The sequence below is a fragment of the Loxodonta africana genome, chromosome 6 (genome assembly GCF_030014295.1).
Source record: "Loxodonta africana isolate mLoxAfr1 chromosome 6, mLoxAfr1.hap2, whole genome shotgun sequence".
NCBI lineage: Eukaryota > Metazoa > Chordata > Mammalia > Proboscidea > Elephantidae > Loxodonta > Loxodonta africana.
In genome coordinates this window covers 97,418,062-97,490,150 of record NC_087347.1, presented here as the reverse complement: position 1 = coordinate 97,490,150, position 72,089 = coordinate 97,418,062, and the positions used below count along the sequence as shown (strand labels likewise).

The 72,089-nt window shown below is 38.2% G+C and overlaps 1 pseudogene; it reads right to left on the bottom strand.

Annotated features, from left to right (window-relative positions):
* Positions 1 to 24,288: 24,288 nt before the first annotated feature.
* Positions 24,289 to 60,448, bottom strand: LOC100670309 (large ribosomal subunit protein uL11-like; annotated as a pseudogene).
* Between the last annotated feature and the right edge of the window lie 11,641 nt (positions 60,449 to 72,089).

Here is a 72,089-nt window from a genome sequence, read left to right as displayed (position 1 = left end):
TCACAGCCTTTTATAATTTGGTTCCTCATTTTGTACATAGTTTCTTAGTTATATTAACTTACAACCCATAGTTCTTGATCTCTTGAATGCTTTTATAATGTAATGGAATGAAAGTATTACATAAGTAGTTTGCCTTTCTGTCCTTTCTTCCTTTCACTTTTAGTTTTTTTCTTATTAATACTTTGGTTGTATGTGTGTGTGTACACGTGTGCATGTGATAATTTTTTTTTTTTATCAAGCAAAATTTCTTTCCCTAAGAGCTGATTGATTTCCAGAGTCACTGAAATCTGTTTAGACAATGTGGCTGGAGTTACAATCAAGTTTTCACTCAGTTGACCCAATGCCCGAAAGTTTTAGTACTTTGGTGAAATGCCCAAGCTAAATGGCCATTTGATTGAAATACATGGCTAAAAGCATCAGGGATTTGGCAAAGCAGCCAGATTGACAGCATGACACTCATATACATAAAAGAGGCAGAATAAAAAGACACATGTGGTTGGCTTTTCATCCAAAACAGAATTTTAGTCTCAAGTGGAAGGACTGCCAGTGGTTTCCCAGAGATGAAAGGAGTCATCATCTCACTCCCCTAAATGGAGTCATTATTTAATATACACAGATACAACACAACCAAACACACAAACTCACACTCCAAGGGAGGAAATGATTAAATTTCTGGCCCGGGAAAACAACTGCACACACGGCTTCTTATTTTTATATTATTTTATATTGGCTGGTTTATATACTGTAACGCTGTTGCTAATGATTCCTATACTTCTTTCACAAACCCCATGGTTATACTGGTGACAGTTATGACATAGCTTAAACACCTTATTTGGATCAACCAGGACAGTGTTCACTTGTATTTTGGGTTTGCTGCTTTTTAATTTTTAGCTACCCGAATGGTTGATTTCCAGGACTCAATCATATCACCATATGATTAACCTAAAATAGTAATTATTCCAAAATAGAAATTGTGCAATAAGTTCACCAGTAACCAATTTAGAAATATCTTAACCTTTCAGTCACACAGACGCATCCCCAAGATGGAGGTAGTGCTTTGTGTTTTCTGGAATTGTTGGTATTTGAAAGCTTTTATTATTTTTTTTATTAATTCAATTTATTTTATTCATTCTAGTTTTAGAATTTTTTAAATTCAAATTCATTGATTTCTGTGCTGTCTTTATCAATTCTATTTACTTTCTTTGGTTTATCTTGTCGATTATTAGTTTATTAAATTTACCAAATTGAACATTACATTACTTCTATATCATATTTGTTTAATTATCGCAGAATATAGAGCTATGAACATTCCTTTAAGTAAAGTTTTACCTGTCTCCATAGATTTTGATGAGATGAATTCTTAACTTCATCGATCTCTAAGTAATTTGATGCCTGTCACTTTTGATCTGAGAGTTATCTAGAATATCCAAAACCAAACCTGTTGCTGTCGAGTCAATTCCGACCCATAGTGACCCTATAGTAGTTTTAGAATTTGTTGATGGTTAAATTATTTTTGTTATTATAGAAATTTTTATTTACTTAAACAGTTTTTCTTGAAGTCTAACATACATATAGAAAAAAGAAGAAATTGTTTGGCAACAATTATGGGTGATGGTTGCAAAGTGATTAATGTAAGTGATATCTCTAAACTGAACACCTGAAAAATGTTGACTTTGCAAAGGTTGTATTATACAAAATATTACAACAATAGAAAAAAACAAATAATGAAAGAAAGCAGAGGAAATCACACAGGCACAGTTTAATGATCTATCACAAATTAAACATGTCCCTGTGACCATGACTCATGTCAAAACAGCACAATCAGCATCCCAGAAGAAAATCTCAGGCCTCTTCCAAAGCATTCTCTCTCCCTCCTTTACCAGGGTAACCACTATTCTGACTGCTAACACCATGGATTAGTTTTCTCTGTTTTGAAACTTTGTATAAATTGAATCATACAGTGTGGCTTCTTTTGATCAATCATAAAACAACATAGTTGTTGCTTTAAACTGTACTTTGATAACTTTCATTGCTTTGTAGTATTCTGATGCATGAATACAAAATAGATACTTATGTGTTCTGATACCGATGGGCATTTCTGTTGTTTTCTCTTTGAAACTATTTCAAATAACGCTATTATGAATGTTCTTGTGCTTGTCTTCCTGCACACATAGGCATGCATTTCTGTCAGCTATCTACCTAGGAGGAAACCCTGGTGCCATAGTGGTTAAGAGATCTGGAGGCTAACCAGAATGTTGGCAGTTCGAATCCACCACGTGCTCCTTGGAAACCCTACTGGGCAGTTCTACTCTGTCCTATACGGTCACTATGAGTCAGAATCGACAAGACGTCAGCAGGTTTATCTACCTAGGAATGAAATTGCTGGGTCAGCTTTCAGAGAAAATGCCAACAGTTTTCCAAGTGATGGTACTACTTATGCTCAGCAATGTATGAGATATTCCATTGCTCCATATTTTCATGGTATATCCTTCCCTTTATTTAGGTTTCCATTGATTTTCCTTAATAATGTTTTGTACTTTTGTATGTAGAGGTTTCGCACATCTTTTGTTAGCTTTGTTACCACAAAAATTGATTTTTATGCTATTGCTAATGTATGTTTTTTAAAAATGTAATTTACTTTTTATATGTAGGAATTTTTTAAAGTTTTGACCTTCCATGGCCTCATCTATCTAGAGACCAAAAGAACTAGATGGTGCCTGGCTACTACTACTGACCCTTCTGACTAGGGGACAAGATAGGTGGTCCTCATTAGAATGGGAGAAAAATGTAGAAAAAACTCTAATTCTTAAAAATGAAAAAAGGGGAGGGAGGCAGACTTACCGGACCAGAAGAGACTAGAGGAACGCCTGAGACTATAGAGCCCTGAGATACCCTTTAAACTTTGAACTGAAACTGGTCCTTTCAGCTAAATAACAGATTGGCTCATAAAATACCTAACATCCCCTGTGAGTACCGTGCTCCTTTAAACAATTAAAAAAAATCATCATCATCTATATGAGATCAAATGGTCAACATTTACCCTAAAGCAAAGACAAGAAGGTCAGGGGGACAGGAAAGCTGAATTAATGGAAGCAGAACAACCAAAATGAAAATAATGAGAATGTTGATGCGATGTGGAAAATGTAACCGATGTCACTGACAAATATGTATGAAAAAAAAAAAAAAAAAACCTGCCATTGAGTCGATTCCAACTCATAGTAACCCTGTAGGTCAGAGTAGAACTGCCCCATAGCATTTCCAAGAAGCGGCAGATGAGTTTGAACTGTTGAAGTTTTGGTTAGCAGCCAAGCTCTTAACCACTGTGCTGATAAAATGATGATAGAAATTGTTAAATGGGAACCTAATTCGCTTGAGTCGAACTCACGGCACTGGGTTGTTGGGTTTAATTTGCTGTGTAGGCTTTCACTGAAACACAATAAAATATTTTTTTAAAAAAACTTTTGGCCTTGAATCCATTAATTTATATATACTTATTTTTTTCTTTATACGTAACCTTATCATTTATCAATAGTCAGTTTTATTTCTTTCTAAACTTTATGGTTTTATTTTCTTGCATTGTTGAACTTGCTAGGACCCCAGAATAATATTGAACTGAAGTGATGACAGTAGGTATCTTTGTATCATTCCATTCCCACAGTGGGTTGGTTGAGGATCAGACCATTGCCATTCATAAGGTTTTTATTGGACAATTTTTGAAAGGAGATTGCCAGGCCTTTCTTCCCAATCTTAATCTAGAAGCTCCACTAAAACCTGTTCAGCATTATAGCAACACACAAGCTCCCACTGGCAGATGGGCGGAGGCTGTGTATGGGGTGCATTGGCCAGGAAGCAAACCGAGGCCTCCCTAATGGAAGGCAAGAATTCTACCACTGAGTCACCAATGCCTTCAAGTGCCTCACTACTTGAGAAAAACTAGATCTTTACTTGTCCTCATTATTCCTAGTGTCATTGAAGGATCTTCAGTACTCCTAAAGGGATTGTGAAAAAATAATTAATTAAAAATAGACATTTTGCTTTGATTTCAAGAGATTTGTCTTAATCACAAGTCTAAAAATACCTGTCCCAAACTGCTTGTTTTTCACCCAAAATTGCTAATCAATTTTATAGCACAGTTAAACACTTATTTTTGGTACAGCTAAAGGCAGCAGTCAATAACAAACCCATTACTTCATGATTTAATGAAAAAGACTCTGCGCTTCCATAATTTTAATTTCAAGAGGCCTCGTAACTACAAACGTGTAAAAGGCCAAATTTTCAGAAGTTACTTTCTAATTCAGTAACCATTAAGTACTTCATCACTATAGAAACTTGTATCCATTAAGTAAAAATTATTTAAGTCTCTGGGAAATTTCCATTCTCTAGGAACATTTCCTTCTTGTAGAAAAAGGGTGTTGCCCCAGTTTGGAAATTTTTTATTAAATCATAGAGCAATCCAATACTGTGTTGTTCTTCTGTATTAATACAAGGTTTAATTTTTAACAGGATGCTGAAAATTTTATGCAATTCTAAGTTAAGGTGCCAGAAACAGCCTAATGTGGACTATGTCTGATACAGTAATTTTAAAATGAGATCTGATTATTCTAATACCTATCAGTTGATTTTCTTATTTAAGATATATGTTGTTGTTTCCTATACACCTGGTTATTTTTGTTTGAGTGCTTAGTACTGTCTATGGAAAACTGTAATTTGAACATCTGCATCCTATACAGCAGGTGCCAACAAACTTTTCCTATAAACACGAGATAGTAGATATTATTGACTTTAGGGGCCATATGGTCTCTGTCACAATCTCTCAGGTCTGCCATTGTTATGCAAAAACAGGCTTAGCCAATATGTAAATGAATGAATAATTATGGCTGTGTTCCACTAAATCTTTATTTATAAAACCAGGCGGTGAGCTGGATTTGGCCTGAAGCTGTAGTTTGCTCAGCTGACTCCTGTTGTAGAGTGGGTTTCTTTTGCTTCTGACAAATGGTTTAACTCTGAGCCTTAGCAGGCCCATGCTACAATAATCCAACCAGGGATCTATATGATTCGAAGCTAGGCTTCAGTCCTTGGAAAGGCTGGTCTGTATTTAGTTTGTCTAATTGTTGCGGAAAAACTCTTTAAAAAAAACCTCTTCCAACCCAGAAAACCTCTACACAAAAATAGAAGAAAAAGGAAAGTTTTATTATTGAGTAGGCATTAAACCATTATGTGATGCATTACAGCAATCCACTAAAGAAATTTCAAAGACAAAGAAGAATCAACCTGTTACACAGCTAAGGGGATACAACTCATTATGTTCATATTTTAAAGATAATATTCTTAATTTTTTGGTATCTTTATGGCCAGAAAAACTAGGCCACCTGAAGTAATGCTAATCTTAGTCCAGGAAACAGGAAGATAGAGGGGGATCACCTGAAGATATACTTCAAAGAGGTAGATGCCAAATCTTTGAGGAGATTTCCTAGATTTGCATTCTCTTCAAAGAGACAAAGAAAGAATTTACAAGTTATCTAAAATGAATTCCGAAGGCACTGAGAAAGAGGTGAGCCTTCTCCCTTATTTTAATCAGGGATAATTTAAACCTCTTATTTTCGATTTGTATTTTTCCTTACATAAAACTTTAGAGCCCACAACAAGGTTTCCCAACCTTGTCACTATTGACATTTTGGGTCAGATAATTCTTTGTTGTGGAGGGTTGTCCTCTGAATTGTAGAATATTTAGGAGCATCCTTGCCCTCTACCCCATAGATATCAGTGGAACTCTCCCCCCACTTTCAAGTTGTAACAGCTCAAAATTTCTCCAGAGGTTGCTAAATGTCCCTAATCTGTTGCCATGGAATCAATTCTGACTCATAAAAAATAAATAAATAAATAAATAAATGTCCCTAGGGGGGCAAAGTTGCTTTACGTTGAAAACTCCTGCCCTAGCATATACAGTTTCAGAGTACTTAAAGCTACTCTTCCTTGTCAGACCTCCATCTTGTATTTTGTTCCCCTTCACCCTCCTCTTTCAGGATGGAATGTGTGGGGGGAAAAAATTAATAAAAGACATCTCTCTTTGATTTTAAGGATTTTCTCTGACCCATAAAGCCAAAAATTAATAGTTAAAACCTGACTCTCAAAACTGTAAAACTATTAAGTTCCCCCCCACCCAAACCTGGCTTTAAGAAATGTTAGTAATAAGGAAACTGAGACTTGATTCAACACAGTGATTAAATTTTTGCAAATCCCTTTGTGACAAAGAGATTTGTTAACCATAAGCTAGCTCAGTTTATCTAATATCAAAAAAAAAAAAGTAACTTTAGATAATTTTTTTTGCTTCCTGAGGGATGGGGTACTTTTTTCGTTTTAAAACCACCGTACTACATTTAAAGATTTGTGCAAATGAATGGGGGAAAGGACAGCCAGACCAGAGACCACCTTGTAACTGGATATCAGCTAATCTCAGTAAGGGGGGCAGTGTCCAGTCAATCATGTTAAGATTAGCCAGTGGTTGGTTTTCTATTCTTCTACCACCTTTTCTCTTTATGAGCTTCATTGTAACTAGCCTACGTAGCGTCACATTTTTTTTTCAGAATTGGAATGGTCTCTCTATATGCATATAGAATAACTTGCTAGAAATAAACCTGTTTTAATTTCTTTGAGTTTTGATTATTTTTTAACAGTTTTTGGTGTGAAAAGTGGAACCCAAAGATTATCACTGACTGAGGATCTTCCACTGTTTTTGTAAGAGATCATATGAAGACACCCACAAGGGCCTTTTGTGCCCAATTGCTATCTCACCATGGTTGGGGGCCTTGGTGACTCTCCCCTGGGATCATGTTCCACTCTTTTTGTGTTGAACTCTGGGCTTATATCTGAGTTGTTTAGATGTCCTTTCTCTGGTGAGCCTATTTTTGAAACTAGGTTCCCATCCACTCTGTCTTTTTCTTTCCGTATTGGAGAATTTCTGTTTAGCATTTGGATTTTATTGTGAGTTCTCGTTTGCATTATTTGAGTATTCTCCTTGGATTAGGTCCAAGGGAAATAGGACTGATAATAGGAAATAGGTCTGATAAAAGAAGTAGGATTGGGTTGGACAGAGGCCTCAGATAGTTTTTAAAAATGGGCTCAGCCAAGGCAACAACGTCTGAGATCCCTCCATCTGACACTCTGGCAAGTTCATAAAATTATGGAGCTGACCTAGAACCTGTCTTCCTTTCTGTAGAAATGAGTTAACCTTACTGAAAACAGCTTGGAATTGCAGTAGCTACTTTTTTTGTGTGTATGTGTTGCCTTGTTTGGTGTTGTGCTAAGAGTGTTATGCTGTTGCTGATTATCATTAAAAGGAAAATCATAAAGTACAAAAATCATAATCATGGACCTGGTAAGCCTGTTGTTTGAGCTGTCTTTACAGACTAGTGAGTTTGTGGTTCTCCTTTTGGTCTCATTTTGTCCCAAGAGCTTGGCTCTGATCTACAGCATTGTGTCTGTTTTTTCTTGTCTGCCACTATGTTGAAGACTGTGGCTAACTTTGACAACTTTCATGGAGTAGTTTCAATGCTTATTTTTTCCTCTTCCAGAAAACCATCTTCCTGTGCGTGCCTGTCTTTCTAAATGACATGATTCCTGAAGGATGATACAGGCTTTTCAGCAACTTTAAGAAATTTTTTATGTGAATTGATTCATTTGAAAAGTGGACTGATCATTTATTTTGATTGGTATAACGAGACCTCAAAAAAAAAAAGATAGTCAAAAGTTAATTTAAATTACTTCTCTAAATGAGTCTTTAAATGCATTCAGAAGAAGATACAGATGAAAGTGTAATAATTTCCTACCTCGGATGGTATTATCAAATTAGATTATAATATTCTATTGAATAGCTCTAATCCGATTGGTTCAGTGATAAATAAGTGTTTAAAGAATTTTAATTAGTCTTAATATTACCAAGAACTAAAGAAAGTGAATTTGTTCTGGCAAAATTTTTTATGTTTTGTACTGTCAGCTTAAGTGTAGTTTTTAAGATTTTTGTAAGTAACAGACAAGATTGAGTATATGGTGTGAGTTTTATTAAAGAAAAAAGGGGTAATTGCATCCTAAAGTGAAGATATTGGCTGTTTCAGAATGAGAAAAAAGGAAGCATAAGGCAAAATTTAGATGGAAATAAAGGTTTTAAAAAGTGATTAGAAAAGTTATCTAATATTTTATTATTTTCAATATCTACAAGGTATTAAAGAAAAGGTTATACTAAAGAAGGAAGGCTAAAACTGATTATCAAGAGAATAATGAAGACAAAAAGTAAGAGAAGAACCAAGGGACTCCTCTCAACAGGGTGGAGAGCTTTTAAAGATATTTTAAAAATAGAATAAATAAGGTGGCCATTGATGAGGGTTAAAATAAGAACAAACACTATCTTAATACAGTTATCAGAAATTGGGTGGATCCCAACATTAAAAAACCATAAACAAGTCCCCTCTATTTTAGAGGAATTTTAAAAAAGTGTGAAAGAGCACTCTAAAACTGAGGCATTTGACATAACTAAAATGGCTGACACAGGTCTAAATTGTACCCTATTTTGTCCTTAACCCCCTCCTCTGCTTTTTAGAGTACATGATCTATGACCACAATTTTGACCAAGATAATTTTCTGCAGTTTTCTGAGGTTGACCACCCAGAGCACTGCAGAAAACAGAAGCAGCCAGCTCTGGAACACAGAAAACTATGGCTAAGTTTGAGTACATCAACTGAAAGAAATTTTTGATATGTGAGTCTTATAGTGCATGTTGACTGTCAACCAATCAAATGTACCCTTGTACTCTTACCTCACCTGTACAAAGTTCTGATTAAAGATACATGCTTATGCTCCCTCTTTGGAGCGTCCTTTTCAACTTTAATTTTGGAGCTTCCCAATTTTCAAATCTTTGAATCTGAATGAAACTCTTATTTTAGTGAAACTCTGTTTCATTTTTAACAATTACTTGGTGTCAGAAGCAGGTCCAAAGGGACAGTCTACAGCCTCAAAGCCCTCATTGGACATGGGCAAAGGATCCCAAAGAGCCCTTTAGGCTTCCTGTCTCTGTGAGGAGTCTTGGAGGCCATTTGGTGAGTCCCCTCTGATCTGGAGGTTCATCTTGTTAAGTTGAAGCACAGCTTCATTTTATTCAGAGTTTGGTTTGTGTCTGCAGATGTTTGTATTTGTCTTCTTGCATGGTTATGGGTTCTGACAAATCTAAGCCTCCAGATTTCCCCAGTGGATCTCCTGCTACATGTCCAAGACTTACGGGCCTAGGTCATGTATGTATTTAGAACTCTGGTGTGCTGTGACCAAAGACAGTTTTTCTGACCAGTGGCCATTATTGGGCTTGTTTGAATTGGGAGAACTGGTATACCTGAGATCTAAATTAGAGAACTGTATATAACTAAACAAAAAATTTAGGATGCTTATTTTGATTGGTATTAGTAGCTTCTAAAAACATGTCAATGTTTCTAAGTTGGCTTCTTTACAAGACACAGTATCTAAATTAACCAAGATTAATCAGGTCACTATGAGTTGGAATCAACTTGAAGGCAATGGGTTTGATTTTGGTTTTTTGGAATAAATCTCTTGAGAAGGAAACACATAAGATAGTCAATGAGTCCACCCTGTCTGACCCCTCTGATCTTTCTCTGTCTTTGTACACTGCTCTCCCTCCATATCCTGGAAAGGATCCTGGTCTGTCTAAAATGCCGTTTGCAAATGATGATCTGCCTCTTGATCCTAAACCCCCTCCGGTGACTCAGATTCTCTTTAAGGTCAAACCAGTTGAAGGATGAGAGAACAAACCCCCCGTAATTAATTTTCTCTCCCTGGTCTAAAGCCTAATTAAGAGCAATAGGTAAGGAGTTTCCAAAACTCATTGAGGACCCTCAAAAATTTAAAAAGGAATTCTGTATTTTAATTCAGGCTTACCAACCTGGTCTGGGTGATGTGTATCAGTTAATCCATATGCTAGTTGGATCAGGACAGACACAAAACTATATTAGTTTCACCAATTGGAAAGAAGCTGATAAACCAACTGATCCCCAAAATCTTATCAATACAGCACCTGTTATGATAAATTAAAGGCTGTTGCTAAATAAAACCCACTAAACGTAATTCCGGAGGCTTTCCCCTGTAAAATTGATTGGTGAAGGATTCAGGAATACAAACAAGAACCTGATAACTCTGTGTATAACTTTAAAAAAAAAGACTTACCAAGGCTTTCCCTGAGTACTCCAGTCTAGAGGGAAATAGACATACAATTTAGAGAGAAACCTCAATAGACATCTCATGTCATTTAGAGGCTTTGATAATAGAGAAGGATATTTTACTTTAGAAAAAGAGCACCCATTGTTATCCTCTCTGTCCCCAATCTTACGGGTTTCTTCCTTCACAGATGTGGGAAGAATACATCTTAGTGCACAACAAATTAAAGTTCAAATTGACATAATGAAACCACTTCCCAGGATTTCCCAATACCCTCTAAGACAAAAGACAATTAAAGGGTCAACACTTATAGCTGAGGAGCTAATTGATAAAGGGCTAATGACACCTTGCACTAGCACATTTCTATGGAATAAATTTTGTCCCCCCCCCAAAATTTGTGTGATCTAGGTTCACAATCCCTAGTACTGTGTGATTGTCCAGCATTTATCATCTGATGTGATTTTCCTGTGTGTTGTAAATCTTACCTCTATGATGTTAATGAGGTGGGATTAGTGGCAGTTATGTTAATGAGGTAGGACTCAATTTAGACTATTAGGCTGTGTCATAAGCCAATCTCTTTTGAGATACAAAAGAGAAAAATGAGCAGAGAGACATGAAGTACCTCATACGACCAAGAAACAGGAGCCAACTTGAGCTGTAAACTTTCACCTAAAGCACAATTAAAAAGAAAAGAAAGAAACAAGAGCCAAGAGTAATGGATGTCTTTTGAACCCTGGGTCCCTGTGCTGAGAAGCTTCTGAGGACAAAGATCTTCCTCCAGAGCCAACAGAGAGAGAAAGCCTTCTTCTGGAGCTGGCACCCTGAATTTGGACTTCTAGCCTACTAGATTATGAGAGAATACATTTTTGTTTGTTAAAGCCATCTGCTAGTGGTATTTCCAATATAGCAGCACAGGATGACAAAGATACCCATGTAATATCCTAATTCCTCCAGTTTAGAGACCTAATGCAGAGTTTGAGATTTTTTAAGACCTTAGGGTCATCAATCATCTGGTGATTCCCTGATTTCCAGTAGTTTCAATTTCTCATCTTTTTTTTTGTGTCAAATACCTCCTGAGACTAAGGTCTTTATTGTAGTGGACCTATGTAGTGTTTTCTTTAGTATCCCAGTCTACCCTGATAGTCAATATTTATTAGCCTTCACTTGGGACTGAAGTCAATATACCTGGACCATCATGCCTCATAGCTTTACTGAATCTCCTAGCTGTTTCTCCCAAGTCTTAAAAGCTGATTGAGAGGACCTAATGTTTCCAGATAATTTTTTCCTCATTCAGGATGCTGAAGATTTGCTACATTGGTCTAGGAATCCTTCAGACTGTGAAGAAGATTCTATGTATTTGCTTAATTGCTTGACTTCTAGACAACACAAAACCTCTAAAGATACACTTCAATTTATTAAAACCCAAGTTAAATATTTACTCTATATTATAATTTCACATGGTATTCAATTAGATCCACAAAGACTTCAAACTATTTGTAACCATCACTTGCCAAATACAAAAAAAAAAAAAAAGCTTAGAGGTCTTTGGGCCTTTGTGGCTACTGCCACAACTGATATACAAATGTTTCTTTGATGGCTCAACTGCTCTACATTTTACTTAAAACAGAGATTCCAGAGCTTCTGCAATGGATTCTCAAACAAATAGAATGTGTTCGTGAACTTAAGAAGACTCTAACCAATTCACCAGCTTTAAGCATACCTAGCTATGACAAAACTTTTTCATTATTTGGACATGAAAGAAACCAAAATGCCTTAGTAGTTCTCACTCAATCACATGGAAATCAGCAAAGGCTTATTGGATTTTATAGTCTCCAGTTAGACACTGTAGCCAAAGACTATCTACCTTGCTTGAGAGCAGTTGCAACTACTCCCAAACTGGTTGAAGCCACTAATGACATTGTTAGGGGAAATGATTTAGATGTGCTCATCCCACATTTGGTACAACCCTTATTAAATTCTGCTCTTACTCAGCATCTCTCTGTTAGCTGACTCACTTCTTAGGAAGTTCTTCTTTTATTCCCTCCATACATTTATTTGCATTGCAGCAGACTACTTAATCCTGCCACTTTCTTACCTTTGCCCCGTGGCAGGACTCCTGACCCTGGTTGCCTAGATTTGACTGAACAATTGTTAGTTCCTATGGTTGATCTTAAAGTTCCTTTACACAATCCAGATCTTGTTTTCTTTATTGATGGTTTTTATTTAAGGACTTCAAATGGTTCGTACCATGCTGGATATGCTGTAAGTACTTATACTGATATATCAAAATGCTCTCCCAAGGTTAAAGAAAATGCTTTCACAGATCATGCTGCCAGAGCCCAAACCAAGCCCATACTGCCAGAGCTGCTACAAATGTTACTGTTCAGCTTGTACTTATATAGGAGTTGAATGAAGTCACTGCTCCTAAAATGAGAGTTCCACCCTATGAATCGGCCACTAAACAGTCACAAGCACCTAGTGAGGAGTTAAATGAATGGAAATCACAAGAATACAAATATGACAAAAATCTAAATTTATGATTGGGGCCAAACCAAATACCTATACTACCAGAAAGCTTAAAAGTGCCTATGCTGCACACAATTCATTCTCTAAGCCACTATACAGCTGATAAAAAGTCAAAATGAGGGGAAAACTTTAGTGGGGAAATTTCAAAATTACTCTTTGATCCATGGGCTGTAGAACAGATATTGTGTTAGCAGGCATGAAAACAACATTCATCTCCTTGTACATCTCCATCAGAGCTCTTGGGTGACCAGGTGCATTGTCAATGAGTAGCAATATTTTGAAAGAGATCTTTTTTCTGAGCAGTAGGTCTCAAGAGTGAGCTTAAAATATTCCATTAATGATGTTGTAAACAGATGTGCTGCCATTCAGACTTTGTTGTTCCTTTTTATATAGCACAGGCAGAGTAGATTTAGTATAATTCTTAAAGTCCCTAGGATTTTTGGAATGGTAAATGAGCACTGGCTTAACTTAAAGTCACCAGCTGTATTAGCCCCTAACAAGTAAGTCAGACTGTCCTTTGAAGCTTTGACATTAGGCATTGACTTCTCCTCCCTAACTATGAAAGTCCTAGACGGCATCTTCTTCCGATATAAGTTCATTCCATCTATACAGAAAGTCTGTTGTTTAGTGAAGCCACTTTCACCAATTATCTTAGCTGGATCTTCTCGATAACTTGCTGCAGCTTCTACATGAATACTTGCTGCTTCACCTTGCACTTTTGTTACAGGGGTGGCTTCTTTCCTGAAACCTCATGAACCAACCTCTGCTAGCTTCAAACTTTTCTTCTGCAACTTCCTCAATTCTTTCAGCCTTCATAGAATTGAAGAGAGTTAGGGCCTTGCTCTAGATTACGCTTTGGCTTAAGGGAATGTTGTGATTGGTTTGGTCTTCTATCCAGACCACTAAAACTTTCTCCACATCAGCAATAAGGCTGTTTCACTTTCTTATCATTTGTGTGTTCACTGGAGTAACGTTTTTAATTTTTAATTTCCTTCAAGAACTTTTTCTTAGCTAACTGGCACAAGAGGCCTAGCTTTCAGCCTATCTCAACTTTCAACATGCCTTCCTCACTAAACTTAATCATTTCTAGCTTTTGATGTCAAGTGAGAGATATATGGCTCTTGCTTTCACTTGAACACTTAGAGGCCATTGTAAGGTTATTAATTAGCCTAATTTCAATATTGCCATGTTTCAGGGAGTAGCGAGGCCCAAGAAGAAGAAGGAAGACAGGGGAATGGCAGGTTGGTAGAACAGTTAGAACACACACAACATTTTTCTATTAAGTTCACCATCTTATATGGACATGGTTCATGACACCCCAAAACAATTACAATAGTAACGTTAAAGATCACCAGTCACAGATCTCTATAATAGATAAAGTGATAATTAAAAAGTTTGAAATATTGCAAGAATCACCAAAATGTGACACAGAGGCACAAAGTGAGCACATGCTATTGGAAAAATCATGCCAATAGACTCGCTCAACACAGGGTTGCCACAAACTTTCAGTTGTGAAAAACACAATATCTGCAAAGCAAATAAACCAAAGCACGATAAAACTAGGTATGCCTGTATTAAATTACAGGCTTATACCCAATGCAACCATTAAATTCAACATTACCTTTAAAATGAGCCATACATGTTAGGCTGTAGCTTCCCCTCGGATTATTGATCCAGCCTCAGGTACTATGCTTTAGTCTAACCGAAATCATAGAAAGGATACAGAAATGTTCTAGGGCAAAAGAAAATTTTCTTTATCATAGTTGCCAAAATGACTTTCCAGTCAGTACAGGTAATGAAACTACCAGATTGCCTAAAGGGAAATAAAACACATTAAAGCAACTTGTCCCCCCTCTGTATTAGACTCTATAACCCACTAAGAATGTGATGACTGTGATTTTGTAACAACTCTGAAATTGTGCACTACAGATTAGTAAGTAAAAACAATTAAGCCTATGTGTACCTTGCTTACTTGAAGCCTGTGCATAAATTTCTTACTGATTAATCACCCCTGCTCGTGGATATGTATTTTTATGCGGAGACTCAAATTAGCCCACAATAAAGGAACTGAATCCAAGTGATGAACCTCTTACCTGGGCATTACCCTGCTTAAATAGCTGGAAAATGATGGGTCAATGCACATTTGGTCTTTTAGGGGTTTCTTTGTATGTCCACTCATATAATGAAAATACACTGGGTTAATGATTTCAAAATCCTCATTTAAAATAAGAAAGACTTTGTGCCACAACATAATCCAACAGCTGAAAAACCTGTGGGATGGGTATTTCCCCAAGCATTTTCTACCCAACTATGGCATTCCTCACCTTGAAAAATCTATTCCCAATTTATGTACGACAATGGCTCAAATTGCTGATTATATTGCAGATGGAATGTCATTCCAAAAGAAATCTTTAGAATCTCTTGTTCAGGTTGTATTAGATAATAGGATAGCTCTTTATTTTCTTCTAGCCCAACAAGGAAGAGTTTGTAGCATTGCTAATACCTCCTGCTGCACCTGGATAAATACCATAGGAGGAGCAGAACAAGATGTTAGCAAACTCTACAAGAAGGCTACTTGGCTACATTCAATACCACTTATGTGTGACACTTCCTTTTTAGGTAGCTTTAGTTGGTTACCCAAAGATATTGGTTCCTCACTGGGCTCTATACTACAAACCAGGTTAATCATTTTGATTGCTATAATAATTATTGTAGGCCTAATTAGATGTTGTATGAAATGCCTGCCTAAAGCTTGTAACCAAACTGTAGTCCTCTTTGCTATGCAGAGGATTATGTATCTTGAAGATAGTAAGTTCTTAGAGGAGACTGACCTCACACCTCGAGTTAGTATTTTTGGGTGTTAAATTGTCCCTCCAAATGTGACTTTGATCCACACATGCTCCAAGTGGAGAATCACAGAAGCAGAGTGTATGAGCTATGGAACAGTGCAAAAGTTGGTGAAAGGTCCAACTTATAAAAAGATCTATCCAATAAGAAGTCCATGCAGAAGAAAACACTCTTAAAATGGTGATCGAGGAATCTCTATGGAGATTCATGATTAGAAGAGGAAAGTGTGAAAGAGCACTCTAAAACTGACATAACTAAAATTGCTGGCACAGGTCTGATTTGGACTCCATTTTGTCCTAGGTCCCTGCATTTGCTTTTTAGAGTGTGTGACCTGTGACCACACTTTTAATCAAGACAACTTGTTCTGCAACAGTCTTAAGCAGCACAACCAGAATGTTGCAGGAAATGGAAGAAACCAGCTCTGGAATGCAGGAAATTGTGGCTAAGGTTGAGTACCATGGCCAACAGAAATTCTTGATAAATGAGTCTTACTGAGCATGTTGAATGTTGACCAATCAAATGTACCTTCATACTTTTTCCCACCGTGTACAAAGTTCTGATAAGAGTTGTGCACTTATGCTCCCTCTTTGGAGTGACACTTTGAAATTTCACTTTGGAGCTTTCCAATTTGCAAATCTTTGAATCTGAATAAAACTCTTCTTTTGTTTTACAAAAACTCTGCTTCGTTTTTAACAGAGAGCAAAAGATAAAAATCACAATGAAACACGCCTGCAATTGCCTGAGGAAATGTTTCTATGGCTAGTCAGAGACTTAAGGTTATATTCATATCAATGAATTGGTCATCTTGAGCACAGACTTTGAGTCCAAAACCAGTTGATAAAATCTTAAAATGGCTAAAGTTACATTGGAAAAAATGGGACAAGGTAAAATTTCAATGAAGATTTAGAATACTTAAACAAACTTTATTTCAACAGTAACGATGTTTTGTGATATATAGATAATTTCAAGATCTTTAGGTAATTTACTGATATTAAACTGAGTTAATGGACGTTCATTGTAGTATAAGTTTATATACTTTTGGATTTTTGTGCTACAGAGAAAGCATATATACATTTGGGTCTGCTAATGAATGTATTCATTTTGCCACTTTAAAGGTTTTACCATAAGGGATACAGTACGAAGTTTAAAAGATTTATGAAACAGGAGAATTCTATTTGATATGATCAAATTTTTGTATCTGTTATGGCTAAAGTTTGGTGGATTAATTTATCAGATCTTTAAGTGCTTTAGTATCAAACAGTATAAAAGCTAAAAATCGGATTTCTCTCTGTTAAAATGACAAAAATATTCTTTTTAATTACTAGATTGAAGTGTTCATTTTAACTTCTGTGTAATCTGGAAGGCAAAGTTTCTGTGTTCCATTAGAATAAACTCCTGAGTTCATGTTGAAAACCAAGCCTTGTGGTTTTTGAAAAGCTAAGGTTTTACTTTTTAAAATCTCTTAACTCTCACTTTGGTTAAACAGCTATCTAAGTAGTATTGCTTATTAGTGATCTATGATAAAGTCTTCACAACTTTGAAATTTTGGGGAAAGCCATAAAATATTTGTTCCTGTTTTGTAAGCAGAAAAAAAAATTTTTTAATTTTTTTTTTTTTAGCAGAAGAGTGCTAGAAATATTAAGGCTTATGTTGTGAGTTACACGTCAAATCAAGAGAAGTGCTTCATTTTCTTTGGGTTAAAAATTTGTATGGAGTGTCACAATGTTTTGCTTGATATTGTTTTTGTTAGGTGCCGTTGTTGAGTTAGTTCCAACTCATAGCAACCCTATGTGCAATAGAAGGAAACACTGCCTGGTTCTGTGCCAGCCTCAAAATTGTTGCTATGTTTAAACCCATTGTTGTACCCACTGAGTCGATTCATCACATTGCGGGTCTCCCTCTTTTTCAATGACCCTCTACTTTACCAAGCATGATGTCCTTCTCCAGGGACTGGTCCCTCCTGATAACATATCCAAAGTGCCTGAGACCAAGTCTCACCATCCTCATGTCTAAGGAGCATTCTGTCTGTATTTCCAAGACAGATTTTTTCGTTCTTCCAGCAGTCCATGGGATATTCAATATTTTTCACCAACACCATAATTCAGATACATCAATTCTTTGGTCTTCGTTATTCATTGTCCAGCTTTCACATATTTGATACTAGACAAGGAGATTTTTTAAATTGCTAGCTTCGTTGCAGCTTTCTTTCACTTAAATCTAGAGTACTGGGTTTCAACTGAGGATTTACTCCACTTACCTATAAAACCCCAAAAAACCAAACCCATTGCCACTGAGTCAATTCTGACTCATAACAACCCTAAATGACAAAGTGTAGGACCTCCACATATGGTTTGAAAGATTGTAAATATTTACAGAAGCAAACTTCCACATCTTTCTCCTACGCAGCAGCTGGTGAGGTTGAAATGTCAACCTTTCAGTTAAGAGCTGAGTACTTAACCACTGTGCAACCAAGGCTCCTTCCACTTACCTATAGAGTTTTATTAATATTCATATATTTAGAAACTTAATAATCTTGGTATATTCTTGGAGTATCTTAATTATATGCTTTACATTCATATTATGTAATATCTTATTATCATATGTTACATCAAAAGGTCTTTTCTCTCTAAGGATTATGGTCATCCATTTTCATAAATTGGATGTAATATTCAGTCTTCTTTGAAAAGAAGGTTAGTCATTATGTTTAGAGATATTTTGTCTAAAGTTTCTTTTTGGAGTGATTGCTTTGCTTTGTATTACCTTTGTAATGAATTTTCATCAAGTCTTTTAAGAATTATTATTAGTAAGAAGGCAACGATATTTCCCTCTACTGAAGTAACAAAGATAAAGATAATTACATTACAAAATAGACTAACTTTCTTCCCAAGGTGGAGTTTGTGCTTTAGTAAAAGCAAATTGTTTTGTATATATTAGTGACACCTAAGTGACATATATTGAGATACAGTTTCAGCAAAAGCTCATGCTAGAGATGTAATGCATGCTGCCAGTTGTCCTCTTGTATCTTCTTGTGATTTGTTTCCATGGTTAGGAAATTTGGGTTCACAGACCAGACAATCCTGTCAGACCATTGGCATGCTTATACATTCTCCTAATTTTGATCCTTTATACTATCGTTAAACTACTAAGATATTTCGTGTCTGGTGTCTTAAAAACTTGAGAGCAGTCATCTAAGATATAAAAAATGGTTTCCATCTGAACTAGAGTAACAATGAAGAGAAAAAGCCAAGAAACCAAAATAAAATACGTTTCACAAAAAAAAAAAAAATACTCCATAAAGGAGTACCTATGATTACTGACCAATGAGCAACATCATGATAAAGGGAGAAAAGATTGAAGTCACCAAGGATTTCATTTTACTTTCATCTGCAATCAACAGCCATGGAAGCAACAGTCAAGAAATCAAAAGACACATTGCATTGGGCAAATCTGCTACAAAGGACCTCTTTAAAGTGTTGAAAAGCAAAGATGTCACCTTGAAGACTACAGTGCGCCTGACCCAAGCCATGGTATTTTCAGTTGTATCATATGTGTGTGAAAGCTGAACAAGGAATAAGGAAGAGCAAAGAAGAACTGACACTTTTGAATTGTGGTGGTGGCAAAGAATATTGAATATACCTACCATGGACTGTGAAAAGAATGAACAAATCTGTCTTGGAAGAAGTACAGCCAGAACACACCTTAGAAGCAAGGATGGTGAGAATTCATGTTACACACTTTGGACGTGTTGTCAGGAGGGATCAGTCTCTGGAGAAGGACATCATGTTTGGCAGAGTACAGGGTCAGCGGAAAAGAGAAAGGCTCTCAATGAGGTGGATTGACACAGTGGCTGCAACAATGAGCTCATGCATAATGATTTTAAGGATGGCACAGGACCGGGCAGTGTTTCGTTCTGTTGTGCATAGGGTTGCTATGAGTTGGAACTGACTCGACAGCACCTAACAACAACAACAACAACACGATTACTGAAACCCAAAGAAACCTAGATGGTGTCCAGCCAACACTTAATTGATCAAAGGTTCTAATTAAATCATGATCAAGAGGGGAGATATGTGAATGAAAAAAATTAATAACAGACATCTTACTTTGGTTTTAAGAAATTTTTTTCTTACCTATGGAACCAAAAATTAGCAGTGAAAGCCTAATCCTAAAAACTGTAAAACTATTAACATATTTTGCTTTTTTTTTTTTTTCTGGCTTTGTTGTTGCCGTGTGCCATCAAGTCGATTCTGACTCACAGCAACTCTTTAGGGCAGAGTAGAATTACCCCATAGGGTTTCCTTGGCTGTGATCTTTAAGGGAGCAGATCATCATGCCTGTTTTCCCACAATGCATCTGATGGGTTTGAACTGACAATCTTTCAGTTAGCTGCCAAGCACTTTAACCATTGGGACACCAGAGTATTAATAGTAAGGAAACTGAGGGCCAGTTTAACAGTGATTAAATCTCTGCAAACCCCGTTGTGACAAAGAGATTTGTTAACCATAAACTAGCTCAGGGTTTATCTAATGCCAAAAAAATAAATAAAATTACTTTAGGTACTTACCCCTTGCTTCCTGAGAAATGAGATAACTAACTTCTATGAGTCGGAATAGACTTAAAGGCAATGCGTTTTTGGTTTGGACTACATTTAAAGATTTGCAGATGAATGAGGGAGAGCATGGCCAGGCTAGAGGCCACCTGTTGTTAGATGCTGTCAAATCGGTTCTGACTCATAGTGGACCCTATACATCATAAAGCCAACCTATACATAGCAACTCTATACATCATAGAGACCCTATACATCATAGAGACTACATAATAACCTGGTATCCGCTGATCTCAGTAAGGAGGGGTCCAATCAATCACATTAAATTTAGCCAATGGTCGATTTTCTATTCTTCTCCCTCCTCTTCTCTTTATAAGCTTCATTGTAACTAGCTTACATCAAGCCATTTGTTTTGTTTTGTTTTTTTCCCGGAATCAGAGTGGTCTAGACCATACCTTTCAACTTCTTTGCATTTTGATTATTTCTTAACAGATGATGACTCTAGCATTAAAAAAAAAAAAAAACCTCCAAAAGTCAGCCCCACTTCTCTTGGGGTTTCCTTTATTTCCTGGGTCTTTGCAAACTCTGATTATTTTTATTTTTTTGGTACAAGTTTTCGTTTTAGATAATTTTTCCAAGCTTATTATTACAGAGGTGGAACTCTCAACATGTAGCACTTTTAATGGACTTCTTTTCCAAAAAAAAGGTATAGTCAGTTACAGACATAGAAAAATATAATTCACTGATGTTATTTAATTTTGTCTTTCACCAGATCAAATTGGTAGTGGTAAAAAAAAAAATGGCAATTCTTTTCATTAGATTTCAGTTTACTAAACATTAAATTGCATTTATTACAGAACTTTTCAATTTATTAATGAGTTAATTCTGGAATCATTATTAAAATTAAAATCAATTACTGAATTTCCAAGGGAAAAAGAAAAATAGAGTGCTATTATATTTTCAAATTGACTTTGAAAAACTTATACTATAATTGAATCGTGATATAATTTGTTAATCATAACAGTACTAAAATAAAACATACAGGTCATCTAAGAATTCTAAATTTTTCAATGAAAAAAATGATTTAAGTAAAAGTTATTAAGAAAAATTAAGATTTAGTCTTTTCCTAGGATAGTGCTAGTTGAATTTGTTAAAGAGTTCTTAATTATGTGATTATCAGAGAATAATGTGCTCAGTATACCTGGTTCTGTTATTAACAACCTGTGTAACCTCAGTCTATTCACATAGTCTCTCTGGGGCTCACATTTACCTTCCAGAAAATGTGTTAGGAAATACTTATTGAACACTTGCTTTATGCAAGGCATTGTTCTAAGTATTCTACATTTACTGAATTTAGTAACCCTCATAATAACCATATGAGGTTGGTATTATTATTATGCCCACTTCTCAGATGAGGAAATGAATTTGCTCACAGGCTGTGAATATCAATGGAACCCAAGACTGGCAGGCAAGGCTGCAAGGCTTCTTCTGATTACATAGCTGCAGGGGCTGGCAAATCCAGATCTGCAGGTCGGGAGCAAGGCTCTGCTCACAGGCTGTGAAGATGAGCAAAACCCAAGATCCCCAGATAAACTGATAGCTCAAGTCCCCAGAACCGGAAGTAAGACGAACAGGAGGCAGTCACAGGATCCAGAGCGAGCAAAAAGTCAGAACTATTGCTTACATTTGGGTGCAGGCTGTGCCCCTAAGGAAACCCCCTTTCAGCTGATTGTCTCCTCACAGCAGATCCCATCATGGGAGTGATCACATATAAACACTGAGAATCATGGCCCAGCCAATTGATACACAATCTTAACCATCACACAGGCTAATTTACATCCTTTTCTCCTTTGAAAGGATTAACTCTTACTATCTCCCACGTGTTTTTCAAATGGACTTGTTGACTACAGAAAATCATCAACTACATATGATAAGCCACAGGTGATTATTTAAAAGATTCCTAGGTTTGGAAAAAAAAAAAAAAAAACTAGTCTGATAAAGGGAATTCAAGAACTACTTTGACATAGATTGTCTAAGTCTGCTTAATAGCAATAAAAGAGTTAGTAGTTTTAAATTTAGATATATGGGCACATCCAGGCATTTGAAGATAATGATAATCTAAAATATCACTGGCCAAAGTGTTTTGCAATGTTATTTTTAACATACACAGTCATGCATCACTTCATGTCCATGAAACATTCTGTGAAATAGGATGTTATTTAATTTGGACATTGTGTGAACATTGTATTACATACAAGCAGTCTTTGGGTTATGAATGTCCGCCTTATGCAGACAACTTGTATTTAAGAATGGACTGCCTATTATATTAAAAGTTTGACTTGATGTAATTGATATCACTAAATTGTACACATGAAAAACGTGGAATTGGAAATGGTAGTATTATATATATTTACAAGTATGATAAAATAATGCTATATTACATGTTAACGTAAATAATGGTTTTATGTAAAAATAAATACATTTTGCAAAAAAAGGCATCCAGTGAAAAGTAAATTAACATCTAAAATTTTTCTCCAAATGTTGAGTTTTTCTCCATAGGATCTACTGCTAGAAATTAGGCAAACATGAGAATATCTATAGCAAACTAATTTTGAAGGAGCATGCTTCTTATCAGACTTATACTATGACTTCCGTGAATAAGTCCATTTTACTTACAAACGTTGCACATTGCAGTAGATAATGCTGTTATTTTTAAACTTATTCTTAAACGTAATATTTTAAACTTGTCCATTTATTCCACAATTATTTACTCAATGCCTCAGCGTTTCAAGGTGATGTTTAGGGCAGTGCTTTTCAATATGATGCATATTAGAATCAACAGGAAGCTTTAAAAAAATATATGTTGATCCCTAGGCCCCAGCTGTCTTAGTTATCTTGTGCTGCTATAACAGAAATACCACAAGTGGATGGCTTTAATAAACAGAAATTCATTCTCTCACAGTCTAGTAGACTAGAAGCCTGAATTCAGGGTGCCAGCTCCAGGGGAAGGTTTTCTCTCTTGGTTGGCTCTGGAGAAAGGTTCTTGTCATCAATATTCCCCTGGTCTAGGAGCTTCTCAGTGCAGAGACCCTGGGTCCAAAGAATTTCACTTTACTCCTGGTACTACTTTCTTGGTGATATGAGGCCCACCTGTCTCTCTGCTCACTTCTCTCTTTTATATCTCAAAAGAGGTTGACTTAAAACACAAGCTAATCTTGTAGACAAAGTTATTCCTCATTAACATAACTGCCTCTAATCATGCCTCATTAACATCATAGAGGCAGGATTTACAACAAATGGGAAAATCATATTAGAAGACAAAGTGGCAGACGATCACACAATACTGGGAATCATGGCCTAGCCAAATTGGCTCACATTTTGGGGGGGATACTATTCAATCCATATTACCAGCAAAATCAGTGAAGTCAAAACCTTAAATGTGGACTGTCCAGGCATTGGATTTTTCTTTTTTTCATTATTTGAACTCCTCAATGGATTCTAATGTGCACTAGATTAAACACTGCACCCGTACTGTGGGACATACAAAAATAGGATTGGCAACAGCTCCATTTTCAACTTCCTAATAACCAAGTAGGTAAAATACTGGTGGCGTACTGTAAATGTTTAAAAACTAGTCGTTTGAACAAAAAAGCCCTGATTTGTACCATTTTCTGATTTTCATGGTAGAAATACTCTTATCACAGCCAATTTCATACTAGCAACATGACTCACTGAATAGAGTTAGGAAGAGATGTGAAATAGCATACCAATATAAGGTATTTCTTCAGCACAAATATAAACCAAAACAAAAAACAAAACAGCGCCATTGAGCCGATTTCCAACTTATAGCGACCCTACAGGACAGAGTAGAACTGCCCCATAGAGTTTCCAAGGAGCACCTGGTGGATTTGAACTGTCGACCCCTTGACTAGCAGCCATAGCACTTAACCACTATGCCACCAGAGTTTCTGCACAAATATTCTAGACTTAAATAACTTCAATAGCATAGGTAATAATAAAATTCAGTAAAACAATTCAGAGATTATGACTTTTGATTATTTATTACTGTTATTTTAATATAAATTTTTTAATTTTAAGTTTATATAATTTAAATTTTTAATCAACGATACCTTATTGAAATATTTACCTTGTAGTTCTTAGCTAACTGGGCATTCCACCACACCAATGTTGATGTCCTGAGGGTGGCAGCCATCAGCATTGTAGCCCACAGACTGGGCAGTTCCCACACTCTCTTGAATATTTCCAGAGAGTTCTCTGGCTAAAGATCTGTGCAACATCTCTTAGGCAATGATAACAATCTCATCAAAAGTGATATTTCCACTGTATTTAATATTTTTCTGCTTCTTTCTGTCTCTGGGTGGTTGCTTGAAGGCTCCGATGATCAAGGCATAGGTAAAAGTTTTCATTGGGCCTGTGTGTTCTGAATGGTCAGTTTCACCATAATCTTTAGAACCTTCCAGTCACCAGTTGCCTTGGCAATGTCATAACCAACCTTTTTTGGAGACAGACATAGGGGGCTGATTTTGAGGGCCAGGATGGTTGTGACTTCAACTTCCCCACTGGTGCACCTCAGGTAGAAAGCTTTGATCTCACTGGGATAGAACTTGGACAGCATGGCAGAGGCAGCTGGTGCCAGGTGAACCTGGATGTGGGACGATGGAAGAAATTTGCACAAGGCCTCCTCCCAGCCAAAAGCCAAGAGATATAATTCAATTTTTAATAATAGCTATGCTTCACAACAGGCTCACAAAATCCCTGAAATTTAAGAATCAGCTCTTCTGAGACAATACAAGCCAACTCTAGCACATCACTTCAAAATAATAACATGTTTGCTAAAATTGAATACAAGAAAGAAGTAAGCACGACGGGAGTTTATTATCTCCTTTTCTCTCGAAAATGACTAAATGAACCGGTGGAGTGCATGTTATTCGCTTTTTACCAATGAGAATTTCATGATTCAAAGAGATCTCAATTTTTCATCTCCTGAGTAAGCTACGGAACTGGTCAAAACATTGTTATCTGACTCTTAACCCACTGTATTTCCCAACATGCCTTTCTAGAATCTACCTAGAATAAGAGAAATGAGTTGGGGGACTTTTTTCACCAGAAGATTTTCATTATTGTTGTATCTGCCTTATCCATATTTAAAATTCGTTCAAGCTGATCTGTGCTGATTGTCAAGTTGTTTTTTTTTAATTTTAATAATGTATTTTATTTAACCCAGTATATCCAAAATATCATTTTAACATGTAATCAATATAAAAAATATTTTTCTTTTTTTTGTACTGTGTTTTCAAAATCCAGTGTGCATTTTAGACTTACAGAGCATTTCTACTTGGACACTAAATTTTTATTGAAAATACTTGATGTGTATCTAGAGTTCATAAAATTTGCAGTCCAAAATACAGATTCACATAGCCAAATTGTCCCAAACACATTTGAAAGTTTTCTAATAACTGAATTGAGTATCAATTTTTATATTATAATTAAAAATGGTTTATTTTTAATAATGAAAGTTGTAATAATTTTTTACACAGATGCTGTCTACACCATCAACTAATAAATATTCATCAAGCATTTATCTTGATGGATACAACAGTATCCATTTGGTGGAACAACAGTTAATCTCTCAGCTGCTAACCCAGAGGTTGGCAGTTCGAACCAGCCCCACAGCTCCAAAGGAGAAAGACCTAGTGATCTGTTCCCATAAAGATTATACAGCTTAGAAAACCTTATTGGGGCGGTTCTACTCTTCACATGGGGTTGCTATGAGTCAAAAATAGGCTCAATGACACCCAACAATGGCAACAACATTTACCTTGTATTCCAAAAAGAAAACCCCCAAACCAAACCCGTTGCCATCAAGTCTATCCACACTCGCAGTGACCCTATAGGACAGAGTAGAACTGGCCCATAGAGTTTCCAAGGACTGCCTGGTGGATTCCAATTGCTGACCTTTTGGTTAGCAGTTATAGCACTTAATCACTAGCCACCAGGGTTTCCTATGTTCCAAAAGGAATGTATTTTCGACTCTAAACTCAAGGAGCCAACAGCCTTGTTGAAGCCCCAAAAGGCAAATTATGAAGATCAGTGTAGTCCTTTAAAATAAAAGGTAGTAATTTTGAGGGTGAAGGAGAAATTCTAGCAAGCCAGAGAAAGCTCAAGAGATTTTGTTTAATGGAGGAGAGAGGACTTGGGTAAGACCTTCTCATATGAGTAGTTAGCTACCCAGAGGGGAGAGAAAAGACATCTCGCACAGGATGTTACTTCCTTACTTCTTGTACCTGCCTGTTTAGAAATTGCATTAGAACATGGCCTCAGCACACCTATCTGATCTCTCAGTACTTGTGATTGTGCACATCTTTCTGAACAATGACAAAAAGATAACTCTGAATGGACTTGGTTTGCCTACAGAGTTGTGCGAGTGCAAGTAGATTTCTTTCCCCATTTGCTTTCACCTTTTATATTACTTGGAGCCCTGGTGGCGCAGTGCTTAGGGTATACAGCTGGTAACCAAAAGGTCGGCAGTTTGAATCCACCAGTTGCTCCTTGGGAGCATTATGGGGCAGTTCTACTCTGTCCTACAGGGTCGCTGTGAGTTGGAATTGACTCGACAACAATGCGTTTTGGTTTGTTTTTTCTATTAATTTTTTCTATTAAATATAAATATTTATTTCTGCCTTTACAAAGAAAGTATTTTCCAATGAAACCTCCTAATTGTGAACATTCCAGTCCCCGTGTTCCCTTACCTATATTTTCAATCCTCTCTCTGGTTTCAGGCAGGCAAACAATAGAGAGGTGGGGATAGGAAAGGGCTTGGGATCAAACAGAACAACATGGTTCTTAGGTATATTGAACTCCTATGGAACCAATTATGATGTAGCTGGAGTAACAAGCAAAAGGGCCAAAATCTTCAGGTGTATTTTAAAGGGGATGAATGAAGCAATTTCAAAAGCTATTGTCAAGGGACCAAATGAGCACCCTAAGTTCCTGGTGTTTTAGGGAAATTAAACAGGAGCCATTACTCAACAGCAATAACTGAAAAAAAATTTTTTTATACCTTTTATCTCTCTGAACTCTGTTTTTCTACCTCACTCAGACTCCTACCTCTGAATCTTTCATATTTACCTTATGGACTTTTTCTTCTCATCATGTGAGTCATTCACCACAAAAGTGTTCATTTAGTTTATCCAAACTATCAACTTGACTCTACCCACATGTACACACACACACACGCAGGTGGTATTGTGTGTTTCCTACAGAAGTAGGATGATGTGGTGCCTAAATTTCTGTACTCTGAATAAGACTGGCCCTTCCCTTGCATAGCTACAGGTAGGCAGTTAGCCTAGCAGTTAAGAGCTCTGTGATTGGAGTCACATAGACCTGAGTTTGAAGCCTAATTCTACTGCTTAAAAAAAAAAAAAAAATTCTACTGCTTAGCAGCCATATAATCTTGGACAAGCTACTTAACTTCTTTAAGCCTTAGTTTCCTTTTATGTTAAACAAGGATAACAATATTAGTCCTTGTCTGATAGAAGAACTGTTCGATGGTTCATGTAAAATGTTTATCACAATGGCCAGCCCCTAATAAACCATAAATATAAATCATAATACACACACACACATATATATGTATATATATACCGCTCTATTTTACTAAGCATGATGTCTTTCTCCAGGGTCTAATCCCTCCTGATAACATGCCCAAAGTACGTGAGACAAAGTCTCACCGTCCTTGCTTCTAAGGAGCATTCTGGCTGTGCTTCTTCCAAGACAGATTTATCTGTTCTTGTGGCAGTCCATGATATATTCAATATACTTTACCAACACCATAATTAAAAGGCATCAATTCTTCTTTGGTCTTTATTCATTGCCCAGCATTTGCATGTATATGAGGCAACCGAAAACATCATGGTTTGGGTCAGTCACACCTTAGTCCTTAAAGCAACATCTTTGCTTTTAACACTTCAAAGCAGTCTTTTGCAGCAGATTTGCCCAATGAAATGCATCCTTTGATTTCTTGACTGCTGCTTCCATGGGTGTTGACTGTGGATCCAAATGAAATGAAATCCTTGACAACTTCAATATTTCCTCTGTTCGCTTTCTTTATATAGAGGTGTAATTCATATTGAAGGCTGTGGTCTTTGATCTTCATCAGTAAGTGCTTCACTTTCAGCAAGCAAGTTTGTGTTATCTGCATACCGCCAGTTGTTATTGAGTTTTCCCCCAATCCTGATGTTAAGTTCTTTCTCATATAGTCCAGATTCTTGAATTATTTGCTCAGCATACAGATTGAATAAGTATGGTGAATGAATATACCCCTGACACACATTTTCCCTTATTTTAAACCTGCAGTATTCCCTTGTTCTGTTCAAACAACTGCTCTTGGTCTATTTACAGGTTCCGCAGAAGCACAATTAAGTGTTCTGGAAATCCCATGCTTCCCAATGTTATCCATAACTTATCATCATCCACACAGTTGAATGCCTTTGCATAGTCAATAAAACACAGGTAAACTTCTTTCTGTTATTCTCTGCTTTCAGCCATGATCCATCTGACACCAGCAATGATACTCCTCGTTCCATATTCTCTTTTGAGTCCAGCTTGAATTTCTGTCGATGTACTGCTGCAACTGCTTTTGAATGATCTTCAGCAAAATTTTTTTCACATGTGATATTAATGATTTTGTTTGATAATTTCCACACTCTGTTGGATCACCTTTCTTTGGAATAGGCACAAATATGAATCTCTTCCAGTCTGTTGGCCAGGTAGCTGTCTTTCAAATTTCTTGCCATGGACAAGTGAGCACTTCCGGCATTGCATCCATTATTGAAACTTCTCAGTTGGTATTGCATTAATTCCTTGAACCTTGTTTTTCGCCAATGCTCTCAGTGCAGCTTGGACTTCTTCCTTCAGTACCATCGGTTCTTGATCACATGCTACCTCCTGAAATGGTTGAATGTCAACCAATTCTTTTTGGTACTTTGACTCTATGTATCCCTTCCATTTCCTTTTGATGCTTCCTGTGTCATTCATTATATTGTCCATAGAATCTTTCAATATTGCAACCTGAGGCTTGAATTTTTTCATCAGTTCTTTCAACTTGGGAAATGCTGAGTGTGTTCTTCCCTTTTGGTTTTCTACCTCCAGGTCTCTGCACGTGTCATATTATAACTTTACTTTGTCTTCTTGAGCCCCCCTTTGAAACTTCTGTTCAGCTCTGTTCTTTCATTATTTCTTCCATCCACTTTAGCTACTCTGTGTTCAAGAGCAACTTTCAGAGTCTCTTCTGACATCCATTTGGGTGTTTTCTTTCTTTTCTGTCTTTTTAATGGCCTCTTGCTTTCTTCACTTATGATGTCCTTGATGTCATCCCACAACTTGTCTGGTCTTTGGTCATTAGTGTTCAACGTGTCAAATGTATTCTTGAGATGGTCTCTAAATTCAGGTAGGATATACTCAAGGTCACGCTTTGGCTCTCGCAGACTTGTTTTAATTTTCTTCAGCTTTAACTGAGCTTGCATATGAGCAACTGATGGTCTGTTCCACAGTCAGCCCCTGGCCTTGTTCTGACTGATGATATTGAGCTTTTCCATTATCTCTTTCCACAGATGTAGTTGATTTGATTCCTGTACATTCCATCTGGTGAGGCCCAAGTATACAGCAGCCATTTACATCATTGAAAAAAAGTATTTGAAGTGAAGAAGTTGTTGGTCTTGCAAAATTCTACCGTGTGATATCCAGTGTTGTTTCTGTCACCAATGCCATATTTTCCAGCTACTGTTTCTTCTTCTTTGTTTCCAACTCTCATATTCCAATCACCAGTAATTATCAATGCATCTTGATTGCATGTTTGATCAATTTCAGTCTGCAGAAGCTGGTAAAAATCTTCAATTTCTTCATCTTTGGCATTAGTGGTTGGTGCATAAATTTGAATAATAGTTGTATTAGCCAGTCTTCCTAGTAGGCGTGTGGATATTATCCTGTCACTGACAGCATTGTACTTCAGGATAGATCTTGAAATGTTCTTTTTGACAACAAATGTGATGCCATTCCTATTCAATTTGTTGTTCTTGGCATAGTAGATCATATGACTGTCTGATTAAAAATGGCCAATACCAGTCTATTTCAGCTCACTAATGCTAGGATATCAATCTTTACACATTCCATTCCATTTTTGTCAACTTCCAATTTTCCTGGATTCATACTCTGTGCATTCCATGTTCCAATTATCAGTGGATGTTTGCAGCTGTTTCTTCTCATTTTGAGTCATGCCACGTCAGCAAATGAAGGGCCAGAAAGCTTGACTCCATTCATCTTATTCGATTTGGGGTTCTCTGTTGCCATAAGCAGGCAGACAACAGAGAACCCCAAATCATACATTCCATTCTGTTGTCATGTTTCCTTAGTCTCCTTTAAGCCAGAGAAATTTCTGAGACTTTCTTTATATTTCATTAACTGATATTTTTGAAAAGAACAAATCAGTTATTTTGTAAAATGTACCTAAGTTTGGGTTTGTCTGATGATTTCTTATGATTAGATTCAAATTACAGATAGTGCCTTGGGTGTAGAACTAACTCGTCTTGCTGGTGGCGTAGTGGTTAAGTGCTAGGGCTGCCAACCAAAGGGTCAGCAGTTCGAATCCACCAGGCGCTCCTTGGAAACTCTATGGGGCAGTTCTACTCTGCCCTATAGGGTTGCTATGAGTCGGAATCAACTCAACAGCACTGGGTTGGGTTTGGTTTTGGTGTCATAAAAGACAATTTGGGGACAACTTAAGAAATCTGTATAAGGTGTGTAGGTTAGATAATGCTATGGCATAAATGTTAATTTCCTAACTTTCATAATTATACTACGGTTACAGAAGAGGATTCATTGTTTATAGGAAAAACACAGTAAAGTATTTAGGGGTAAAGGGGCATCATGACACAACTCACTCTTAAATGATTTGGAAAAATAACATGTAGGCAAATAAATGAAAGAGAGTAAGACACACACACATACGTATTTACACACATGTATATTTTATATATATCTATATACAGACATGGAACCCTGGTGGTGCAGTGGTTAAGAGCTCGGCTGCTAAATAAAAGGTCAGCAGTTTGAATCTATCAGCTGCTCCTTGGAAGCCCTGTCGGGCAGCTCTACTCTGTCCTATATATGAGTTGAATCAACTCGATGGCAACAGGTTTGGTTTAGTTTTTTACATGTAGATATATGTGGAACCCTAGTGGCACAGTGGCTAAATGCTCGGCTGCTAACCAAAAGCTGGGTGGTTCGAACCCACCAGCTGCCCCAAGGAAGAAATATGTGGCAGTCTGCTTCCATAAAGATTTACGGTCTTGGAAACCCTATGGGGAAGTTCTGCTCTGTCCTACAGGGGCACTATGGGTTGGAATCAACTCGATGGCAATGGGTTTTATATATATAGGTAGAGAGAGAGACAGAGAGAAGGATAAAGCAAATGGAGTAAAATGTTAACGTTTGGGGGAACTGAGTAAAGGGTATCCAAGAGTTCTTTGTACTGTTCTTGCAAATTTTCTGTAAATTTAAAAGAACATAAAAATAAAAGATTAAAAGCAAATAATCAGAAAGAACTAAGGGAATTTTGTTCTCTTTCATTAATGTGACTCAGCTAGCCTCCTTGTTTCTGTTCCTGTGTGTGTATCAGCTTCAGCTTCTCACTCGTGACCTCATCATTTTCTCTGAACTTCTGTTCTTTTCCATCTCTGAGAGGGCTTTTGGCAGACTCAGTTAATAACTGCAACCTTAGGTCACTGGCAAGACTTTAGGTTGGCTATCCTTGGCTGGATTCTGACACCAGGTTCTATTCCCTCATCTGTCTTTGCAACAGAAGTTGTAGCCAAACCATTTTCCTTGCCAGGGTCAAGGGCAGACAAACAACAATGACTAGTATAGACCGAATAATTATGTAACTGTGAAAAGAAAGGTGCAAGATTTCCAGCATTCACTGTTCAGGCAGTGGTTATATTGGATCAGAACACATGGCTCATTCAGAGTCACTAGCAACCTGCCTGGTATCACACAGTTGAGTTTACATTAAACTTCAAAACCCCAGTGCAATTGGAATGCCCAGTGCGTGTGAAAGGGCAAAATCACTTTTATTATTTTGGAAGCAAAGCTGCTTGTAAAAAAAAAAAAAAAAAAAAAAAGAAGTCTGTATGTTAATATACTACCTCCATAAACATTCCTGAAAATCCTCTTTTTGTTTTATGAGTCTTAACATCTGTTTACATTTTTGCTCAGTGCCTATATTGTGTCTTGGGTTGTGAGTTCAAAGATCAAGGACTTGCTTTGGCTCAATTTCATTTATTGTTCATTGTGGTTTCACATTACAATTCAAAATAGCCAGACAGAGGATTATCCCCCCTCTTTTTATTTTTTTAACCATATCTGAAGATGCCAGTAGCTTTTATAACTTTTTCCAAAAAGGCTTTCCTTAAAGGAAACTGGGAGGTTTGGTTTTATGTTATTTAGGTCATTTAATCGAAAAGCAAATCATCTGTCTTTGATCATGCCCTTGCCAGAAGATCCCTAACTCATTAGCGTGCTATTAATGAGGCTAGATTTTAAAGCAGGTGTTGTTAAGTGCAATCAGAGCAGCTTTATTAAGCCGCAAATTGTCTTGCGATGACAAAGGAAGTCAGATTGGTCCATGCTCAGTTAACCTTTGACTATGTGCATGACTTGGCTGATTAAACAGCAATTGATAATGACCTTCAGTCTGTCAAAGCCGGAAAAAGGTGCTGTCTGATGTTGGTATTCATTGCATGTGATGTGACTGTTAGACAGGCAGCCCCTTTAATTTAGACATCTACAAAGCAATTTCAAAATTAACTAATATCGCAGTGCAATGAGCTACTAATTTATATGTATTAAACTGATGCTTTGGTATTCATGTTGTTACAGTAGGGGCATTATTGCAGAGAGAGTTAACTTCACATCAAAGTAGCTTTGTCTGGTCAGCCTTCATAGCTAGAAGGAGAAGGCTGTAGAAGATAAAGGATAGTTGCGGTTTTTTTGAGATTTATTCATTTACTTAATAAGCATAAAAAAAAAAAAAAACTGAGCTCCTAATATGTTGAAAACCCAGGCTTGGTGAATTAAACAGAAGCCCTGCTCCCTAAGAGGTGCCAGCAGAGTGATAGACAGGAACACCAATTCCATTACAATGTATTCATTGGAATAGCAGTTTATCATTAGCACCTGAGAAGAATGCTGTCTGTCATTCTCAGGGACCTCAACTGATTCCAAAATGTGGAAGGAGATGCAAAGGATTGTGGGGGAAATTTTAATTCGGTGGGTGTCCATTGTGTGCTAACTTTGTTCATGATACCTCATGTAATACAACAATTCTTAGTCTTAGATAAATCCTATTGGCCTCTTCACAGATGAGGACACAGAAGTTCATTCGCATATTGAATATTTTATGAAATCAATTTTAAACAATGTCTCCCGTCTCATGGTATTATACAATTTCCTGTGTTTTTTGAGAATTCACCTTCATGAACAAACATTTGCTGACTTCACCACTGATCACAACATTCGTCCTTTGCATTTGGAAGATTTTACAAAGTACCCTACTAAGATATGAATAGTCCAGAGATGATCATAACTTGAGGTTTTGCTAACACTTATACTTCCCAGCTTGGGGCTACAAACATTTTATTCTGGGGTGTGTTAATAGATTTGCCAAGAAAAAAAGTCTACCCCTGCTCAAATAGATTTTTTTTTTTAAACTGTTAAACAAAGTTAAGAGAAGTGTCTTTCTTACTGCAGGACCTTTCAGAGCCTTTAATATGCTAATGGTTGTGACTTTCCAAAGAAGAGAATTTGGTATTCTGCATTTCCCAAGGTTTTTTGACCAGGTGGCACTTTGTTCTTTGAGTACCAATTAACACTCACAAGAAATCCTGTGTGCAGAACACAGAGCCCCTGCTCTATAAGGAATTAGCAGTCAAGTAACAGTGTGCAGGAGGCGGAGAAGAGAAACAAAGGACACTGATACTGGAAATGGGAAAGCCCACTGACAAATTTACCTTCCTCTCAGCTTTGCTGGAACCTGTTGTGATTTTGTAAATGCTGGAAAAATTTTAATAAATGGTATGATCACTTCTAACATAAATATAAATGATAGTCATTTAAATTATCTAAACAAAACAAAACAAAAAAAAACAAACACCAATCTATAAATACCAGCTGAGTTTCTCTGATTTCCACACTTCTCCTGAATGATGCTTGAATGAGCTATTCATTTTCAGATCTCATAAAAAGAAGAGTCCCTGGGTGGTACAAACCGTTAAACACCGGACCACTAGCCAAAAGGTCGGCGGTGTGAACCCAGCCAGAGGTGTCTTGGAAGGTAAGCCTGGCGATCTGCTTCTGAAAGGGCACAGACTTGAAAACGCTATGGAGCACTTCTACTTGGCACACAGGGGGTCGCCATGAGTTGCAATTGACTCGATGGTGACTAGCAACAACTACCAAAGGATTAATTATGATAAACGAAATATGGGGTCTTGAAACAAACTGTGTAGATTTACCAACGGTTAACTAAAACCCATAAAAGTACAAATTATCCACAGCTTTATTAGCTGTATGGTTCTAGTTTTTCACCGGTTGCCCTTTATGATCACCTTTCAAAGTAAATTTCAGAAACAACTTCCTAAGAACAGAATCTCTGATATAAGGCAGGGTTGAGAACTAGCATTGGGTTCAACTGTCCCTTGTTCCTCGCTAGGATAATGTCTCTTGGATCCTGGCCAGGGTCCTCCGCTTTATGTCTTTGCTCTGCAATGTGCTGTTTCTGCCCCATGTTGATGCCACTGGTTGCTTCCTGATACCAGCGCTGTGAAACCAAACCAAATTCTGAAACTCTCCATCTGCAAGAGCCAAACCTTAAATGACAGGTTACCTCTGCCAGTCCAAGTCCATTTACTATATTATCATCGTTATTGCTGTAGCATTTCCTGCCCTTGTCCTATTAAATTGTCCTATTACTTGTGATAAATCCAAGTACCACAGTAATGTGAGACCTGCCCTGCCCTGTAAAAAACTCCCCTTGAAATCCTTGGAATGTTTCCAAGTGTGCCTATAATGGCATTGTTGCCTGGAAATGCCTTCTGCTAACAGAGAAATAAGGCTGCCTGGAAGACTGTTTGAAAATTGCAATAGGGAAATGATATTTAAAGAGACACCAAGTTCATTTGTCACAGCTTCATTTTTTTTTTTCCATTCAAACATTTTCCAGACTTACTCAGAAGGCCACTTAATTCTACCTGCTTAAAAAAAAAAAAAAGGTATTTTCCACTATCACTTTTACAACAAATAAAAAATTAATAAATAAAACCCAGTTACCATCAAGTCATTTCTGATTCTCGGAGGCCCCACACGTGTCAGAGTAGAGCTGTGTTCCATAGTGTTTTCAATGGCCGATGTTTTAGAAGTAGATCACCAGGCCTTTCTTTTGAAGAGCCTCTGGGTAGACTTGAACCTCCAATCTTTCAGTTAGCAGCTAAGCGTGTTAACCTCTTGCACTACCCAGTAACCCCTTTGTAGTGAATAATCAAAAAAAAGGAAGCAAAATAAAAAACCAAACTGACTGCTGTTGAGTCAACTGTGACTCATAGCAACCTTAAACGACAGAGTAAAACTGCCTTATAGGGTTTCCAAGGCTGTAATTTTTACGGAAGCAGACTGCCACATCTTTCTCCTGCAGAGCGGCTTGGTGGGTTCATCTGCCAACTTTTTGGTTAACAGTAAATAGATGCCGCAAAATAACAAGCGATAAAAATTATAAATGGTGTTAATGGAAATAAAGTCACCTGTTCAGTCTGATGACACTCTCAAACAACTTTCACACGCAGGCTGGTGATCAGCAAATAATGATGCCTGGTCATTTGACCATCTGATCAAACAGGCCTGAGATGTGACCCAGGCTAAGTTTTGTGGGATGGAGCAGGACTTATCTGAGTCTTCCTCCAATATCATTCATTTCCTTTTCAGCTGATAAACAAATTTGAGTAAGGATTATTTTAAGGTTGAGCAATCACAGATTATGATTTAGATAGATGAAAATTATTTGGGGGAAGAGAATGAGAAAGGCCCACTTTGGCTGATAGATGTTTCAATTTTCCTGAGAAAAGAAATGCACGTCCAGACCAAAATCATTTTGGTAAATGACATTTCAGTGCTGACTCATCTGCCCAGCAGTAAGGTAGTACATGCCCCTTGGAAAGACAAATTGTACAGCTGCATTATCCAAATCTCTGCACTGGCGACGCCTGGAGAGGAGCTGTGAAAGTAACGCAATACATGCAGGAAAACTTCTGGCTTTTGCAGTTGTCTTTTAAAGAGGAAAACGAGTCCCAAAATCTCAGAATTTCCAGGAAATATTTGCATGGGAAGTAACATGGCTACAAATGAGTGTCTTGTTTTAGACTTCACAAAAAAATATGATTCTGACAATCAGATGGATAAGAAAGATGCATAATTTGAGATGGCATCCCTGAGGCTCATTAAATTCAAAACTGTTTTTCTGCTTAAGTATACTCATCTTCCTTATCGTTTTTTTTTTTTCATTTCACAGTTACATGGAAAGCAGTGCGATAGGCTAGAATAGTGGTTCTCAAAGTGTTGTGGCTGGGCCAGCAGCGTCAGAATCACCTAGGAACTTGTTAGAAAAGCAAATACAGGCAGTCCCTGGGGTACGAATGAGATCCGTTCTTAAGTATGTCTTCAAGCCCTCAAGTTGAATTTGTAGGTAAGTCGGAACAGGTGCGTACAGTTCTTATTTAGCCTTACTTCACTGTGAGAAACGGCTCCATGAAGCCTTTTCAATGGTTTTAAAAGTGGCACGTGCAGCAAGTAAAGGTGATTGTGATGAAGAGCTTGTTGTGAGTAGGTTCAATCATTTCAAACTGAGGGCAAATTTACAAGACATTAAAAAGCAAGAATAGGTTGTCAGTAAGTTCAACAGTAACAGGGGACTGCCTCTACTGGCCTCTACTCCAGACCTACTGAACCAGAAACTCTGCGGGTTGTTGTTCTTGTTGTTAGATGCAGTCGAGTCAGTTCCAACTCATGGCAACCCTATATACAACAGAAACAAACACTGCCCGGTCCCGCACCATCCTCACAATCCTTTGTTACGCTTGAGCCCGTTGTTGCAGCCATTGTGTCAGTCCAGCTTCTTAAGGTTCTTCCCCTTTTTCGCTGTTCGCCTACCAAGCATAATGTCCTTTTCCAGAGACCGAGCCCTCCTGATAACATGTCCAAAATATGTGAAACATAGTCTCACCATCCTTGCTTCTAAGGAGCATTCTGGTTGTACTTTTTCCAAGAGAGATTTTTTGGGGGGCTTTTGCCAGTCCATGGCATATTCAGTACTCTTCCCCAACACCACAATTCAAAGGCATCAATTCTTCCATCTTCATTATTAATCATCCAGCTTTCACATACCTATGAGTCAACTGAAAACACTGTGGCTTGGGTAAGGCATACCTTAATCTTCAAGGTGACATCTTTGTGTTTTAACACTTCAAAGAGGTCTTTTGCAGCAGATATGGCCAATGCAATGCGTCTTTGGATTTTTTGACTGGGTGCTTCCGTGGATGTTGATTGTGGATCAAGTAAAATGAAGTCTTGACAACCTCAGTCTTTTCCCCATTTATCATGACGTTGCTTATTGGTCCCGTTGTGAGGATTTTTGTTTTCTTTATGTTGTGGCTGTGGTCTTTGATCTTCATCAGTAAGTGCTTCAAGTCCTCTTCACTTTCAGCAAGCAAGGTTGTATAATCTGCGTAGCACAAGTTGTTAATGAGTCTCCCTCCATCCCTGATGCCCAGTTCTTCTTCACTGAGTCCAGCTTCTTGGATTATTTGCTCAGCATACAGATTGAAGAAGTATGGTGAAAGGATACAACCCTTACACACACCTTTCCTGACTTTAAACCACGCAGTATTCCCTTGTCCTGTTTGAATGACTGCCTCTTGATCCATGTACAGGTTCCTCACGAGCACAATTAAGAGTTCTGGAATTTCCATTCTTTGCAATGTTATCCAGAATTTATTATGATCCACACAGTGGAAAGACTTTACATAGTCAATGAAACACAGTAAACATCTTTCTGGTATTCTTTGCTTTCAGCTAGAATCTGACATTAGCAATGATATCCCTGTTTCCACGTCCTCTTCTGAATCCAGCTTGAATTTCAGGCAGCTCCCTGTTGATATATTGCTGCAGCTGCTTTTGAAAGGTCTTCAGCAAAATTTTGCTTACATGTGATATTAACGATATTGTTTGATAATTTCCACATTCCTTTCTTGGGAATAGGCATAAATATGGATCTCTTCTAGATGATTGGCCAGGTAGCTGTCTTCCAAATTTCTTGACATAGATGAGTGAGCACTTTCAGTGTGGCACCCATTGGTTGAAACATCTCAATTGGTATTCCGTCAATTCCTGAAGCCTTGTTTTTTGCCAATGCCTTCAGTGCAGCTTGGACTTCTTCCTTCGGTAACATCTTTTCTTGATCATATGCTACCTTCTGAAATGGTTGAACGTCGACCAATTCTTTTTGGTATAGTGACTCTGTGTATTCCTTCCATCTTCTTTTGATGCTTCCTGCACCGTTTAATATTTTCCCTGTAGAATCCTTCAATATTGCAACATGAGGGTTGAGTTTTTCTCTTCAGTTCTTTCAGCCTGAGAAATGCTGAACGTGTTCTTCCCTTTTGGTTTTCTACCTCCAGATCTTTGCACATGTCATTATAATACTTTGCTTTGTCTTCTCAAGCCACCCTTTGAAATCTTCTGTTCAGCTCTTTCATGTCATCACTTCTTCCTTTTGCTTTAGCTACTCGACTTTCAAGAGCAAGTTTCAGAGCCTCTTCTAACATCCATTTTTGTCTTTTCTTTCTTTCCTCTCTTTTTAATGACCTTTTGCTTTCTTCATGTATAATGTCCTTGATATCATTCCACAACACATCTAGTCTTCAGTCATTAGTGTCCAATGAGTGAAATCTATTCTTGAGATGGTCTCTAAGTTCAGATGGGATATGCTCAAGGTGGTACTTTGGCTCTCATGGTCTTGTTCGAATTTTCTCCTATTTCAACTTGAACTTGCATATGAGCAATTAATGGTCTATTCCATAGTCAGCCCTTGGCCTTCTTCTGCCTGATGATAATGAGCTTTTCCATTTTCTCTTCCCACATATGCAGTTGATTTGATTCATGTGTATTCCATCTGGCGAGGTCCACATGTATGGTTGCCGTTTATGTTGGTGAAAAAAATGTATTGGCAATGAAGAAGTCATTGGTCTTGCAAAATTCTATCATGTGATCTCTGGCATTGTTTCTATCACAAGGCCATTTTTTTCCAACTACCAATCTTTCTTCTTTTTCTCTAACTTTTGCATTCCAATCAGCATTAATTATCAATGCATCCTGATTACATGTTTGATCAATTTCAAACTACAGAAGTTGGCAAAAATCTTCAGTTTCTTCATCTTTGGCCTTAGTGGTTGGTGCATAAATTTGAATAATAGTATTGACTGGTCTTCCTTGTAGGCCTATGGATATTATCCTATTACTGACAGTGTTATACTTTAGCATGGATCTTGAGATATTCTTTTTGGTGATGAGTGCAACGCCATTCCTCTTTAATTTGTCATTCCTGGCATAATAGACCATATAATTGTCTGATTCAAAATGGCCAATACCAGTCCATTTCAGCTCACTAATGACTAGGATATCAACGTTTATGTGTTCCATTTCATTTTTGATGGTTTCCAATTTTCCTAGATTCGTCCTTCATACATTCCACATTCTGATTATTAATGGATGTTTACAGCTATTTCTTCTCATCTTGAGTCATGCCACATCAGCAAATGAAGATCACGAAAGCTTGACTCCATGTCATTAAGGTCATCTTTACTTAGAGGAGGCAGCTCTTCCTCAGTCGTCTTTTGAGTGGCTTCCAGCCTGAGGGGCTCATCTTCCGGCACTATATCAGACAATGCTCCACTGCTATTCATAACGTTTTCACTGGCTAACTCCTTTCAGAAGTAGACTGCCAGGTCCTTCTTCCTAGTCTGCCTTAGTCTGGAAGCTCAGCTGAAACCTGCCTGCCATGGGTGACCCTGCTGGTATTTGAATACCAGCAGCATAGCTTCCAGCTTCATAGCAATAGGCAAGCCCCCACAATACAACAAACTGACAAGATGTGTGGTGGACTCCGTAGGTGGGCCCCAGAAATCTGTGCTATAACCAAACCTCCATGTGATTCCACTGCACTCTAGGGTCTGAGAATCTTGTTCTAAGATTTTTGAAATTAAGAGACTCTGCAATTCACCATATCAGCAGGGCGAACATAGCCAAATCCTCTAGGCTCTCAGAATCTCAGTTTCTTATTTGCAAATTGAGGAGTGTGGGTTATGTAATTTCTAAAGTACGTTCCAATTTTGCCATTCTATAGTATTATTTACACATTAAAGTAATAGCTCAGTATTGAAAGTCTGGGCTCTGAGGTCAGAAGCCATGATTTCAAATCCTGACTCTGCCCCTGGATAGCTGTATTCCTTCTTATGTGTTGCCTCTCCAAGTCATCTGTAAACTAGGGACAGTAATAGTGCTTATGTCATAGATGTGTGAGAGTTAAATGAAATAATGAATATAAAGGGCTTAGAGAGGTAGCTGGCACATAAAAAATCAGTAAAGGATGATTATTATTATTTGTAAGTAGATTTGTGACAAAGGTGTTCAATTTCCAAAAGCATAGGAATAAAAAAGTTCCTTCCACTGAAAGGCCTCAGGCAAGTTTCAGACAACGAACGGACATGTTTAGGTTCAGTTACCTGTGACTAACTCATTCAGCCTATTAGAAAATTCATTGTACTAACACTTCCATTTTTCTACGGGGGAAAATGCATATTATTTGGCATTGCTTGATTAAACTGCAAATTGTCTTAAAATATGGAGGCAGATTTGATGAAATTTTGGTGGAACAAAGAGATTATAATAATGATTTTTTGTTTTTTCTTCACAACTTTAGTTTGATCAAAAAAAGAAAAAACAGTTGTTTGCTCTGTATATGCAAACAATCAATGAGGAAATCACGTATTAATTGTGCAGATGCGAGCTTGATGCTGCTCACATTTATCTGTATTTATCTATGTTTATCACGGCAGCAGGCGGTCTTATTGGGAAAGTACTTTGTAGTAGCAGAGCCGCAGACGCGGTATCTGAATAGATGCCTCTTTCATATGAGGTGCTCAGCGTCAGGCTGGGCTTTGTTGACCTTATTACTTAACACAATGAGTCTGTGTGGAGGACTGTGTGCTGTAGCGCCTAGGCCTCAGTTTTAATTCTTAATTTCTTTCACAGCATCAAAAGGCTTTTCTATTCAAAAGCCTTTCTTTTTCTCCTACCCCTGAGCCTCTGCAATTGAGGCAGAGCTGCAATCTACCCACAGCAGCCTTTGTTCTGGCCTTTCACAAGGCTAGGGAACAGTGTGAGTCCTTCCTAATTAGCCTGTGGACCAGTGAAATGCTTCTCCAAGCCAGGAAAGGCTGCAATCTCACAGCCCGAGTGACAGAAAAGGGGGGAAAGGCCTCTTTAATTAAGGCCCAACTAAATCGGGTAAAAAATGGTATTTTGCTCTCTGAAAATGTCTTTTTTAAATCCCCGTAAATGCTGGCACATGCAAGTGCTTTTAAATCGTGCCTTCATTTTTGCCAACGTCCTGCTTTGGCTGAAGATTGCAGAAATTAACGGCCCCTAGGAGTGTTTTTTCAGGAGTTTAGGACCCAGCAGCCTCAGGCTGTGGCTGTGTTCGCATCTGCAGTAGGGACACAGGCTGTCCAGACGCGATGAGCTGATAACCAGGAGAAAGTTTCCGCCTAGGAAAGTGACGCACAATACCAGCCACACCTCACGGCTTCGCGTTTACACAGGCTGTTCACAGATGTCATCGTACAAAAACCCAGCTGACGGTGCCCCGTATGTGTTAATTTATTAGTTTCCTCCTGTGCCTGTCTGTCTTTTATGTATTCCAACTTTAATGCATTTATTTTGTCTTAAGTGGCCTTTTTAGTGGCTTGAGAGCCTTCAGGTTAAGAAGCGAGCTTTGAACATGGCACTGTGCCTTATCATTCTGATCCACCTCTTAGATACGTCATAACTTTATCTTACCACGCGTAAGTGAATAGCAGGATTAATTTTTGCTCCTTTATTTTCGAACTGAAAATATATTTTCCTCTCCTGATTTTAACAATTATATTCATTGTGAAAAAGAAATTTAATGCAGATAATTAAAAAAAAAAAAAACTTGAAAAAAAATCACCCAAGTCCTACTATTTAGAGATAACCACTATTAGCACTTTTGGCCAATCAATCTATCTCTATATTCACGTACAGGTTTATACAGTAGAATTTTTTCCTATACTCTCTTCTGAAACCTTTCTTGTCACTTGGCAATATGTGTAGATGTACTTTTAAGTCAATAAATATAATTACATCATCATTTTTAACGGCTGTGTATTGCTAGTCTTTTGAAGAATAGAAAGGCCACTATCCAACATAATTTTGTGTTTATACTCATTTAATACTTGATTTGATTCCTTTGAGTGCTTTGAAACATTAAGCAGTAACCATTTGCCGTCAAGTCAATTCTGACTCATGGTGACGCCATGTGTTTCAGTGTAGAATTGTGCTACATAAGGCTTTCAGTGACTAGTTTTTCAAACATAGATTACCAGGCTTTTCTTGCGAGGCACCTCTGAGTGGATTTGAACTGCCAACCTTTTGGTTAGCAGCTGAGTTCATTTGTACCATCCAGAGAGTTCCTATCAAAACATTAGGCAATTTCAAATTCCCACTTTAATTTGTCTTCTGTAGGTAATATAATCTAGATCAGAATATATATGAGGAAATAGAATAATTGCATGTATTTAATATGATGAGAATCAGAAAACAAGGTTTCCATTTTTAAATATCACACAAAGTTCTTTTTGCAACAGAGCAACTGCAGATAATTTAGTCAGTGAATATCACTGCTCTTTTGAAAGTTTTCTTCATGAGGATCCCAAAATTGCTTGGTTTGTTTTAAAAGTAGCCGATGCCTACACAACACCCAAATAAAAAAACCAAACCCATTACCGTCGAGTCGATTCCAACTCATAGTGACCCTATAGGACAGAGTAGAACTGCCCCACAGAGTTTCCAAGGGAAGCCTGGTGGACTTGAACTGCTGGCCTTTTGGTTAGCAGCCGTAGCACTTAGCCACTACACCACCAGGGTTTCCACACAACACCAAACGTAGAAATGTTTGGCAGAGTTTGTGTATGAACTGACCATGAGCTGGGCATCATGCTGACACAGTCTAAGTAAATGGGAACAAGGTAAAATAGAACAACTTGAACTGGATTCTATTTACTCTCTCCCTCTCTCTCTAAAACTTATCCTGAAATATGTATGCCTCTAATACAAAGAACATAATAAGAAAAAGCATGACACAGTGGGAAAAGGACAAGACTTAAAAACAGGCAACCTAAAATCTATTGTCTCTACTCAAAATCACTTAATTCTTAATGACTCAGTGTCATTCTCTGTAGAAGGAAGACATCTCTCAAAGGAATATTGTTAGGATCAATTGTCATAATGTCAGTAGCTAGTACTTTATATTTTAATGACATTCATAAAGGAATATTTGAGAACCTACTAAGTTTTAGGCTTTGTGATAAGCACAAAACCAATTTCATCTTTGTAACTTATCATTGCATACAGAGGACTTTCACAGGTGTGATCTAATTTTTTACTAAAACTCTGTGAGTGGCAGCAGTGATCGACTATCATTCCCACTTTATAGTTGAGGAAACTGAAGCTCAGAGAAACACGAGTTCAAACCTGTAAATGCAGCTAGTGTCAGAGTGAGACTCAATCAAATCTTCTCATCCCCAGGCTCAGTGTGTCCTCATTACACTGCCTTTTACAAGAAGTTGGATGAAAATGATGATGAGCGTCAGCAATGGATTTACAAATATTTAGATGTTTTCTTCATATGACAGTCTTATTCCTTCACAAATGTTGAGAGTGTGACATTTAAACCTGATGTAAGCCAGTGGAAGTGTTTCTCATGGTTATGGTTTTTGGAGACCCACAAAGCAATGCCGCTGCAGAAGGAGAACATAAGAGTTTTAGGCAGGTTGAGCTGAGATCGAGGCCAGGATTGGACATCCACAGAAAGATACCAAGCAGACAGGTGGAAATGTGGTTGAGAGCTTGGGCATGAGGCTCATGCTGAAGTTGTCTAGTGCAGACCCTTGCATGTGAGGCAGCAGTTGGAACTGCCGGCATGGGTAAAGTGGTCAAATGATGGAAAGAGGTGGCTCTAAGGAAACCACATTTGTGCCTACCTACTTCTGTAGGTGAAAAGAGGAAGAGCAGTCAGAGAAGGAGTCTTGCCAACGGGGCTCAGAGAAGGAGAAAAATCCGGACTCTGTGGTACAATGGGAGCCCACAAGATGACTAAAGAAGTCTTGTGAAAGGAAGCTAGATATGTGAGTGTCCACCATGGGCCTGGTGTGGTGCTAGGCACAAGCATACCGTTACATACTTTCACATGCACGAACTTATTTAATTTTTCCAATTAGCTGATGAAGTCTCCTTGAAGAAAATAGGGCCGGGAAAATTTAGTAATTTCCCCAAAATCACACAGTGGTAGAACTCTCTAGTAGAGATCTGTCTAATTCTAAAGCCCATGCCCAATAGTCCTAAATGTGCAGAAATCCATGGAAAGTAAGTGAAAATGGGGAATTGAATAGATAATTTTGAGATCACTGGTACTTTTGTATAATAATTATCTCAGTAGAAAGAAGGGGGAGGGATGGCATTTAAGGAGAAATTATATCATCATTTTTAATGGCTGTGTATTACTAGTCTTTTGAAGAATAGGCCATTACTGAACATAATTTTGTGTTTACACCCATTTAAGATTTGATTAGATTCCTTTGAGTGTTTCAAAATAGAAGCAATGATTGTAGATTACTGTCTAGTTGTCTACTGCTGTTATAACAGAAATACCACAAGTGGATGGCTTTAACAAATAAAAAATTTATTTTCTCACAGTTTAGGAGGCTGGAAGTTCAAATTCAGAGCAACAGATCACAGGGAAGGCTTTCTGTCTCTGTTGGCTCTGGAGGAAGGTCTGTGTTGATCAGGACAGCCCCTTCTCACCCATGTCCACAGGCAAACCTCTCTCTGGCCCTCAGGCCCTTGGTCCCTAGGCCCCTTGACCCTTCAGCCTGGCCTCTGCCCTGCTCAGGAAAGTATTACAAAGCTCTTTAGCTCTGCCAATAAGTGCCCAGAGGCACTCCACTCCACCGGGAAGCCTCCTGCCTGAAGGCACTCAGCTCCTTCTCACTCTTTCACTGGGGTGGCTTCTATACTGTCTTGTGCTAGTCTCCTGTTTCGGCTGCCAGCATTTCTCTGTTGCTGCTTCTCACCATCTGTTGCATCATCTCTGGTGTTACAGCTTTCTCTCTCTGTGTTTCCTTGTTCTAGGAGGTTCTCAGCACAGAAACCCCAGGTCCAAAGGGTATACTCCACTCCTGTCTCTTCTTGGTAGTATGAGGTTCCTATCTCTGCTTGCTTCTCTCCCCTTTTACCTCTTGAAAGATAAAAGGTGTGACTCAAGTAAGGGTGTGTCTTGAATAAGGGTGGTAAGGGTGGTGAATGGAGTAAGTGTGGTGACTCGAGTCAAATATCTAGTAAGGCAGTGACTCAAGATACATCCCACCATAATCCTTCCTCATTAACATAATGGAAAAGTCACTCCCAAATGGAACCATAACCACAATCACAGAGGGTAGGATTTACAACCCATAACAAAATGGAGGATAATTACATCAGATTGCAAAATGGAGGACAACCATACAATACCGGGAATCATGGCCTAGCCAAGCTGACATGAATTTTTGGAGTACCCAGTTCAACCCATAACAATTACTTATTCCTAAAAGCTGACTCTGGATGCAAGGAGAGAGAATGAATGCATCATTATCAACAACAATTGACCACCTAGTACTTGTGGGAGTAGGAGGAATGATTCTGTGATCCTCAATTCAGTAATGGATTTACTCTTTATACAAATCTAAAGAGTATTATCCTTTGGCATTAGCTTTCCTCTCTTAATATATAACAGTTCTTCTCTTCCTGATTTTGCTTTTTATAGTGCCCTAAACGACTCAGTTTCTTATCTCTGACAACCCTGTTTTCATTAATTCAATTATTTAGCTACAGGAGTCTATCCTTGAAGTCATTTTAAGGTTTTACATTATTATTTTTATTCGGGCTCCTAAACACGCTTCTGATTTTCAGATCCTGGGACAGCCCACAAGACTGAGGTTGGTGTTGATAAGGGAAGATGTAAGGAAAACATATATGAACAGAGCTATTTGCCCTGATGTGTTTGCTCCACTGATGGGTTTTATTTAGTAGCTGTGAATTATCAAGAGCAACAGACATCCTACAGTGGGATCACAAACTATGGATGGTAATAATGCTCCTTCCTGAGTTTTCTTTGGCACATTTCTTTTCACCAGTAAGTCAGCCCAGAGGTCCAACACTGGATTGGCAAGCAAGAAATACAGCAAGCAACTGCTTTATTGTAGGGGCCTATATAAGTACAATAGAGCTTGGAGGCCTGGGTTGAAGCCATTCTCAAATGCTTGCCCTGAAAGAGCCACATGACCTGAAGATGTAACAAGAGAGGGCAAGTGTGGGCAAGGCCCTGGAGCCCATTGAGATTGTTGAGTGGTTTTCTAATGTGATCTTACAGTCATGGAGATTCCTTCCTGCTGCCCACCACAAAGAACAGAACTTGGTGTAACAATTACAAAAAGGTAAGGCTGCCAAGAAATGGCAGGGCAGAAATAGTCACAAGAAAACTGCCCCCCCAAAAAGTATGGCGATGGGGCCTACTCATATGGGGACAGAGATACATGAGCCTGTGGAACACAGACAGAGAGCCAAACTGTGTCATATGCAAGAGGTGCTTTAGGAATGGGGCCATTTCTGAGGTAAAAGTTTCTGGAGGTGATGGGATTGGTAGACTTGGTTGAGGTAGAATTACAGGAATTTTTTTTGTGTGTGTTTTCTTTCATTTTCTATTGAATTCTCCTTCCATCCCCCTTATACGTGGGCTTACTGTGTGAAGTTCTTCTCTTTTTTTTAACTGAGGAAAACATTTTTTTCCAACTCAGAAGCAAAAATGGGTGGCGAACCTGTCATTGCCAAATAAAAGCAAAAAAATGAAAATAAATTATGACTTTCAGATTCAGCCTTGAGTCAAACTGGGCAATGGTTCATTTGCTGTATCTTGCTGCTTCTCTTTATATTGAAATATGTTATGTGTTACAAGAGAGAAAGATTAATAATAAAGCAGCAAGCAGCTAAAAGAAGGCCAATTTGGCTTCTTTTTTATAGTCTGTCAAAGTAGTAATTGATATAAAATTTGGAAAGACTGTTAGAAATTTGAGAGAGAAACCCAACTATATTTCAAGGCAGAATTAGAAATGAGTGAAAAGAAATATTAGGTTTGAAACATTTCAAAAGGGCTATTTTAATATTGTTGTTCTTTTGCTGTGATTTTTCTTTCAACTGTGAACTCTGTTGGCATTTTTTTGTGTGTGCGTGTACTTTAATAAAATTCAGTCATGAAAGAGATAATTCTAGAATGGCCTCAGTGGTGCACCTTGTGGTTCACTTGAAAGTCTTTGTATTCCCTCGGAGACTTTGCATAGTAGATGATCAGTAAATGCTTCTTGAACAAATAACTAGGTACAAATGTATATACCAGGGAATGACGGTGTCATGGATTGAATTGTGTCCCCCGAAAATATCTGTCAACTTGGCTAGGTCATGATTCCCTTCCATTATTGTATGATTTTCTAACATTTTATCTTCTGATGTGATTTCCCTACCTGTTGTAAATCCATGACTATGAAGTAATAAGATGGATTAGTGGCAATTATATTAATGAGGTCTACAAGATTAGGTAGCATCTTAAGCCAATCTCTTTTGAGATCTAAAAGAGAAAAGCGAGCAGAGAGACATGGGGACTTCATACCACCAAGAAAGCAGCTTGGGAGCAGAGCGCATTGTTTGGACCTGAGGTTCCTGCACTGAGATGCTCCCAGACCAAGGGAAGATTGATGACAAGGACCTTCCTCCAGAGCCCAGAGAAAGAAGGCATTTCCCTGGAGCTAATGCCCTGAATTTGGACTTCTAGCCTACCAGACTGTGAGAGAATAAACTTCTCTTTTTTAAAGCCATCCACTTGTGGTATTTCTGTTATAGCAGCACTAGATGACTAAGACAAATGGTATGGCTTCTCTGAGTTGCAACTGAGATAATTACTGGGACTATCTCGACTTCTTCCCACCAACTGTATTTCCTTTTCTATCTCTGTCTCTTTCCTTGCTCCCTCACTCCCTCGCTTCTTCCTTCCTTCTTTACTTCCTTTCCCCTTCTGTCTTTGCTTCTTTTTTTTTTTTTTTTTCCTACTCTATGTCTTCTTTTCAAGTGTTTTTTGCTCCTTTGCCTATAATTTACTTAACCAGTTGCTGCCAGTCAATTCCAACTTATGGCAACCCTATGTGCTGCAGAGTAAAATTGTTCCATAGGGTTTTCAAGGCTGCGACCTTTCAGAAGCAGATCTCCAGGCCTGTCTTCCAAGGTACTTCTAGGTGGGTTCAAACCACCAATCTTTCAATTAGTAGTTGAGCACTTAATCATTTGTGCCACCCAGGAACTCCTATAATTTAGTTGTTGCTCCCCAAAACCCTGACGGACATTATGTAATGTCCAAGGGGATCATACGCAGGAGTAAACTAGCTATCCAGCTAGCTGGATGGACAACTCATAATCATAAATGGGGTGACCAACATTTCCATAGCTGTACTTTCCACAGTCAGTCAGTGTCCTAGACATTGAATATGTTTGCCTCAATCTATTCCCTAAGCCATTTACATTTGAGTAACTATCCATGCTGGCATTCTGAAGAGATTATGAAAATTGGAACAATATTGGGCAAAATAACACACTTTACAGAGAATAAGACTCTACTAATGGCACAGTATAATCTATCCATTGTTTTGTGGTTCTCTGTCCTCTAAGGAGTGTCTGAAATCTGTGAGATAGTTCTATATCAAAAATTTACATTGGCCTCTCACAAACTCTCTGAAGGCATTAGCTACAAATAGATCAAGGTCTCTGCATGATTTAATTCTGCTGGTTAGCAAGTATTCTGGGATATTACATTTTTCTGGTTTGAGTCACCAAATCCCTGACATTAACATTCTCCCTGGAAGGGTACACCAGAGTCCTTCAGAGACCTTGGTCTATGCATTTTGAATTTCAGAGGGCAAGGAAAACAGCTGATAAAGTACTCAAAAGCTTATAATTAAGCAGGATCTATCCAAAAGATCTCTAGTTCTACCACTTTCCCTCAGTTTCTTTTCCCTTCCTGCCATCAGAATGACTGGACATCCATTGGTTCACACAGAGAGCCCAATGCAGTGCTGGACCCAAAATGTAAACTCCCAGAGCAGAAATATAAAATATTCAATTCAACTGCTTTTCAAAATAACAACAATGAATATAGATTTTATTGGCTAGTGTCATAAAAATTAAGACTTTAAGTTGTGTTATGACTAATGCTGAGAACAAAGTTGGTGGTGGGGGGTGGGGGGATAGTGAGGAGGTGAGATACACCTTTGCAGTATGACAGGGACAGTGAGAGGGTAATAAATTCTATACCTGCATTGTCTAATACAGCATTTATGAGCCACATGGGGCTAATGAGCACAGCATATATTGTTGTTGTTGTCCTCTTTTTCTTGTAGTGAAACAAAGGGCTAGTCAAGGAGAAAGAACAGATTTAAGGATAGAGAAAACAAATTAGTAAATCTACATTCAATGGCACTTAACGCAGTGGAGAAGAAAGTTTAGAAACTGAAATTTTTTAACGTGAGGTTTCTGCTAAGAATTGATGAATAAATAAATAGAATCATCAGAATATAGATGAGTAGCAAACATTGAGATTTTGCAGAATTCAGAGACTAGGTCTACCTAAAGTTCGTTTAAGTGAATGTCTTGGTTATCTAGTGCTGCTATAACAGAAATACCACAAGTGGGTGGCTTTAACAAAGAGAAATTTATTTTCTCACAGTCTAGCAGGCCAGAGGTCCAAATTCAGGGAGCTGTTTCCAGAGAAAGGCTTTCTGTCTCTGTTGGCTCTGGAGGAAGGTCCTTCTCATCAATCTTCCCCTGGTCTAGGAGCTTCTCCATGCAGGAACCCCAGGTCCAAAGACACCCTCTGCTCCCAGCACTGCTTTCTTGGTGGTATGAGATCCCCCTGTCTCTCTGCTCACTTCTCTCTTTTATATGGATTCAATTATGTCCCCCTCAAAAATGTGTGTATCAATTTGGCTGGGCCATGATTCCTAGTGTTGTGTGATTTTCCTATATGTTGTAAATCTTGCCTCTATGATGTTAATGAGTGAGGATGGGTGGCAGCTGTGTTAGTGCAGCAGGACTCAATTTACAAGATTAGATTGTTTCTTGAGGCAATTTCTTTTGAGATATAACAGAGAGAAGCAAGCAGAGAGATAGGAGACTTCATACCATCAAGAAAGCAGTGCTGGGAGCAGAGCACATCCTTTGGACCCAGGGTCCCTGCACAGAGAAGCTCCTAATCCAAGCAAATATTGATAAGTAGGCTGACAGAGAGAGGAAGCTGTGCCCTGGAAGTGATGCCCTGAGTTTGGACTTTTAGCTTACTTTACTGCGAGGAGGTGGATTTCTCTTTGTTAAAGCCATCCACTTGTGGTGTCTCTGTTATAGCAGCACTAGATGGCTAAGACACATCCTTAAAGAAATTGGCTCCATATACAATCCAATCTTGTATATTAAGTCCCACCTCATTAACATCATAGAGGTAGGATTTAAAACACAGGAAAATCACATCGGATGACAAAAGGGTGGGCAATCACACAATATTGGAAATCATGGTCTAGCCAAATTGATAACATGTATTTTTGCGGGACATAATTCATTCCATGACAGTGAACAATTAAAAAAATTCAGGCAGAGGCCCATAATTCACGTTCGACTATTATTTTGATGAATTTAGTCAAACCAGCTTGTGTATGTAGATATAACAAAATTTAGGAGCTGTGGAAATCTAACTAATTATAAATAATAATAATATATCGTAGACCAGTTTGGTAAGAAATATTTGCTGTAATGTGTTTCTGAGACTCAGTAAGTGACAAGAAGTGCCAGAGTGGACAGAGGCATCAGTACTACATAATTAGTCCATTTCCAAAACTGAATCCAATCTAAGAGCAAAGGCATTTCTGGAATAATTTTGGAAGTTTATTTTAGCCTCTTTGAGCATGTATTATTGAAACCTCTTTAACATGTTTCACAAAATACAAAAGACTCTTAAGATTCACTAGTGTTCAAAATTGGTAGGTTCATAGTGTCCATTAAGTTATACTTTTTGAACAAGAGTATTACTCATCTTTAACACCCATGCTCTTCTAAGTAATAACTGGAAACTGAAAACCGTAATGGATTAGACATTCTATGAGTGTATCTGGAAACCCTGGTGGCATAGTGGTTAAGTGCTATGGCTGCTAACCAAAGGGTAGGCAGTTCTAATCCACCAGGTGCTCCTTGGAAACTGTATAGGGCAGTTCTGCTCTGTCCTATAGGGTCACTATGAGTTGGAATTGACTTGAAGGTAGCAGATTTTTTTTTTTTTTTTTGGTTTATGAGCATCTTTACAAGCTCTAGTTTTCCTTGTGAGGCTGTCGGGATGGCTGTGGGTACATGTGGTGAAGGACGTGGAGATAACACTAACTTCTGTTGGAATCTTGCTCTGGGGGGCCTGGAGCAAATCATTCAGTCTTTCTAGTATTCAATTTCCTCATTTGTAAAATAAAAACTGAACTAAATAAGTGGTTGCAGGTTTTTACATTTCATTGTCTAGTGACAGATTTAAATATATATTAGATACAGTTAAATAAGAAGCCCTGGTGGCACAGTGGTTAAGTATTACAGCTACTAACCAAAAGGTTGGCGGTTCAAACCCACCAGGCGCTCCTTGGAAACTATGGAGCAGTTCTACTCTGTCCTGTAGGGTCGCTATGAGTCAGAATTGACTTGAAGGCCATGAGTTTGCTTTTTGGATGGTTAGATGTGATATTTTTGCCAAATAAGGAAGTAAAAAGTACATCTCCTCTCATCATGATTTCATAAAATGTGGGAAATTTTAGCACTAAAAATGTTACTAAACTTAACTTTATGAAAATATTTCTATATAGACCTTATTTTTCTTGGACTTTATCACTGACAAGTATAGGTCTTTGGAACATTTGAAAACACTGGATCTTTATAGCCCTGCTTTTTTTTTTGCTTATTGACCAAAACCAACAACAACAACAAAGGTAGGTAGACCTTGTCTCTGAACTTGGCATTACCCCGTGTTTGTTACTCACCTACTTTTTAAAAAAAAAAAAAACTTACTAATTCTTTATTCATGGAGTCCAGATAGAAATCCCCTATTGAGAAATGCCAATTTCTAAACTTTTCTTTCCTTTGCATTGAGTATCCTGGGGAATTAGAGCTCATTATTGTTTTTTCTCTACCCCAACGTGTTATTTCTTTTTTAGTAGGCTTTCATTTCACTACAAGAAAGATAAAAACTCAACACTCATTTCAAGTGCTCAATTATCCCATGTAGCTAGCAGCTGCTGTATTGGACAGTACAGAGTTATAAAAACATTTCTACATTACTGATTTGTCAGAAATCTATATACCAGAGTATGATTTTTTTTTTTTTTTTTGACCCAGAATTGCTGATTAAGAAGTGTGAGAGGGAGGGGGGCATTCAGCTTGGGACAACTGAGTTCCTCACTTAAGTTAAAAACAGCTATGTCTTGTTTTGGGGATTTTCTTAACCCTAGATCTTTATGGCCTTGCTTCATTCTGACATTCTTCTATAGGACATCTCTGTTTGGCTACTTTTTTTTCTTCTTTTGTAATAGAGCAAGGTCAAACATATTTTATGATTTTGGTTTCTTGAAATCAAGATTCAGAACCAGTTCCAGGTTCTAATATTTTATGAGAGTGAAGAATTTGGGGGAACAGCTGCTCTGTTTGGAATACTCCATTCCTCCTCCCTCCCATCGTTCCTTCTACATCCCGCCTCCTCACCCAGTCTCAGTTGATATGGAGGCAGTCTAACAACAGCAAGCCAGCCAAACTCTCTCAAATAGCCTCCATCTGCTCATCACCTAATCTCTATTTAAATCAAGCTAAGTAAACACATTTTCTGGGAGAACTGGGCACATTTCTGTAGTGGAATTGTGTGGAAACATCTCTACACACATCTTCCACAATGTTTGTTTCTGAGGTTTGTTATTCTTTAAGGTCTTTTCAGTTCATACTGTAATTAGCTTTGCAGCTTTTGCTTATTTTTAAAGTGATTATGTACACGACACACACACACACAAAGAAAGGAGAAGCTAGTGCTTATTTGGTTAATTTAGTCAGTGAAGTAAGCCACAGCAGATAATTAAAGCTTCTCTTTTAAAGAAATAATTCAGAGAATGAATTACTCTGTTAGGTTACCTACATTGACCTCATTCATCAGATAGTAGACATTTCATCTAGTGCTGTCTAGAAAGAAGATCTCTACATTTCTATTACCTCCCACATCTGGCTGATCTTCCCATTCTTTGCATCACTCCCTTCACCTCCCCACCTACAACCTCACCAAAAACTTCAAAGTGAAACTAATGTTACTGGTGGTTTTAATGGTCAATCTGAAACATGACACCATTTTTCCTGGAAATGGAGCTGTGATCTGCCATTTCTAAATGGATGGGAGGGAAACTGTGTGAAATCAAAATCAAAGAGTACAGTTTCAATATGTTTACTAATCACGAAAGTCGTTGATAGGAGATCACACACACACACACATGTGTGTCCTAGCATTTCTGCAGAGACTGTTCATGGTAGCTTAATCTGATCCCAGAACAGAGAGTCAGTTTTAGTAGTTAACAGTGGAATGTCACAAGAGGTTCCTATATTCTAAAACTTTTAAATAAAATCTAAAACTCCTATATAATCCAAAACCATAGATGAGATTTACTCCTTAGTTGATGTTTTCTTGATAGTTAAGTTTTTCGAAGACAGTGGTGGTTCAGTGGTATAACTCTTGCCTTTCCATGAGGGAGACCTGAGTTTGATTCCCAGCTATGGTGCCTTAGGCATGGCCACCACCTGTCTGTCAGTGGAGGTTTGAGTGTTGCTATGATGCTAAACAGGTTTCAGAGGAGCCTCCAGACTAAGACAAACTAGGAAGAAAAGCCTTGTAGTTCTAAACGTAGTTCAAAAAACCAGTCAGTGAAAACCCTATGAATTACAACTGTCCAATCCCCAACCTATTATGGGGATGGCACTGTACTGGGAAGCATTTTGTTCCATTGTGTGTGGAGTTGCCATGAGTCAAGCACCTACTCGGGGGCAACTAACAACAACAACAAGTTTTGCTGAAGGCCTGTTCAGATTGTCTGGTCTCAATGGTGCTTTGCTTAGTTCTGCCCTTGGCACTCATGGACTCTTGCTCTCTTGGCTTGAGACCCTTCAGAATATTTTATACATCACTGGCAAATTTGATTATATTATGCCCATTTTACTACTAAGTTGTTTTCTTTATTTTCAGTTTCTCCCTGACGTGTAGTCTGCTCCCCAAACAGCTATCCACATATTCGTGGACTATTATGATTACTGTTCTAAGTTTGAGTTATTTACATTCAATTCTCTGTGGCTTTTGGAGATGAGAAACATGTTACTGGTTATTCTCTCCAACTATTCCACCAGCAACAGTTTCACAAGTTCTCCTACAAAAGCCTCTCTGTGGGTGGGGTGCTACATCGACCTAGTTTGGCACTGTATCTCAAACTTTAGGTTATTGACATAAAGCAAATCTATTGCTTCTTTTTAATTTATTATCAGGAGAAATATACTTCATCCCAAGAAGACCAATAATCTCTTACCTGAATATCACCTACAGCACAGAAAAACATCATGAGCTTTACAGCCAATCAGAGGATCTGACCACAGTCTAACCTTGCCACTTTCTGGCAGAAAGGACTTGGGTTGGCTAATGAGCTTTGCTGAGCTGATAGCTCATCTATTTAAAAAGAGAATATAATAATCTATAACTCACAGAATCATGGTATGAATCAAAAGGGATGATGTTCTTTGAAGACAAAGACTATGTTTTTTTTAATCTTGGTATCTCCAGCACCTAGGACATTGCTTGGTGGAGAACAGGCGCTTATTGAAATTGTAAATAAATAAACTAGCAATAAATAAATAAAAGGATTTCACAGTGAATATGAAGTGGATATATAAGAAAAAGAGAAGTTTATTATTATTATTAATGCAAAAAGGAAAGACTTTAGTATAGAAGACTGGAACGCTTAAAAGGAGATTGAAGCTTACTATGGATTTAGTATGTTATGTTATACATAAACATCAATATCCTAGGCATTAGTGAGCTGAAATGGACTGGTATTGGCCATTTGGAATCACACAATCATATGGTCTACTATGCCAGGAATAACAAATTGAAGAGGAATGGTGTTACATTCTCTGTCAAAGAGAACATTTCAAGATCTATCCTGAAGTACAATGCTGTCAGTGATAGGATAATATCCATACAGCTATACGGAAGACCAGTTAATATGACTATTATTCAAATTTATACAACCACCACTAAGGCCAAAGATGAAGAAATTGAAGATTTTTACCAACTTCTGTAGTCTGAAATTGATTGAGCATGCAATCAGGATGTATTGATAATTACTGGTGATTGGAATGCAAAAGTTGGAAACAAAGAAGAAAGATTGGTAGTTGGAAAATACGGCCTTGGTGATAGAAACAATGCCAGAGATCGCATGATAGAATTTTGCAAGACCAGTGACTTCTTCATTGCAAATACCTTTTTTCAACAACAGAAACAGTGACTATACACATGGATCTCACCAGATGAAATATATGGGAATCGAATCAGATACGTCTCTGGAAAGAGATGATGGAAAATCTCAATATCATCAATCAGACAAAAGGCAGGGACTGATTTCAGGACAGGTTATCAATTGCTCATATGCAAGTTCAAGTTGAAGCTGAAGAAAATTAGAACAAGTCCATGAGAGCCAAAGTATGACCTTGAGTACAACCCACCTGAATTTAGAGACCATCTGAAGAATAGATTTGATGCATTGAACACTAATGACACAGGACCAGACGAATTGTGGAATGACATCAAGGACATCATACACGAAGAAAGCAAGAGGTCATTAAAAAGACAGGAAAGAAAGAAAACACCAAAATGGATGTCAGAACAGACTCTGAAACTTGATCTTGAACATAGAGAAGCTAAAGTGAAGAAAAAAATGATGAATTAAAAGAGCTGAACAGAAGGTATCAAAAGACAGCTTGAGAAGACAAAGTAAAGAATTATAATGACATGTGCAAAGTCCTGGATTTAGAAAACCAAAAGGGAAGAACACGCTCAGCATTTCTCAAGCTGAAAAAAACTGAAGAAAAAATTGCAAGATTGCAAGATTGCGAGTTGCAAGACTGAAGGATTCTTTGAGGAAAATACTACACGACACAGGAAGCATCAAAGGAAGATGGAAGAATACACAGAGTCACTGTTCCAAAAAGAATTATTTGATGTTCTTTCATTTCGGGATGTAGCATATGATCAGGAACCGATGGTACTGAAGGAACAGGTCCAAGCTGCATTGAAGGCATTGGTGAAAAACAAGGCTCCAGGAATTGATGGAATACCAATTGAGATGTTTCAACAAAGGGATACAGCACTGGAAGTGCTCGCTCATTTTTGCCAGGAAATTTGGAAGACAACTACACGGCCAACCAACTGGAAGAGATCCACGTTTGTGCCCATTCCAAAGAAAGGTGATCTAAGAGAATTCGGAAATTATCAAACAGTGTCATTAATATCACACGCAAGTAAAATTTTGCTGAAGACCTTTCAAAAAGCTGCTGGAGCAGTGTATCAACAGGGAACTTCCAGAAATCCAAGCCGGATTCAGAAGAGGACGTGTAACTAGGGATATAATTGCTGGTGTCAAATGGACCCAGGCTGAAAGCAGAGAACACCAGAAAGATGTTTACCTGTGTTTTACTGACTATGCAAAGGCATTCACTTCCGTGGATCATAACAAATTATGTACAACATTGCAAAGGAATGCGAATTCCAGGACACTTAATTGTGCTCATGAGGAACCTGTACGTAGATCAAGAGGCAGTTGTTTGAACAGAGCAAGGGGGTACTGTCAGGAAAAGTGTGTGTCAGGGTTGTATCCTTTCACCATACTTATTCAATCTGTGTGCTGAGTAAATAATCCAAGAAGCTGGACTATATGAAGAGGAACAGGGCACCCGGATTGGAGGAAGACTCATTAACAACCTGTGTTATGCAGATGACACAACCTTGCTTGCTCAAACTGAAAACTTGAAGCACTTACTGATAAAGATCAAAGACAACAGCCTTCAGTATGCATTACACCTCAACATAAAGAAAATAAAAATTCTCACAACTACCATTTAAAGTACAATAAAAAATAAAACTTTAAAAAAAAAAATCCTCAGGATTGGACCAATAAGCAACATCAGGATAAACGGAGAAAAGATTGAAGTTGTCGAGGATTTCATTTTACTTGGATCCACAATCAATACCCATGGAAGCAGCAGTCAAGAAATCAAGAGATGCATTGCATTGACGAATCTGATGAAAAAGACTTCTTTAAAGTGTTTAAAAAAAAAAAAAAAGCAAAGATGTCACCTTGAAGACTAAGGTGTGCCTGACTTAAGGCATGATACTTTCAATCGCCTCATAACCATGCAAAAGCTGGTCAATGAATAAGGAAGACCAAAGAAGAATTGATGCCTTTAGAATTATGGTACTTGCGAAGAATATGGAATATACCATGGACTGCCAAAAGAATGAACTCTGTCTTGGAAGAAATACAGCCAGAATGCTGCTTAGAAGCAAGGAAGGCAAGTCTATGTCTCACATACTTTGTTTTTTATTTATTTTATTGTACTTTAAGTGAAAGTTTACAAATCAAGTCAGTCTCTCATACAAAAAATTTATACACACCTTGCTATGTAGTCCTTAAAAAAAAAAAATTTTTTTTTTTTTTTTTATGTACTCCTAGTTGCTTTCCCCCTAGTGAGACAGCACACTCCTCCTCTCCACCCTGTATTTCCCATGTCCGTTCAGCCAGCTTCTGTCCCCCTCTGCCTTCTCATCTCCTCTCCAGACAGGAGCTGCCCACATAGTCTCATGTGTCTACTTGAACCAAGAAGATCACTCCTCACCAGTATCATTTTCTGTCTTATAGTCCAGTCCAGATCCCTGTCTGAAGAGTTGACTTTGGGAATGGTTCCAGTCTGGGGCTAACAGAAGGTCTGGGGACCATGACTTCCAGGGTCCTTCTAGTCTCAGTCAGACCATTTAGTCTGGTCTTCTTATGAGAATTTGAGGTCTGCATCCCACTATTCTCCTGCTCCATCAGGGATTCTCTGCTATGTTCCCTGTCAGGGCCGTCATTGGTGGTAGCTGGGCACCATCTAGTTCTTCTGGTCTTGGGCCGATGTAGTCTCTGGTCTATGTGGCTGTTTCTGTCTCTTTGGCTCATAATTACCTTGTGTCTTTGGTGTTCTTCATTCTCCTTTGCTCCAGATCAGTTGAGATCAATTGATGCATCTTAGATTGCCACTTGCCAGCGCTTAAGGCCCCAGAAACCACTCACCAAAGTGGGATGCAGAGTGTTTCCTTAATACATTTTGTTATGCCAATTGACCTAGGTGTCTCCTGAAACTATGGTTCGGAGACCCCAGCCCCTGCTACTCTGGCCTTTGAAGCATTCGGTTGTATTTGGGAAACTTCTTTGCTTTTGGTTTAGCCTAGTTGTGCTGATCTTCCCTGTATTGTGTGTTGTCTTTCCCTTCATCTAAAATACTTGTTGTCTACTATCTAATTAATGAATACCCCTCTTCCTTCCTTCCCCACCCTGTAACCATCAAAGAATATTTTCTTCTGTGTTTAAACTATTTTTTGAGTTGTTATAATAGTGATCTCATACAATATTTGTCCTTTTGCAACTGACTAATTTCATTCAGCATAATGTCTTCCAGATTTCTCCACTTTATGAAATGTTTCATGTATTCATCATTGTCCTTTATCTTTGCATAGTATTCCATTGCGTCTCACATACTTTGGACATGTTATCAGGAGGGATCAGTCCCTGGAGATGGACATCATGCTTGGTAAAGTAGAGGGTCAGTGAAAAAGAGGGAGAACCTCAACGAGATGGATTGACACAGTGGCTATAACAATGGGCTCAAGCATAATAATGATTGTGAGGATGGCACATGACCAAGCAGTGTTTCATTCAGTCGTACTTAGGGTCACTATGAGTTGGAACCCACTCAAAGGTACCTAATAACAACAAGAATGGATTTAGGTACTTTTACTTCCTAACACCTAGAAGCTATGAGTTTGAATCAGTAACAGACCTGATGACAACTTTTTCTAAGCATTTCTGAGCTTACTAATAATGTCAACCAACGTCATTACAACAATAATAATAACTAACATTGACAGAGCGCTTGCAATGTCTAAGCACTCTGCCAAATACTTCATATGCTTTATTTCATTTTATCTTCAGAGATAATCCTAAGATGTAGGTATAAGTATTTTCCTTATATACAAAAATGAAAAGTAGCATCGCCAAGGTCACTCAACTAGCATGTGGCCAAGCTACTACTAACCCACTATTTTCATAAGATCTATTCGAAATCATATTGTACAATAATCTTTAATTTACTCATTGTACTTGCTTGATATAAGCTACAGGAAAGCATAGACCAGGTCCTATTCAATTTTAAGTCCCCAGAACCTAGACAGTGTGTAACGCGTAGCAGGAACCCGAATGTTCAAATGAATGATGTTTCAGACCATAGTACATAAACTTTGTTTTCAGGCAACCCAATGAGCTCAGTTGAAAAAATGCTCTCTTCCCTCCCATTTCCCTACTTACCTTTTTCCACTGTTGATCCTGCAAGTTCTGGCATTTCTACTTCACTATGCATCACCATCACTTTCTCCTTCCTTCCAAGGCCATCCTATCAGGACATTTGCCCAATCTTCTGGGGTTCTTGCCAGGGCATTAAGTCATATATCATGGGAGAGTGGTGCCATATTGACAAAGTTTCTCTTTTCTAACTTTATGTTCTTGTTTCCTTGATCAGCACACTCAAAAACCAGTCTTTTTTCTGGCTCTTTCTGGAACATGTTGACTAGGTTCTTCAGCTTCTTTGGGGGATACTCCCTTTCCTCTCTTTGCAGACTCAGGACTTCCTCACCTGTATTATGTTGTAACTTAACCACAGTTATTCTTCTTTGGCCAAAAGGAGAGGTGGGCGTAAGTTCCAAAGGCAGTTCATTTTGTCTTTTTTTTTTTTTTTTTATTAAGCTTCAAGTGAACATTTACCATTCCAATCAGTCTGTCACATGTAGGTTTACATACATCTTACTCCCTTCTCCCACTTGCTCTCCCCCTATTGAGTCAGCCCTTACAGTCTCTCGTTTCGTGCCAATTTTGCCATCTTCCCTCTCTCTCTATCTTCCCATCCCCCCTCCAGTCAAGAGTTGCCAACACATTCTCCCGTGTCCACCTGATTTAATTAGCTCACTCTTCATCAGCATCTCTCTCCCCCCCACTGACCAGTCCTTTTCATGCCTGATGATTTGTCTACGGGGATGGTTCCCGTCCTGTGCCATCAGAAGTTCTGGGGAGCATTGTCTCTGGGATTCCTCTCGTCGCAATCATACCATTAGGTGTGGTCTTTTAATGAGAATTTGGGGTCTGTATCCCATTGGTCTCCTGCTCCCTCAGGAGTTCTCTGTTGTGCTCCCTGACAGGGCAGACATCGATTGTGGCCGGGCACCAACTAGTTCTTCTGGTCTCAGGATAATGTAGGTCTCTGGTTCATGTGGCCCTTTCTGTCTCTTGGGTTCTTAGTTGTCGTGTGACCGTGGTGTTCTTCCTTTGCCTTTGCTCCAGGTGGGTTGAGACCAATTGATGTATCTTAGATGGCCACTTGTTGGCATTTTGGGCCCTCATTTTGTCTTTTAAGGCAGAAGCCTCTGCATAATCTTAAGCAAAGAGGAAGGAAAGCTGGCCTTTAAAAGGGAGGTCACTTCTGCAGAACCAAAAGGTATAGAGGGATCTATCTTTGGATATCTGGGATTTAAGATTTTTTAGTGCATTGGCCCAGATATCCCCATTCCAATTTCAGGGCCCCACCCTTTCCCAATTAACACCATACTTTGGCATTGCCAAATTTCTGGGATTAAGAGTACTACCTTCTCTGGTATTCTGCTACTCCTGTAATTAAGTTCTGGGCCTAAGACTCATCTTTCTCTGTTCTCTGATTGCAGACGAGTCTCCCCATTTGTTGCCAAGGAGACCCTTGACTTTCACACTTCAACTTGAATTCTTGATTCATCACTCTAAGCCTGCCATACCCAGCAATGGCCCTCTCACTTCATTGTTCTCTAATAACCACCTTCCCAGACTCCTCAGAGGCCTAGGACACTGCCCCTGCCAGTACATTCCCATCCACCACTACCCCAGTTCACCAATGGGGAATGTTGTAACAGTGATAACTGCAAAATGCCACAGCTATCACTACTCCTTTTTTTTTTTTTTAAGTCACTACTCCACTTATAACCAGTGACGTATTGCTGGTCGTCCAGCTCTAAAATGCCATTTTAATATCTGCTTCCTAGTACCATTCCTGGTACTAGGTTGCACATCAAAAAAACCCATTGCCATTGTGTCAAGTCCAACTCATAGCCACCCTCTAGGACAGAGTAGAATTGCTGATAGGATTTCCAAGGAGTAGCTGGTTGATTAGAACTGCTGACCTTTGGGTTAGCAGCGGAATGCCTAACCACAGCACCACCAGGTCTTCACATCAGGTTGCACATCAGGTTCCTAGAAAATAGACTCTAATACTGATGTTTGCATTCAAGAAATTTACCAGGGATCGCCCTCGGGAACACACCTGTGGGTGAGTGAATGAAGTAAGATTAAACAGAGAGGAGTTGAACTGTGATGCAGTCACACCACAAGTCTCAGATGATCCCATAGTAAGCTCTGGATCTGGGCAGCTCTTCGTATTTGTCCCACCTTATACTCCAAATTCAACTACTGCTCGTAGAAAGTAGGCTTGACCATGACTGAGGCATCTTTCTTTACCTAGAGAGCATTCTGAAAGAGAGAGCATCCAATACACCAGCAGCTGATGAAGGAGTGCTGGACCTATAGTGGGATCTGGGCAGCACTTGACATCACCCACTACTCCCTGATGAGATTGTATATTCCTTTAGGTAGAAAATATGCCTCATTCATTCTGGTATAACTCAGCTCCTAGCATGGTGCCTGGCATATCAGTTAAATCAGTTGCCATTGGATCAGTTCTGACTCATGATGACCCCTTGTGTGTCAGAGTAGAACTGTAGAATATTTAAATGGCTGATTTTTCAGAGGTAGATTGCCAGGCTTTTCTTCCAAACTATCCCTGGGTAGACTTGAACCTCCAACCATTTGGTTATCAGTTGAGTGTGTTATCTGTTTGTAATGTTACTGGTCCATAACATTAGTGCTCTCCAAGGTTTTCTCACAACTTCTGTTCTTTCCCCTCTAAATTCTTTCCCAGGGACATCTCACCCAAGATCTTTATCATTATGGATTGCATTTGGCACACTAGAGAATCTGAAATGAGGAAGCTGCACAGGATAGTTTATTCTTCTTTCATGACAGGATTGCAGAGGTAAGCCAAACTGAGCTGGTGCTGATGCCTCTTGGCCTTTCTCTCATGGTCAGGACGTGATGGATACCACAGCTCCAACCATTATATGTACTGATATTCAGACATCAGGAGGATAGGAAAAGAACAAGAGCTAATCGTGCCTGTCACCTTTTTAGGAATATTTAAAGAATCTCCATTTAATAGCATGCACTTACTTTTTATTAGCCAAAACCCTGTTACATAGTCATACTCTTCTGCAAAGGAGATTTGGAAATAGAGTTTGTTTTATTTTATTTATTTTTTAATTAGAGTTCTGTTAGCAAGGAAGAAAGACTCTAACAACATTTTTATTCTGATGCCCCTCGACACACACACACACAACTGTTGTTTTAACCTTGACCTTTCCCTGGGTTTAAGCTCATTTTTACATATGTTTATTGGACATTTATACCAGAAAGTCACACATGTTGAGTCTCAAACTCAACATGACTAGATCCCTAAACTTCACCATCTCCCTGCCTCTTCCCTTCCCTCACCATCCCACCTATATTCACTGAACCACCCACCATTATTTGATACTTACGGTATGCTAGGCAGAATCCCTGCATGGTGCAAACAGTTATTGCACTAGTCTGCTAACTGAAAGCTTGGAGCTTTGAGTCCACAAAGAGGTGACTCAGAGAAATGTCCTAGCAATCTACTTCTGAAAAATAAGCCGCTGAAATCCTATTGAGCACAGCTGTACGGACACATATGGGGTTGCCATAAGTCAGAATCAACTTGATGGCAACAAATTAAGGTTAAGCTTAAAAGAAGAGCAGTCCATGAAGAAGATAAGAAGAAATCTTTTGCTGATATTGGAAGAGACCCTGAAGAGAGTTATAAAGGACAAAGAAGTACTTAACATTTGAAAATGCAACAGAGTAGACCAGTAAGATTTAAAATATGTCCATTGGATTTGGTATTTAGAGGTCTATGTATGCTAATGCCCAGTGAGAAGGCAATTGATGAGTACTTATTGACATTGCTTAATACTGAATTGATCATAAAGATTCATTTATTCAACATGAAATTATTGAGCACCAAACAAGTAGAGGGCACTATATATTCAATGATAATCAAAATGGACTGAGAGCTTAGACACTTGCAATTTCACACACTGGCTACTAATGAAAGTGTGAGCTTTTATAGCTTTGGGTTATCAAAAGGCTCAGGCAAAGTTTCCATCGTGAAGTCCTTAAAACAAGAACCATCATACAGCCCACATCGCATAAATGTTTATTCATACCCTTTCATATGCCATGGAAACCCAAATCTTTAAACTGCATGACGGACGCTGAAAGTAGCCAAGGGGTAGAACCAATGGGTGTGTCTTAAGGAGAGAGCTATGAAATCAGATCTAAGTCAACTACACCCAGTCAACCTGATATGATGTAGCTTGTGCTATTCTGTCCATGGAAACACTGGTAGTGTAGTGGTTAAGTGCTATGGCTGCTAACCAAAAGGTCGGCAGTTCAAATCCACCAGGTGCTCCTTGGAAGCTCTATGGGGCAGTTCTACTCTGTCCTATATGGTCGCTATGAGTCGGAATCCACTCGACGGCAGTGGTTTTTTGGTTTTATTCTGTCCATGTTGTGTGAGTAACTGAAATAATGGAGAAAAGATACTTGAACCAAAGACCATGCGTGCCTTGTGTAGATAACAGCGAGAGAGGAATACCTACAAAATGTTTTTGAAATGAAATAGTCATGCATACAATGCATAAGCAAACTTTTAATTTTTTATATCTATTATGAAAATAGATAATTTACACATTTAAAAATAAACCCAAATTTATAGCTAGTGGCAAATCATCACAGTTTAACCTCACTCTGGCAATTATTAAGATTATCATCTGCAGTTCATGATAAGAAAGTCTCCCTGGAACAGGCCTAATTGCTGCCACATTTCATTGTAATGTGTGTGCCCAAAACATACACCACTTCAAGTGAATTGAGTTGCTTTGCTTGAACTCTTTGACAGAGTGAATGGATTTCCATTCTTTCCCCAGGCCTCTCCAGCTCTACAGATCAGGAGCACTGTCGATTTAGAGGCAGTTACAAAGCAAGTCAAAACAACAATAGGAACTGGTTATTAGAGGAAGAGAAATGAAAGGTGTTGGAAAGATAAAAACATGGGCTAGAAAAAACATATTATTTTGCACACTGGGCTCGCTAGATATTGATCCGAGTGGGCATGGGGAGGGAAGATGGCAAAGAAAGATAAGCAGATTTCAACTACTCCTAAGTGCCTGTTTGAGATAGATGAGGAGAATTCTTCCTGTGAGGGTCACTACAGTTTGAAATTCTAACCTCCTGACTCAACAAGAGCTTTCCTGAAGGGCTTCACAGCATACATTTGTACTTCACAAGTTTTGGAAGCACCCGTTTCCTCCAGGTATTTTGTTGATGCTGCTGAGATGCATGGAAAGCACCCACCCAGTGCCGTTGCAGGGTGGAGGAAAATTACAGTAGGGTGACTTCACTATTTGTCATCGAACCTCGTTACTTATCTCATCCTGTATAGTTGTGGAAATTTAATTGAGCACTAGCCATATGCAAAGTAATAAGAAATACTCGGGGGGGGGGAGTAAAATATAAACATAATTTGGTAGAACATATCCAATCTGATTAACTCAAGTATAAAGCATATATATCATATGAATGCTATGCTACATATATAAATAAGAAAAGTCAGAAGAGATTGACCAAATTTCATTTTAAAGGATGTCTGTCCATATCACTTTCATTGAAGAGATTTCTTTATGAAGATAACCTTGGCAAAATACCTAATATGTTTAAGCGCGTTGAGCTTAGATTTTCTCAGGTTGAAGAGCGTTTAGGAACTGAATTGGTGATAAATCCATAGAGAAAAACATACAAATGAGACAATTTAATTTTAGGGAAAACAAAAAGGTTTGCAGGAAAGAAAAGCTAATCAGAATCCCACAGATTATAATAACGTAAATACTGAATACCGATCTAATCAAAATACAGTATGATTATATCTGTAGGATGGGAAGAAGGTTTAGGTATGTAAAGGTGTGTGTGTGACAGAGAGAAAGAATGTGCCTGTGCACACACACACTCACTCACACACACACACAGACACACACAGGGTGAGGGTCAATAAGTAACGCCTAAAGTTAAAAAGAAAAATAGCAATATAAGCATAGTATCAAGAACTATAATGGCAGCTACTAAAATAAATAGCTAAAAATTTTTTAAATGGTTGCCTTTGGAAAGCAGAAAATGGGGTGTTGGGGACTGCTGTTTCTTAACAAGCTTTGGAGAACAATTTGACTTTTTCAATTCTGTGTTTTATAATTCTGATAAAACATAACTACTTAAATTTAAAAATGTATGTTACATCACAACATGTAATAAAAATAAAACTTTTCTCATATATGTATTTAAGAACTGCCCCATACAGTTTCCAATAAGCAGCTGATGGATTCGAACTGCTTACCTTTTTGTTAATAGCCAAGCTTTTAACCACTGAGTCATCAGGGCTCCTTAAGATCTCTAAGGATTGATAATTCTTATTTCTGAGGAGTGGAATTACGCCATGGGAGGGATGAGGAGTAGTATTTTTGTTTTATGTATATTAGCATGATTTGATTTTTTTGGCTGAGCATAGATTGCTTTATAAAAATTAAATTTTATATAAATTAAAATTATAAAATAAAATATATTATGAATTAAATAATAATTTCATTCAGCTTAAAACCAGTTTCTACACAATCTTAAGCACAGTACATGTATTTGGAAATGCTCTAACAAATTGGTCGAATTATCCATTTATTGGAGCCCTGCTGGCGCAGTGGTTAAGAGCTGTGGCTGCTAACCAAAATCATTAGGAGACTTTGGTTTGGGAATGACGTAACCATGTGATGATGGTTAAGTGAGATCATTGGGCATAAAAGCATGTTATACATTTAAAATGCAGAAAAATTAATACTTTAGTTACAATACCTGGAGAAGGTATTGAACCCATTGAACCCATTGCTGTTGAGTTGATTCTGACTCATAGTGACCCTATAGGACAGAGTAGAATTGCCCCGTTGGGCTTCCAAGGAGCAGCTGGTGGATTCAAACTGTCCACTTTTTGGTTAGCAGCCAAACTCTTAACTACTGCACCACCAGGGCTCTGGAGAAGGTGTAGGCAAATAGTAAACCACAAGTGGGCAAATGGCACCCCAGGGGCTTAAAATGTTCTTTTTAAGATAACCCAGAACTACTCTGAGCCTTCTAGAACTGCTTATCATTCAAACATCTACCCAGATAGCAGAATGTTTGGTTACTGCAGGCATTTAAATGAAGCTCACCCCCACCCCTACACCCCCCACCCCACCCCACCCCACCCCTGTGTTCAGATTAATTTCTATGAGGGTAGAATATGTGGTTAGCCAGCTTGGTCAGAGAACTGAACGAGTACAGCCAAGTTTCTTGCTTTGATCCTCAAGTGGACAGCCTGGCTTGGTTCAATGCCTTAGCCACAGACTATACTCCCAAACCCAGCAGTTTCAGAACTGTGTGCCCTTAGCCACAACGGGGATTAGACAGGGGAGTGTGGTTAATCCATGCAAATCTATCCACACTACCGACAAAAGAGTTCAGGTAATATTCCACTGTGTTAGGTAACTAGCAAACACGTTTTATGGAAAAGGTAACACATTACTTTATCAAAGATGCTGCTTTACTCCTGCTGCTTACTCCAGGTTTACACGCTTAGAATCGCAGAATTAGAAGCCACCCTATAGGTCACTTCATCCAGCCCTCTGCATGATGCAGAATTTTCTCTACAGCATCTCTAGAAAAATATCACTCAGTCCATGTTTGATCATTCCAGTGGTGGTGTGGGTGGGGTGCATTCAGCATGTCCAATGGCCACCCACTGCATTACTGGAAAATAATAGCTGTTAAACATTCTTCCTCCTCATGTACCCACTGTTTTCTGGCAGAACATGAATAATTCTAATCTTTCTCTGAATGTATGTACACAACATCCTATGCCTTTCCTATTCCTGACAAAACACTTTTAACCGTTTCCCCAATGGTCTGCTTTTCACATTTCTTATGATTCAGATGTGTTCCAGATATCAGTGTTCCTTAGAAAAGGTGGTACCTTTCCTTGAGGACGAATCTTGAGATGTGGTCCATTTCATGTGTAGCTTGCTCTGTGTAGCTCTGTGAAGCTAGCACAATAAACAAGAAGCCATTGTCAGCTCTTATCCCCATGTTGGTTTATGCTGACCTACTGAATCTTCTGCTGGCCTGTTCTCTGGGGTTGAAAAACCACCAGGGCAACAAAAAAAGGAACAAATTGAAATATTAGAACCATATTGAGAAGGCAAATAACTCTAAGGATGGGTAACAAATTCTTTTGTGAGTCATATGGTTTCCCAATAAATTGCTGTCAACAAAATTGAAGGAGGACCTAATCCAGTTATCGAGGGATGGAAAACCAAAAATAAAACTTGTTGCCATCAAGTCAATTCCAACTCATACTGACCCTACGGGATAGAGGAGAATTGCCCCACAGAGTTTCCAAGTAGCAGCTGGTGGATTCGAACCGCCAAACTTATGGTTAGCAGTCAAGCTCTTAACCACTGTGCCACCAGGGCTCTAAACACTTCCCACCCTGTTTTATTCTAGTATTAAATATTTGTTCATGGATTTATGAACTAACTTATTAAAAGCTCAACTAATCTTACTGAGAAAACATCCCCTATACAAATTTGTGTAATAAAGATATATTTAAATCTATAATAATCTAAGTTGTTCTGGTCAATTTTATGCTAATAATCATTAAGTTAAATCATTAACTTATTTAGGTTATTTAAATTAAGTAATTTAAGTTAATAACTAAATATTAACTTAATTCGGAAGAATCTCTAAACACTGAAAACCTTATGGTACACAATTTTTTTTTAATTATATTTAAATTTATATACATATTTTTGTTAAACTGTTAAAGAGTGATTAATAAGACTTTCAAACATAAAAATGTGGAAAAGTGGAATGGAACTATGAATTCACATAGAAAGGGGAACATTATAAAATTTAATAAGGTAAAGAAGAGCTTAGTCCTATATTTTAAAAATCATGATGGTGGGTATCAAATTAATACATTTTCTTTAAATTTCATTGGAGACATTTAAAAGATCAATGTAGCCATTTCAATTTTAAAAGTCGATATTATCAGCATGTCAGAAACAACATCCTTTGGAAGTACTTAAGTTTATTATGTAAATTTATAGATGCCAGGTTATAACTGTGTGAGATGATACATCTTTTCCTTTTTTTTTTGATGAAAATTAAATACATTTTAGGTCATTTTCCCTCGTATGAGTAAAAGAGTTTTAAAACCATTTCCTTAAGTCTCATACTAGGAAGCCTGGTGCTACTCACCCACACTCTGGACTAAGTAATTAAGACACTCTTTGGAGGAGGAACCTCTCAATCACATAATCCCTTAATGACCTTGCTCAAAGGCAAAGTGCTAAAAGCTGAAGCAATACACTTAAAACTAAGGACTGGGTGGGAATAGAGAGGTGGGGTAAACCAAGAACATTATGTTGCTAGTTACTGTTGAATTGGCTCCAACTCATGGCAACCCAATGTTCAAAGAAGGAAACATCGCCTGGTTCTGCAGTCTTGCACCATCTTCATGACAGTTGATATGTTTCAGTCCATAAGAACAGTATATATATCCCCCACGCGTCTGTCAGTTTGTCGTAATGTGGGGGCTTGTGTGTTGCTGTGATGCTGAAAGCTATGCTACCTGTATTCAGATACCAGCAGGGCCACCCATGGAGGATAGGTTTCAGCTGAGCTTCCAGACTAACACAGACTAGGAAGAAGGACCCAGCAGTCTACTTCTGAAAAGCATTAACCAGTGGAAACCTTATGAATAGCAGTGGAACATTGTCTGATATAGTGCTGGAAGATGAACCCCCCAGGTTGGAAAGCACTCAAAAGATGACTGGGAAAGAACTGCCTCCTCAAAGTAGAGTTGACCTTAATGATGTGGATGGAGTAAAGCTTCTGGGACCTGCATTTGCTGATGTGGCACGACTCAAAATGAGAAGAAAGAGCTGCAAACATCCATTAATAATGGGAACCTGGAATGTACCAAGTATGAACCTAAGAAAATTGGAAATAGTCAAAAATGAAATGGAAAGCATAAACATCGATATCCTAGGCATTAGTGAGCTGAAATGGACTAATATTGGCCATTTTGAATCAGACAATCATATAGTCTACTATGCTGGGAATGACAACTCGAAGAGGAATGGTGTTGCATTCATCGTGAAAAAGAACATTTCAAGATCTATCCTGAAGTACAATGCTGTCAGTGATAGGATAATATCCATACGCCTACATGGAAGACCAGTTTATACGACTATTATTCAAATTTATGAACCAAACACTAGGGCCAAAGATGAAGAAATAGAAGATTTTTATCAGCTGCTACAGTCTGAAATTGATCGAACATGCAATCAAGATGTGTTGATAATTACTCACAATTGGAATGCAAAAGTTGTAAACAAAGAAGAAGGATCAGTAGTTGGAAAATATGGCCTTGGTGATAGAAACAATCCCGGAGATCGAATGATAGAATTTTACAAGACCGACGACTTCTTCTTTGCAAATACCTTCTTTCACCAACATAAACAGCGACTATACACATGGACCTCGCCAGATGGAACACACAGAAATCAAATTGACTACATCTATGGAAAGAGACGATGGAAAAGCTCAATATCATCAGTCAGAACAAGGCCAGAGGTCGACTGTGGAACAGACCATCAATTGCTCATATGCGAGTTCAAGCTGAAACTGAAGAAAATCAGAGCAAGTCCACGAGAGCCAAAATATGACCTTGAGTATATTCCACCTGAATTTAGAGACCATCTGAAGGACAGGTTTGATGCACTGAACACTAGTGACCGAAGACCAGATGAGTTGTGGAATGACATCAAGGACATCATCCATGAAGAAAGCAAGAGGTCACTGAAAAGACAGGAAAGAAAGAAAAGACCAAGATGGATGTCAGAGAAGTTTCTGAAACTTGCTCTTGAGCATCGAGCAGCTAAAGCAAAAGGAAGAATTCATGAAGTAAAAGAACTGAAAAGAAGATTTCAAAGGGCCTCTCGAGAAGACATAGTAAATTATTATAATGACCTGTGCAAACAGCTGGAGATGGAAAACCAAAAGGGAAGAACACGCTCAGAGTTTCTCAAGCTGAAAGAACTGAAGAAAAAATTCAAGCCTCGAGTTGCAATAGTGAAGGATTCCATGGGGAAAATATTAAACGACGCAGGAAGCATCAAAAGAAGATGGAAAGAATACACAGAGTCATTATACCAAAAAGAATTAGTTGATGTTCAACCATTTCAAGAGGTGGCATATGATCAGGAACCGATGGTACTGAAGGAAGAAGTCCAAGCTGCTCTGAAGGCATTGGCGAAAAACAAGGCTCCAGGAATTGATGGAATATCAACTGAGATGTTTCAACAAACAGATGCAGAGCTGGAGGTGCTCACTCATCTATGCCAAGAAATATGGAAGACAGCTTCCTGGCCAACTGACTGGAAGAGATCCATATTTATGCCTAGTCCCAAGAAAGGTGATCCAACCGAATGTGGAAATTATAGAACAATATCATTAATATCAAACGCAAGCAAAATTTTGCTGAAGATCATTCAAAAACGGCTGCAGCAGTATATCGACAGGGAACTGCCAGAAATTCAGGCTGGTTTCAGAAGTGGACGTGGAACCAGGGATATCATTGCTGATGTCAAATGGATCCTGGCTGAAAGCAGAGAATACCAGAAGGATGTTTACCTGTGTTTTATTGACTATGCAAAGGCATT